The sequence below is a fragment of the Nicotiana tomentosiformis genome, chromosome 5 (assembly GCF_000390325.3).
Source record: "Nicotiana tomentosiformis chromosome 5, ASM39032v3, whole genome shotgun sequence".
NCBI classification, from domain to species: domain Eukaryota; kingdom Viridiplantae; phylum Streptophyta; class Magnoliopsida; order Solanales; family Solanaceae; genus Nicotiana; species Nicotiana tomentosiformis.
This window is the reverse complement of record NC_090816.1, coordinates 4840790-4906062: the sequence shown is the minus strand read 5'-3', so window position 1 is coordinate 4906062 and position 65273 is coordinate 4840790. Positions and strand designations below refer to the sequence as shown.

Genomic DNA, 65273 nt, shown 5'->3' with positions numbered 1-65273 from the left:
CAGTCAAGGTGAAGCGATGATTAATGTTCCTTAAGTAATTTTTGATGGCCCGATTATATGTTAGGCAATTCGGGTCCGGCGCCCAGGCCCATCCAGATAGCGTGGGCTATAGCACACAAAAATTTGGGAATCGGGCGGAATTATATTTTTATGGCCCTAAAATGCCAAAAAATGAAGAATATGAAGAGGCGATAAATAATGTTCCTTAGGTTGTTTTTGATGGCCTAGACAAATTTTGGCGTGGATTATAGCACACAAATATTTGGAAATCAGGCGAAATTTAATTTTTATGGCCCTAAAACGCCAAAAACGAGGAATGGTCATGGCGAGGCGATGACTAATGTTCCTTAGGTCATTTTTGATGGCCCGAACAAATTTTTAGCGATTCGTGTCCGAGCGCCCGGACCCATGCAGATGTCGTGGTTTATAGCACACAAAAATCAGAGCATCAGACGAAATTCCAGTTTATGGCCCTAAAATGCCAAACGAGGAACGCTCATGACGAGGCGATGACTAATGTTCCATAGGTCATTTTTGATGGACCGGACAATTTTAGGTGAGTCAGGTTCGGGCGCCCGGGCCTATGCAAATGGCGTGGACTATATCACACAAAAATCTGGGAATATAACAAAATTCCAGTATTATGGCCCTAATAACGAGGAACGAGGAGCGGTAATGGCGAGGCGATGACTAATGTTGCTTAGGTCATTTTTGATGGCCAGGACAAATTTTAGGTTATTCAGGTGTGGCAACCTGGAATCGCGTAGATGGGGAGGGCTATAGCACCCAAAAATTTGGGAATTGGGCGGAATTCTAGTATTATGGCCCTAAAATACCAAAAAAACGAGGAAAGGTCATGGTGATGCGATGATCAATGTTACTTAATTCATTTTTGATGGCCCGATTAAATTTTAGGCGATTCTAGTCCGGGCTACTGGGCCCATCTAGATGGTGTGGGCTATAGCACACGAAAATTTGGTAATCGAGTGGAATTCTATTTTTATGGACCTAAAATGCCAAAAAATGAGGAACGGTCATGGGGAGGTGATAACTAATATTTCATATGTCATATTTGATGGCCCGAACAAATTCGGGTCAAGTCGACCAAATGCATGCAGATGGTCTGGGCTATAGCACACAAAAATATGGGAATCAGGTAGAATTCCAATTGTATGAGCCTAAAACGCAAAAAATGTGGAACGGTCATGGCGAAGCGATGGTTATTGTTCCTTAAGTCATTTTTTATTGGCCGGCATTGATAGTCCGACAAAAGGCGATTCAGGTCTGGTCACCGTGATGCATGTAGATGGCATGGGCTATAGCACACGAAAATCTGGGAATCGGGCACAATTCTAGTTTTATGACCCTAAAATGCCAAAACAAAGAGGAACGATCTTGGCGAAGCGATAACAATTGTTCCTTAGGGCATTTTTGATGGGCCGACAAAAATAATAGGCAATTAGAGTCTGATCGTCCGGATGCATACAGATGGCATGGGCTATAGCACACAAAAATATGAGAATCGGGCGGAATTCCAGTTTTATGGCCCTAGAACGCCAAAAATGAGGAACGGTCATGGCAAAGCGATGACTATTGTTCCTTAGGTTGGTTTTTATGGGCCAGAAAAATGTTAGGCAATTCACATCTGGTAGCAAAGATATATGCAGATGGTGTGGGCTATAGAATATGAAAATCTTGGAATCGGGCGGAATTCTAGTTTTATGGCCCTAAAATACCAAAAAATGAGGAACAGTCATGGTGAAACAATGACTATTGTTCCTTAGGTCATTTTTGATGGGCCGGAAATATTTGAGGCTATTCTGGTCTGGTCGCCTGCATGCATGCAGATGGCGTGGGCTATAGCACACGAAAATCTCAAAATCGTCCTAAATTCCTATTTTATGGTCGTAAAATACCAAAAAACGAGCAACGGTCATGGCGAAGCAATGACTATTGTTCATTAAGTCGTTTTTATTGGCCCACATAATTTTAGGAGATTCGGTGTTGGTCGCCCGAATTCATGCAGATTGCATAGACAATATCATACGAAAATATGAGAATCATACAGAATTCCTATTTTATGGCCCTAAAATACCAAAAAACAAGAAATGGTCATGGAGAAGCGATGACTATTATTCATTAGGTCATTTTTATGGGCACGCAAAACTTTAGGAGATTCAGGGTCGGTCGCTCGAATTCATGCAGATGGCGTGGACTAGCACACGAAAATTTAGGAATTGTCCTGAATTTCTGTTTTATGGTCCTAAAACGTCAAAATATGAGGAACTTTATGGTGAAGCGACGGCTATTATTCACTAGGTCATGTTTTATGGGCCCACAAAATTCTAGGAGATTGGTAGTCGGCCGACCAAATTCATGTAGATAGCGTGGACTATAACAGACCAATGAATCATCCTAAATTGATGTTTTATGGCTCTAAAATGCTAAAAACGAGGTACGGTCATAGCCAAGCGATGACTATTGTTCATCAATTCATTTTTTGGGCCTGCAAAATTTTATAAGATTTCGGGTTGGCTGCCCGAATTCATGCAGATAGCGTGGACTTTAGCACACGAAAATCTAGGAATCATTCTGAATTCCTATTTTATGGCCCTAAAATGCCAAAAAATAAGGAACGGTCACAGCGAAGCGATGACTATTGTTCCTTAGGTCGTTTTCTATGTGCCGACAAAAGTTTAGGTTCGAGTCTGATCGCCCTGATGCATGAAGATGGCATGGGCTATAACACACTAAAATTTGAGAATCGGGCGGAATTCCAGTTTTATTGCCGTAAAACATCAAAAAATAAGGAACGGTCATGGTGAAGTGCCGACTATTGTTCCTTATCCTTTTTGATAGGCCGGCAAAATTTTAGGTGATTCATGTCCGGTCGCACTGATACATGCAGATGGTTTAGGCTACAGCAAATGAAAATCTAGAAATCGAGTAGAATTCTAGTTTTTTGCCCTAAAATGCCAAAAAAGTGGAATGGCTATGGCGAAGCGATAACTATTGTTCCTTAGGTCGTTTTTGATGTGCCGGCAAAATTTTAGGCGATTCAGGTCCGGTCTCTATGATGTACGCATGTGGCTTGTGCTACAGAACACAAAAATCTGAAATCGGGTGGATTTCTAGTTTTATGGCCCTAAAATGCCAAAACTCTAGGAACGGTCCTGGCACAGCGATGACTATCGTTCCTTAGATCAATTTTTATGGGCCAACATTGATGGGCCGGTAAAATTTTAGGCGATTCAGGTCCGGTCTCTAGGATGCATGCAGATGGCGTGGGCTATAGCACACGAAAATCTGGGAATCGGGTAGAATTCCAGTTATATGGACCTAAAACGCCAAAAAATGAGGAACGGTCATGGCGAAGCGATGACTATTGTTCCTTAGGGCATCTTTGATGGGCAGGCAAAATATTCGACTATTCGGGTCCGATAGCCCTGTCGCATGCATATATGGGCATGAGCCACATGAAAATGTGAGAATCGAGCGGAATTCAAATCTTATGGCCCTAAAACGCTAAAAAATGAGAAATAGTCCTGGCGAAGCGATGTCTATCGTTGCTTAGATCATTCTTTATGGGCAGACATTGATGGGCCGTGAATATTTTAGGCGATTCGAGTTCGGTCGCCTGGGTACATGCAAATGGTGAGGGCTACAGTACACGAAATCTACAAATCGGACATAATTCCAATTTATAGCCCTAAACCGGTAAAAAATGAGGAACAGTCATGGCAAAGCGATAACAATTGTTCCTTAGGGCGTTTTTGATGGGCCGATAAGATTTTAGGCGATTCAGATCCGGTTACTTGGATATATGCAGATGGCGCGGGCTATTGCATACAAAAATCTAGGAATCGGGCAGAATTCAAATTTTATGGCCCTAAAACGCCAAAAAACAAGGAAGAGTCATGGCGAAGCGAAAACTATTGTTCCTTAGATCGTTTTTGATTGACAGGCAAAATTTTAGGCGATTCGGGTCCGGTTACCCGGATGCATGCAGATGGCGTGGGCTATACCACACGAAAATCTAGGAATTAGGCGAAGTTCTACTTTATGGTCCTAAAACGCCAAAAAATGAGGAATGGACATAGAGAAGCGATGTCTATTGTTTCTGAGGTTGTATTTGATGGGTCAAAAATTTTAGACGATTCGGGTACAGTCATCCGGATGCATGCGGATGAGCATGGGATATAGCACACGAAAATTTAAAAATCGGGTGGAATTTTAGTTTTATAGACTTTAAATGCCAAAAAATAAGGAACGGTCATGGCGAAGCAATGAGTATTATTCCTTAGTATGTTTTTTATGGGCCGGCAAAATATTAGGCGATTCGGGTCAAGTCGACCAAATGCATGCAGATGGTCTGGGCTATAGCACACAAAAATATGGGAATCAGGTAGAATTCCAATTGTATGACCCTAAAACGCAAAAAATGTGGAATGGTCATGGCGAAGCGATGGTTATTGTTCCTTAAGTCATTTTTTATTGGCCGGCATTGATAGTCCGACAAAAGGCGATTCAGGTCTGGTCACCCTGATGCATGTAGATGGCATGGGCTATAGCACACGAAAATCTGGGAATCGGGCACAATTCTAGTTTTATGACCCTAAAATGCCAAAACAAAGAGGAACGATCTTGGCGAAGCGATGACAATTGTTCCTTAGGGCATTTTTGATGGGCCGACAAAAATAATAGGCAATTAGAGTCTGATCGTCCGGATGCATACAGATGGCATGGGCTATAGCACACAAAAATATGAGAATCGGGCAGAATTCCAGTTTTATGGCCCTAGAACGCCATAAATGAGGAACGGTCATGGCGAAGCGATGACTATTGTTCCTTAGGTTGGTTTTTATGGGCCAGAAAAATGTTAGGCAATTCGCATCCAGTAGCCAAGATATATGCAGATGGCGTGGGCTATAGAACATGAAAATCTGGGAATCGGGCGAAATTTTAGTTTTATGGCCCTAAAATACCAAAAAATGAGGAACAATCACGGTGAAGCAATGACTATTGTTCCTTAGGTAATTTTTGATGGGCCAAAAATATTTGAGGCTATTCTGGTCTGGTTGCCTGCATGCATGCAGATGGCGTGGGATATAGCACACGAAAATCTCAAAACCGTCCTAAATTCCTGTTTTATGGTCTTAAAATACCCAAAATCGAGCAACGGTCATAGCGAAGCAATGACTATTGTTCATCAGGTCGTTTTTATTGGCCCACATAATTTTAGGAGATTCGGTGTTGGTCGCCCGAATTCATGCAGATTGCATAGACAATAGCTTACGAAAATCTGAGAATCGTACAGAATTCCTATTTTATGGCCCTAAAATGCCAAAAAATAAGAAATGGTCATGGAGAAGCGATGACTATTGTTCATTAGGTCGTTTTTATGGGCACGCAAAACTTTAGGAGATTCAGGGTCGGTCGCTCGAATTCATGCAGATGGCGTGGACTAGCACACGAAAATTTAGGAATTGTCCTGAATTTCTATTTTATGGTCCTAAAACGTCAAAATATGAGGAACTTCATGGTGAAGCGACGGCTATAATTCACTAGGTCGTGTTTTATGGGCCCACAAAATTCTAGGAGATTGGTAGCCGACCGACCAAATTCATGCAGATAGCGTGGACTATAGCAGACGAATGAATCATCCTAAATTGATGTTTTATGGCTCTAAAATGCTAAAAACGAGGTACGGTCATAGCTAAGCGATGACTATTGTTCATCAATTCATTTTTTATGGGCCTGCAAAATTTTATAAGATTTCGGGTTGGCTGCCCGAATTCATGCAGATAGCGTGGACTATAGCACACGAAAATCTAGGAATCATCCTGAATTCCTATTTTATGGCCCTAAAATGCCAAAAAATAAGGAACTGTCACAGCGAAGCAATGACTATTGTTCATTAGGTCATTTTAATAGGCCTGCAAAATTTTAGGAAATTCGGGGTCAGTCGCCCGAATTCATACAGATGGCGTGGACTAGCACACGAAAATGTGGGAATAGTCATGAATTCCTATTTTATGACCCTAAAATGCCAAAAAGGAGGAACAATTATGACGAAACGATGAAAATTGTTCATTAGATTATTTTTATGGGCCCGTAATATTTTAGGAGATTCGGGGTTGGTTGCCCGAATTCATGCTGATGGCGTAGAATACAGCGCACGAAAATCTAGGAATCGTACTGAATTCCTTTTATGGCCCGAAAATGCCAAAAGATGAGGAACAGTCACAGTGAGGCGATGACTATTATTCATTAGGTCATTTTTTATGGGCAAGCAAAATTTTAGGAGATCCGGGGTTTGTCGCCCGAAATCACGCAGATGGCGTGGACTATAGCATACGAAAATATGATGATCATTCTGAATTCCTGTTTTATGGCCCTAAAATACCAAAATTCGAGGAACGCTCGTGGCAAAGCGATGACTATTTTTCATTAGGTTATTTTTTATAGTCCCGTAAAAGTTTAGGAGATTTGGGGTCGGTCGCCCGAATTCATGTAGATGGCATGGACTATAGCACGCGAAAATATGGGAATCGTCCTGAATTCCTGTTCTACGGCCCTAAAATGCCAAAAATAATGAGGAATGGACATGGCGAAGCGATAACTATTGTTGATTACGTCATTGTTTATCAGCCCGCAAATTTTAGGAGATTTAGGGTCGGTCACCGGAATTCAGACAGATGTTGTGGACTATAGCACATGAAAATTTGGGAATCGTCCTGAAAAAAATGAGGAACGATCATGGCGAGGCGATGACTATTGTTCATAGGTCATTTTTCTAGGTCCTCAAAATTTTAGGAGATTCGGGGCCGGTCGCCCGAATTCATCCAGATCACATAGACTATAACACACGAAAATTTGGGAATCGTCCTGAATTCCTGTTTTAAGGCCCTAAAAGACCAAACACCGAGGAACGTTCATGGCGATGGGATGACTGTCACGACCCAATTGTCCCTCCGTTGGATATCGTGATGTACCTAGTCTTAGGGACAAGGTAAGCCTAACAATAATTAAAACAAAAACATTATTTAAATAGAATCTTTTAAAATCCAAAAACCGGTGGTACAAGTCATAAGCTCTACAGAGTGTTTGCTAGAAAACTTCTAAATACAACTGTCCAAAAATAAGGATAAATAGTGCAAAACAAAAACTGGAAGGTGACTCTGAAGCCTGCGAACGCAGCAACAGGTTTACCTTGAGTCTCCACAGCAACAGTCCACACAGCTAGCTAAAGAACAAGTACCTGGATCTGCACAAAAATGTGCATAAGAGTAGCATGAGCACACTACAGCGGTGCCCAGTAAGTATCAAGACTAACCTCGGTGGAGTAGTGATGAGGAATAGTCAAGACACCCATTGGTCTAATAAACTGAACAGATATAAGCACATGAATAACAGAAGTATGATGTATACATAAAGACTATGCAATATGGCTCACAATACAGTAATGGCATTAAAGCATGAAAATAACAAGTATCAGCGGAATATCATGAAAATGACGTAGACAAAGTAAATGGAACACAACCTAAATCCGGAATCACGAATACAGCAAGGACAAGTAATAACTCAGTAATTACAACCATTTTTATATCAGGTTTTAGTCAACAACTCCACGAGGTACTGAACCTCAGACAATTCACAACTTACGGGTCTCAATACCTGAACCCTAACACTTGGCATCCTATGCCCTCATAACACCTCATGACCACACAGACGACTCACGTGCCAATAGAGCCATTCTCACATAGAAGACAAGTAAACAAGGGTGAGCATCTATGCTCAACAATATCAAGAACACCTCTTATCCGATAAGAGTGCTTAACTAGTGTATGCTTGTGCAAGTATCCTACCATAGTCCATATCAGCAAATAAGCATAAGGAAAAAGAACGGACAACACGTAAAATATTTTCTCACAGCTTTCACAAGATAAAGCTCACACAGGTATGTATACCACTTCACAAATATCAACAAGAATGCCCCCAGGCCACAAATCATCACAAACCAATCCTTAACACATCCCACCTTATCTCGCCACGTGTGCAATAGTAACATAAATGGCCGCCTTGTATCGCCACACGTGCATAATAATGTTCCCACCTTGTCTCGCCACATGCACAACCCACACATATATATATATCCCACCTTGTCACGCCGCATGTACAGATATCAATAGTAACAATAGCACAACAGAAACCTCGTGCAACACCATAACAACAACCGCACGGCAGAAACCTCGTGCATCACAATAATAACAACCGCACGATAAAAACCTTGTGCATCACCACAACAAATACAACAATAACAATGGCAATAATATAAAGTACGACAAGTAAATTAACTCAAGAACTTTTAAATCACAGGAAAAATGTGGGACCAAATCATAAGGAACAACCATAGTAAAGAATGATAGGCGTAAAGAGAACAACTCAACAAAAGGGAAACTAATATGTATCAACGATCCCATAATATATATTTCAACAACAGGTAAACTAACATGAGTCAAACAATTCCAAATAAAACAAGTTGACTAAGACATATGATATCTAAAACTTCTTTTAAGGTTGAGAACTTACTAAGGATTTTCAACAATTAAATTAAGGATAAGTAGCGGAAAGATAATCATAACCTCAATTAAGACTGAACAAATTATAATATGATACAATAATAATTTCAAATAAAGATAAACAGTTATGAAAAGATAGCATGACAATAGAGGAGGTAAAATCTTCAGTTAAGTCAAATTAGAGTCAAATACGTAATAAGAGTGAATCCTGAAAGCAATTAATTTTAATTAAAGTATGTAGAGGTGAAACTAGTAAATAGGAACTTAATCATATCAAGAACAACTCCATACGCAGTGAATATAAGGACCTTAGAATCCTAAAAGGCCAACGTTCCACAATTAAGTCTGTGCACGCACTCGTCACCTCGTGCACACGGGCTACAATCAACATAAAAGACTCAAATCCTAAGGAGAAATTCCCTCACACAAGGTTAGGCAAGATACTCACCTCGAACCAAGATCAAACAGTCCGTAAGAATGCCTTTTCCTCAATTATCCGACTCTGAATGGCCCAAATCTAGCCAAACACAATTGCATAACATGAATACAACAATAATAGACTTATCTAATCAATGAAATCAATATTTAATAAAAATTCTGAATTCACCCTAAAAAGTCGACCTGGGTCCATGTCTCGGAATCGGGTACAAATCACAAAATATGAACACCCATTCACTCACGAGTCCAACCATATAAGAATTACTCAAATCCGACCATAAATTCCCTTTCAAAACTCAAAATCTTTATTGAAGAAGTTCTTCCAATTTATCCCAATTTCAACCCCAAAAATCCGAAACTAAATGGAAAAAACAACTATAGATTAATGCAATACAACCAAAAACGAGTTAGGAATCATTACCCCAAAGCTTCCTCTGAAAATCCCTTGAAAAATCGCCAAATTCCAAGCTCTCAAGTCCAAAAATGAAGAATGAAACCAAACCCTCGAATTTCTCTTTTCTGCCCAGGCGTGACCGCTTCTGCGCGACCACAGGTGCGCACGCCCAACTCGCACCTGCGCTTCCTCTCGCTTCTACGCTCCAAAATCCACTTCTGTGGAGTATCTAATGCACACAATTTCTCCGCACCTGCGGAGACTGTCAAGTCCAGCTCTTCTCGCACATGCGCCTCAATCTTTGCATCTGCGGGCATCGCAGATGCGGAATTTTTCTCGCACCTGCGGCCCCTGGAACTCTTCCATTTTTCTGCTTCTGCGCTTGCCTCTCCGCACGTGCTCTCTCGCACCTGCGGTCTCTTCACCGCAGATGCGAAAATACCAGAAGCCTGAAGACTTAGCAGTAACACAAATCAAACTTTTAATCCGTTAAGCACCCGAAACTCACCCGAGGCCCCAGGGACCTCAACCAAACATACCAACCAATCCTAAAACACCATACGAACTTAGTCGAGCCCTCAAATCACATCAACTAACGATGAAAGTACTCATCGCACTATGAATCGAACTTATAAATTTCAAATCTTTCAACTTTTAAAACCCGTGCCGAAACCTATCAAATCAACCCGGAATGACGTCAAATTTTGCAGGCAAGTCCCAAATAATATAACAGAGCTGTTCCAACTCTCGGAATCGCATTCCGACCCAGATATCAAAAAGTTCACTTCTGGTCCAAATCTCCAAAAATTTAACTTTCGCCATTTCAAGCCTAAATCAGCTACAGACCTCGGATTTACAGTCCGGACACGCTCCTAAGTCTAAAATCACCCAACAGAGCTAATGGAACCGATGAAACTCCATTACCGAGCCATCTTCACATAGTTCCGACTAGGGTCAAAATCCTAAGACTTAAGCTTTCGTTTTAGGGACTAAGTGTCCCAAATCACTCTGAGATATCCGGTAACCGAATTCAACCACACACGCAAGTTAATACATATAATATGAAGCTGCTTAGGGCCTTATGCCGTCGGACGGGACTTAAATTCTCAAAACGACCGGCTGAGTCGTTACAATGACTATTGTTCGTTCTTTATGGGACTGCATAATTTTAGGATATTTAGGGTCGGACGCCCGAATTCGTGCAGATGGCGTGGACTATGAGCCCGTTTGGATGAGCTTCTTTTAAGTGACTTTTAAGCATAAGCCAATAAGTTAGGAATTCTAACTTTTGGCTTGTTTTTGTCATTCTAGCTCAAAAACAAGTGCTTAAAAGCATTTTTTTTTTTTACTTTATCCAAACACTAAAAAATGGCTTAAAAGTTATTTTGGTTTAAAAGCCTAAAAATAAGCCAATCCAAACGGGCTCTAGCACACGAAAATCTGGAAATCGTCTTGAATTTCTGTTTTATGGCCCTAAAACGTCAAAAAACGAAGAACGCTCAAGGCAAAGTGATAACTATTATTCGTAAGGTCATTTTTTACGGGCCCGCAAAATATTAGTTGATTCAGACCGGTCACCTGAATTCATGCAGATGGCGTGGACTATAGCACACGAAAATCTAAAAATCATCCTGAATTTCTATTTTATTGCCCTAAACGCAAAAACTAGGAACGGTCATGGCGAAACGATGACTATTATTCATTAGGCCGATATTGATGGTCCCGAAAAAATTAGGAGATTCGAGTCTGATCGCCCGAGTTCATATAAATGGCGTGGACTATATAGCATACGTAGATCTTAGAATCGTCCTGAATTCCTGTTTTATGGCCCTAAAACTCCACAAAACGAGAAACGGTCATGGTGAAGCGATGACTATTATTTATTAGGTCTTTTTTATGAGCCTGCAAAAGTTTAGGAGATTTAGGGCCGGTCGCCCAAATTCATGCAGATGGCATGGACTATATCACATGAAAATCTAGGAATCGTCCTGTATTCATGTTTAATTGCCGTAAAACGTAAAAAACGTGGAACATTCATGGAGAAGCCATGACTATTGTTCATTAGGACTTTTTTATGGGCCCGCAAAATTTTAAGAGATTCGGGGCCAGTCGCCCGAATTCATGCAGATGGCGTGGACTATAGCGCACGGAAATGGGAGAATCATCTTGAATTCCTGTTTTATGATTCTAAAACGCCAAAAAAATGAGGAAGTTCATGGCAAAGCGATTAATATTGTTCATTAGGTCATTTTTTATGGGCCTGCAAAATTTTAGGAGATTCTAGGCTGGTTGCCAGAATTCATGCAGATGGCATGGACTATGCACACGAAAGTCTGAAAATAGTCCTGAATTCCTCTTTTATGGCCTTAAAACGCCAAAAATGAGGAGTGGCCATGGCGAAGCGATGACTATTGTTTGTTAGGTCGTTTTTTATGGGACCGCAAAATTTTAGGAGATTCGGGGTCGGTCACCCGAATTCAAGTAGATGGCGCGGAATATAGCACACGAAAATTTGGGAATCGTCCTGAATTCTTGTTTTATGGCCCTAAAACGCCAAAAATCGAGGAACGATCATGGTGAAACAATGACTATTGTTCATTAGGTCATTTTTTTATGGACCCGTAATATTTTAGGAGATTCGGCGTTGGTCTCCCGTATTCATGCAAATGGCATGGACTATAACACACGAAAATTTGATTTTTTATTTTTTTGCGGACTCCGATTGGCTTGAATTTTTGTATGTTCATATGAACTGGCGTAGTGATCAATTTCATCGGATCGCCATTACTTTCGGGTTCTTTTTAGGATTTTCGGGGTCATACAATATGAATTTTTGATTATTTTTTATTATTCACTTTTTTGTGTAAAAAAAATTGACAGACTCCGATTGACTTGAATTTTCATAGGTTCATAAGGTCACGAAACAGGAATTAATGATTAGGTCCATTTTTTCGTGTGTTTATATACATGATGATTTTTCTGGATTTGGATTACGGACTTTAATTGGCCTAAAAATTGGTGGATCCATCGGATGTAGTTCTTCTCCCTATCTTGTAAAGATAGAGATGCAGTTTCTATTTGAATATTACCACATACTAATAGATTTTAAAACATCAACCACATAGAAAACTCGCTCAGTTTGGTTTGAGATATTGTACGGGGAAAAAAACAAATTTCACCACAGGACAAACTTGACGTAAAAATTTAAATGGAAACTCAGGTATTGGTATTTTCCTACTTGCACAAGATACCAAAACCAAACTCATCATACAGCTTCGAAATATTTCATAGAAAAAGTTTTGAGACTTGTAAAATAAAAAACGTTTGAAGGAATTTCTAGTATTACTGTTCCTTGTAAACTTCCAGTAAACTGGAAATGAGGTAATCTCACAAGCTTATCACAGATATAGTTTTGCTACAAGCAGATATCAGATAAATATTTTAATACTTGTGAAGTGAAAAGTTATCTCCGTCTAACCTATAGGTCACGGGTTCGAGCCATAGAAGCAGTCACTAATGCTTGCAATAGGGTAGGATGTCTACATCACACCCCTTGGGGTGCGGCCCTTTCTCAGATCCTGCGTGAATGCGGGATACCTTGTACACTAGGCTGCCCTTTTTTTTTAAAGCAAAAAAGCTATTAAGACAATTTAATTCGTCAAGAAACTTGTGTTATAACAAGCGGAACACAGAAAATATATCCAGAGTTCTACTTACAGTATGCATTTTGCAACATAAGCCAGCTACATACAAAATGGAATTTTCTGTTAATCTGTTCTATATTTCAGCTTTGCTTTTGCAGTCCATTCTGAATGTAAAATATGCACACCCGGTCGACAGCCACAAGCTGCTGTATCAATACTTTGAAAAGTTATTTTCACAGTCAAACGAACAATTCTCGTCTCAGGTACACCAGAAGCTAATACTGACCAGATTTTACCAGTTGAATAGATAGTTGTGCAGCAGAACTACTAACAAAAAGAATATTGTTAGAGCCGTTTGAGCTGTCAAACTAGAACCACTTGACAGGGAGTGAGCACCTACTAAACGAACTGATCCAGTAATTTCGTCTTTTAATTCAATGCTTGATGAGCCTGAAATCAACCAAAACACATTTTTTGATGAGTTAATAGTGAATCAAACCTTTCCAAAGATATAAAAGATGTCATGACTCAAACACTGGACGAGCACTTCGGCACATATCAAAAGGTTAACGTGGGGATATGCACCAATGTAACTGATCTGTGATAATCAAGTTGCACTGCACATTGCTTCAAACAAAAGATTGACTTTGGGTGTGTTGCAACAGGTTTTTGTCAACTCAAATAGCCAGTTAGAAAATGTTTTTACAAAGTCACTGCGTGGCTCCAGAATTGAGTATATTTGCGGCAAGTTAGGAGCATACAATATGTGCGCTCCAACTTGAGGAAGATTATAAGAATTAGGAATGTTTCCTTTTCACTATGGGAAAGGTCTCGAATCCCTATGATTGTGTAAGTAGGAACGGAATTCTTTTTTTGCTTTTTAGGATTACTTGTAAACACTATTTAACATGCTTGAGGGAATAATCAAGCTATTCATTCCTAAATTTTCTGCTCTTTTCTTTCTTTATAAGTATATAAAGTTTTGCAATGAAATTATAGATCATTTATCTAGGTCAGTAGAGCCACTCTAGATTCAGCTGAAATTAAAACAAAGGGTAACACGAATTGAACAACAAAAATATCTAATTCTAATGTACCAAAATATAGCGCAAATATCGAACAGATATAACCTACACTTACAATTATAGTCGGTCCAACCAATGGCCTGGTTTTCAAGATCATACAAGACTAGCTTATTTGAGAGTACCAAATCTGCAAGCATCAGAATACCTCCAAGACTTTAGAAGAAAATGAGACAATAATGAAAGAATAATCTTTAAGTTCCTTAAGATAAAGAATCCAACCAAGGAAACATACAACGTAATTGAAACAATCCAGATGCACTTTAATCACTATTATCACAGTAATTGACCAATTCTAACAGACTTAGAAGAGCTGGAGAGAGAATTTGGGATTAAATCACAAAACGAGGTTGCAGAGCACTCTCACTTATTATCGTGAGTGCTAAATGCACATTTCTCAAATAGAAAGCACGCCCATGAACAATGTCATTTCCTCAGCCTAGGGTCTATTGGAAACAGCCTCTCTATCCTCACAAGGTAGGGGTAAGGTCTGCGTGCACACTACCCTCCTCAGACCCCATGGTGTGGTATAATATTGGGTATGTTGTTGTTGTTGCCCCTGAACAATGTCGGTTAATTTTTTAAAGATAGTCGTGTCAAATAGTTATTTAAATATAGTCCCCTCTTTCACAAAATAGCAGTAGTTTGGATATAAATAGTTGCCACTTCTTCCAAGAGGTCGCAATTTATCTCTAAAATGCTGGTGTTGAATTTCCACAACTCAATTATTGTGAACGTCGTGTAAACCATGAAACAAACAAGTGATATTGCAGTCATAATCTTAGCCAGCTACCGTAAATGAAATGATTCAATTTTACAGCAAATACCAATTCATTAAAAAAAAAAATACACACATACACATGAACTAGCATAAATTCCCCATCATTTTGTGGGCTTTCAGATGGTTTGGGCCTCTGAGATAGATCATATTAGTGCGAATAGTTCATAAAAAAGGTCACAAAATGGAGTTAAAGAAGAAATAATTACAGACAGCAAAGGGTGCACAATTCACAGAGATTCAACCATATGTTTGTCCGATTCATTTTAGTTAAAGAAAAAAGGAGGAAAAAGTAGTCAGCAAAGGACAAACATATAATTGATTATGATCTTTACTCTTCAACTACACAATTTAAGAGGAAAATCATACAAAGTTGCCTTATGACAGAAAATCCAAGGGCTATTTGGATGGAAGGATTTCTCAGACGATTCCAAATTCATATCCAAATCCTCGTTACCTGTTTAGCTGTAAAAATGAATTAATAGAGTTCACATGCGGACTTAAATCCTGATGGATTATGTCCTTATACGTATTTTTAAATGACTCCTTAGAGCTCGTAAAGACTGCCACCCTCATCACATTCAACTTGCTTGTCTCCATCCCAGTCTGCACTGAACTCCCGCAATCCAGAATGAATACAGGATGTAACCCCGCTCCCAAAAAAAGAAAAAGAAAACAGTGCCTCTCTTCCCAAACCATGTAGATCAGATATGTCTCTCTTATGTGTCTTTACTGGTGATAGGATGCAGCAGACATGATGCCCTCAGTTGGAAATTTTGTAACAATTGGGTCTTAGGAGGTTTCATTTTGGGTGCATAATCTGGTGATGGCAACTATAACGTATTAGACCTCAACTAAGTATGCAAAACTTCTAGCTCCATCGTAAATGATATAAACAGTAAACTATTTTCTGGAAATTTTGCCATGTCAAATGTATACTGGAGCTGGAAATTTCTCAGTTTTAGTAGCTGTGAATGGTTTGTTATAATGCCCTGTAATGTAGCTCATATTATATAACTTAAACTCCTAATGAATTTCTAAGTTTTATTTCCATATGCCAGGTTTTACCTGCGTTTCACGCGGCTTTTCGTTTTCCCACCTTATGTTTGGATTTAGAAGCAGTACTTTTCTGCAGAATTCAAATTCACTTCACAAACCATTTTCCTGTCCAAATGCGATTTCTGATCTCTATTTTCTCTAAATACATTAATTTTGATATGTATGTATTCTAAATCAAAAACATACTCATTCAAACATAGCATGGTAGTCTTGACATTTGCAGTTACAAAAATAAGAAACAGATAAACATACCTCCGAAAAGCGTGAGGTTCCATTTATCCCTTGATTGAGTACCACTATTCTGCCATCCAATGCAAAATAAATCTTCCTAAAAGAGCATACAGAAATCAGATCTACTGGCAAATGTGATATTCTGCATAGAAATAATTCCCTTTAATACTCATCATTTACTTAGCAAACATGATGATGGAGATAGAATATTTTCTCTGAGAAAGTCAATTGACAGCTTACGCTATGACAAGTTCATATAAATATAGAAATCTGAGATATTATTTACTTTTGTTTACAACCCTAAGAAGGGAAAAGAAGGTCTTGTTAGTCCCGCCAATATTGCTGTATTTGTAAATAATAATTCTGGGAAATATAAGTTATCGTAATGAAACAGTAATTAATTCGAGCCCACTGAATTCACAGTGTTTCCTTAAGGAATTTAATCCCCTCCTAGTACCCAAGGTTATGGATTATTTCCTCCCATGATAGAACGAATCACACACTGGTGTAGCGGTACTTCAAACCCCAGTGTTTCAGCGAACACAAAGTTCGATAGCAAATCACACTTACAGTTGCTTTGTTTGAAGTTAAAACAATGCAGAACAAAGGAGTAGAAACTCAGAAAATCATATGGAAATGCTGAGAGGAAGGAGTGCAATGTATAGCCAAAGTTGAGCGTTTTCAGTTTGGTGCCTCTTTCTTCAACAGCTACTGCACATATTTATAGCAGTCAGCTTTGAAGATGAATGACCCTCCACCCTCCATGATGGAGCATGCACTAGCTTGTTTGTGGAGCAAGCACTTGGCCATGGTGGGAAGAGCATTAGGCGGCTGCTATTACAGCTGGTGGTCAATACACGGATTGGAACATATCCGTTACAAATGCGGATAATCTTACGTTAATATTTACTATTAACAAATAAATTTGGTCCAAAAAATTAATCAATCAATCGATCATTTGACCAAATCCAAATCCAAATCCGAAGCCGAAGCAGAGCCGAGCAGAGCGACGACGACGACGGCGCGAGGCTTGCTTTCTTCTTAACTCTTTAAGAGTTACAAGAAGAGCAATTATATATATACCCACCAAAAATCTTTTCCTCTTCCAATATGGGACATGTCTCATTGTCAAGAGGGAGAAACTTAAAATTTTACTCAAAAATTTTATTTTTTCCTCCATTTCCCATTCACCCTCATTTTAAGACTATTTCATCTTAAATAACAAAAACCTCAACAATCCCCCACATGAATGGGGAATGGCTATATCACGGAAGTATGCATGGAAAAAACTGTGTGATCTGCAAGCAAGGATTAATCGCATCTGGATAAGTAGGTTTCCCTTTGAACTTTCCGTAGTGAACTTATGTCGGATATACTCGGTCAATCGGTAGATTTGATATCTTTGAACCGTCGATCTTTGGTGTATACCTAGACAAACATAAGTCACACAATCAACCCTTAACCGTTCTTTGGTTCTCATTGTTGTGTTCGTTTCAGCCATGAACACCGCCTGGTTTCATAAGTGCGTAGAGAACTGGCCTTACAAAGTTCTCCTTGAAGCGGCTAACACTTCACACTTACATAGGTGATTCCTAAACGTGTCATCCTGTAGATACACTATTTGATATACCCCGTATCAAATTTAGAAATCATTAAAAAGCCTTAATACTTTATCCTTGGTACTGAACATTGTCTCATCACGAGAACGGACTAAAATTTTATTTGACAATGTTGAACCGTCATTAATGACTTTGTTTGATCTCCTTGAACCTAGATCTTGGGATCTCCAGTCTTCTAGGTAGAGTTACCGCCACAATGACTTGTTCTCGGCCATAGCCCCATTCCCCTTGATGATTTCTCAACTACCTCTCTAGTTAGGCCTTTTGTAAGTGGATCCGACACATTATCACTTGACTTTACATAGTCAATCGTGATAATTCTTTTAGAGAGTAATTGCCTAACGGTTTTATGTCTTCGTCGTATATGACGAGATTTACCGTTATACATAACGCTCCCAGCCCTTCCAATTGCCACTTGACTATCACAATGTATGCATATTGGTGCCAACGGTTTGGACCAAAATGGAATGTCTTCCAAGAAATTCCGGAGCTATTCAACTTCTTCACCGGCTTTATCTAAGGCTATGAATTTAGCCTCCATTGTAGAGCGGGCAATACATGTTTGTTTGGACGACTTCCAAGATACCGCTACTCCACCAATAGTGAATACATATCCACTCGTGGACTTAGAATCAGTTGAACCGGTGATCCAATTTGCATCACAGTATCCCTCAATCACCGTAGGGAATTTACTGTAGTGCAAGTCAAAGTTCTGGGTAAGTTCTAAATATCCCAAAACTCGTTTCATTGCCATCCAATGAGATTGGCCTGGATTGCTCGTATATCGACTCACTTTACTTATAGCACAAGCTATATCTGGTCGTGTACAATTCATGATATACATTAAGCATCCCAACACACGAGCATAATCCAATTGTGATATGCTTTGGCCTTTATTCTTTGCTAATACAAGATTCACGTCAATTGGAGTCTTTGCAACTTTAAAGCTCAAGTGCTTGAATTTTTCAAGTACTGTCTTAATATAATGAGATTGTGACAATGCCAGACCTTGAGGACTCTTATGGATCTTAATTCCCAGAATTAAATCAGCAACTCCCAAGTCTTTCATATCAAACTTGCTATTGAGCATACGCTTAGTAGCATTTATGTTGGCAATGTCATTACTCATTATCAGCATATCATCCACATATAGGCAAACAATGACTATGTGATTTGGAACATTTTTAATGTACACACATTTATCACATTCATTTATCTTAAAACCATTTGACAACATTGTTTGGTCAAATTTCGCATGCCATTGTTTGGGTGCTTGTTTTAGTCCGTAAAGAGACTTAACAAGTCTACATACCTTCTTTTCTTTACCTGGAACCACAAACCCTTCAGGTTGTTCCATGTAAATTTCTTCCTCCAACTCTCCATTTAAGAAGGCCGTCTTAACATCCATTTGATGAATTTCAAGACCATACACTGCAGCTAATGCTACTAACATCCGTATGGACGTAATTCTTGTAACTGGAGAGTATGTATCAAAGTAGTCTAGACCTTCTCGTTGTCTATACCCTTTGACTACGAGTCTTGCCTTGAATTTATCAATAGTGCCATCATCTTTGATTTTTCTCTTAAAAATTCATTTAGAACCCAAAGGTTTATTTCCAGGAGGAAGATCAACCAATTCCCATGTATGGTTGTTCAATATGGATTCTATTTCACTATTGACTGCCTCTTTCCAAAACAATGATTCGGAAGAAGTCATAGCTTCTTTAAATGTTTGAGGCTCATTCTCCAATAAGAAAGTCACAAAATCTGATCTAAATGAAGTAGACGTTCTTTGACGTTTACTACGTCTTGGATCCTCCTGATTACATATACTTTCTTTTGTTTCTTCCCGAAATCGTTTAGATCCTTCACCAAACGACTCATATTCCTTTTTATACGGATATATATTTTCAAAGAGCTCAGCATTATCTGATTCTATAACCGTATTATTATGAATGTCGGGATTTTCTGATTTATGAACCAGAAATCGATATGCTTTACTATTTGTCGCATATCCTATGAAAACACAATCAACGGTTTTCGGTCCTATATTTACCCTTTTGGGTTTAGGAACTTGCACTTTTGCCAAACACCCCCACACTTTAAAATAATTCAAGTTGGGCTTCCTTCCTTTCCATTTTTCATATGGAATGGATTGTGTTTTGCTATGGGGCACTCGATTTAATATTCGATTAGCCGTAAGAATGGCTTCCCCCCACAAGTTCTGTGGCAAACCAGAACTTATCAACAACGCGTTCATCATCTCCTTTAATGTGCGATTCTTTCTTTCCGTAATCCCATTAGATTGGGGCGTGTAAGGGGCTGTTGTTTGATGAATAATTCCATATTCTAAACATATTTCTTCAAAAGGAGATTTATATTCACCACCCCTATCACTCCTTATCATTTTTACTTTCTTGTTAAGTTGCGTTTCAATTTCATTTTTGTATTGCCTGAATGCGTCTATTGCTTCATCTTTACTATTCACTAAGTAAACATAGCAATATCGAGTACCATCGTCAATAAAAGTTATGAAATACTTCTTTCCACCGCAAGATGGTATTGACTTCATGTCACAAATATCTGTGTGAATTAAGTCTAAAGGATTTGAATTCCTTTCAACTGACTTATAAGGATGTTTAACATACTTAGATTCCACACATGTTTGACATTTTGTTTTTTCGCATTCAAACTTAGGCAGTACTTCCAAGTTAATCATTTTCCGCAAGGTTTTATAATTGACATGACCCAAACGTACATGCCATAAATCATTTGACTCAAGTAAGTAAGAAGAAGCTGAAATATTATTATTGTTTTTCACAACCATTACATTCAGATTGAAAAGACCCTCGATGAAGTAACCTTTTCCTACAAATATTTCATTCTTACTTATGACAACCTTGTCGGACACAAAAACGCACTTAAAACCGTGCTTAACAAGAAGTCCAGTAGAGACTAAATTCTTTCTCATTTCGGGAACATGAAGGACATTGTTCAAAGTCATGACCTTGCCAGAAGTCATTTTCAGAAATATCTTCCCATATCCTTCAACTTTTGTTGTTGAAGCATTTCCCATATAAACTGTCTCTCCGGGTCTAACAGGAGCATAAGTAGCAAAAGCTTCTCTAACTGCACAAACATGGCGAGTGGCTCCAGAATCAAACCACTACTATTTAGGATTTCCCACCAAGTTACATTCAGAAAGCATGGCACACAAGTTATCAACATCATCATGCTTTACTACCATGTTTGCTTGACCCCTTTTCTTGTCTTTCTTCGGAGCACGACACTCCGTAGATTTGTGTCCGGTTTTCCCACAGTTGTAGCAGTTTCCACTGAACCGCTTCTTGCTTGGGTTGTATTTCGGACCAGAAGCCTTCTTCCTCTTTTTGTTAGCTTCAACAATATTTGCTCCCATTATTGTTGAATTTCCACGGCCTCTCCTTTCAGCAGCTTTATTGTCCTCTTCGATTCTCAACCGAACAATGAGATCTTCAAGGGACATTTCCTTTCGTTTGTGTTTCAAATAATTTTTGAAGTCCTTCCACAACGGAGGCAACTTCTCAATCATTGCTGCTACTTGGAATGCTTCATTGATGACAAGACCTTCAGCAAGTAGATCATGAATAATCACTTGCAATTCCTGGACTTGGGTAATAACAGACTTGCTATCTACCATTTTGTAGTCCAAAAATTTTGCGGCAACGAATTTCTTCATCCCGGCATCTTCAGTTTTATATTTCTTTTCAAGCGCATTCCACAATTCTTTTGACGTCTCCACGCTACTGTATACATTATACAGATTATCATCCAGTCCGCTAAGAATATAATTCTTGCATAAAAAATTAGAATGCTTCCACGCTTCAATCACGACAAAGCATTCATTCTCTGGAGTTTTATCTGGCAGATCAGGAACATCTTCCTTGATGAACTTCTGTAGACATAACGTAGTTAAGTAGAAGAACATCTTCTGCTGCCAGCGCTTGAAATCAATCCCGGAAAATTTTCCGGGTTTTTCTACCGGTGCCAACGCCGGTGTTCGGCTTGTCGATGCGTTGTCAGTCACCGTCGGAACAGCTTGGTTTTCGTTTTCAGTCGTCATTTTTTCTATAAAAGAATGACACAAACAAACGTTTAATAAACGTTTTCAAACTGGAGTAAAAATCACGTAGATTTTAATCTCCAACAAAACGCCACGAAGGCTTTACTCTCCAAAACGGGAGTACACAAAACCACAAAGGTTTTAGTTTGCAGAATAATAAGAATAACACAAATACAGAAATAAATATTAAATTCCTTAAGATTGTTAGTCCCGCCAATATTGCTGTATTTGTAAATAATAATTCTGGGAAATATAAGTTATCGTAATGAAACAGTAATTAATTCGAGCCCACTGAATTCACAGTGTTTCCTTAAGGAATTTAATCCCCTCCTAGTACCCAAGGTTATGGATTATTTCCTCCCAGGATAGAACGAATCACACACTGGTGTAGCGGTACTTCAAACCCCAGTGTTTCAGCGAACACAAAGTTCAGTAGCAAATCACACTTACAGTTGCTTTGTTTGAAGTTAAAACAATGCAGAACAAAGGAGTAGAAACTCAGAAAATCGTATGGAAATGCTGAGAGGAAGGAGTGCAATGTATAGCCAAAGTTGAGCGTTTTCAGTTTGGTGTCTCTTTCTTCAACAGCTGCTGCACATATTTATAGCAGTCAGCTTTGAAGATGAACGACCCTCCACCCTCCATGGTGGAGCATGCACTAGCTTGTTTGTGGAGCAAGCACTTGGCCATGGTGGGAAGAGCATTAGGCGGCTGCTATTACAGCTGGTGGTCAATACACGGATTGGAACATATCCGTTACAAATGCGGATAATCTTACGTTAATATTTACTATTAACAAATAAATTTGGTCCAAAACCGAATCCGAAGCCGAAGCCGAATCCGAAGCCGAAGCCGAAGCCGAAGCCGAGGCCGAGCAGAGCAAGCGACGACGACGGCGCGAGGCTTGCTTTCTTCTTAACTCTTTAAGAGCTACAAGAAGAGCAATTATATATATACCCACCAAAAATCTTTTCCTCTTCCAATATGGGACAATGTCTCATTGTCAAGAGGGGAAAACTTAAAATTTTACTCAAAAATTTCATTTTTCCCTCTATTTCCCATTCACCCTCATTTTAAGACTATTTCATCTTAAATAACAAAAATCTCAACAGGTCTGATAACAAACAAATCCACTCAGATATCTCACATATCATGTAGCTGAAATAGTTCTAACGACAAAAGGGGAGTTGCCACCTAATTCACAGCAGAAGTAATCAGAACTCATCTACTCTTCGAAAATTACACAATTATGAAACAATTCACATTCCACCCTCCAAGTTCAAGCAATTTATAAGAGTGGTCAATGGTCCGACACTACTAACCTTATGTGATAATTTGACAAATTCATATTACATAAGACCAAAAAGCTCAAAACCACAAGGCTAAGCAAAACAATACTGAGAGTTAAAACTAACTCGTGAAAAAACATACTTACATATGGGAATAGATACTCGCGGGGTCTAACTCTTAAAGAAAGAGAATTTTCAAAATGAAAAGTGACTTGAGGGAATCCATCATTAACACTGCAATAGTTAGAGGCAAAAGTTATTGCATTTGGACATCTTTTTACCTGGAGAACTAAAAATAGTTGTAAAATACAAGAATCATAAGAGAAACATCTCAAGAAAAATAGTTTCCATAAAAAGGGAATAAAAGAGGCAAGGAATTGTGACGCTTACAAAGTTCATTCCTCCACGTGGACCTCCACCGGAAACAAATCCCCCGTATAAGATAATCTTTCTCATTCTGTTTTTTCTTTTGATAAGTTTACTAGCAAATTTTTTAAGGCAACTAGTTAAATACCCGCACCATAAGTTAAGCGTCTTCATATTCAAGTGGACCAATATATCAGAAAGTAAATTTCCATAGCTGTTTTACTTCACATAGTTGCCAAACTAATCAGTTCACTAATTCTGACTAGTAGTGGTAGTCTGTAATAAAACCAACATTCAAAAAGTTTGGTTTTGTAGGAATACTTTCCAAGCAAAAGACTATGTTGGGCTAGGTTCAAATCCAAGGCATGGATGCAAAATTAGTGAAATATGTGTTGCTAAAACCATGATCTTTACAACTGGAACAAGACAGAATAAACAGAGAGCACAACTGCTTTACATGCTCTAAGATCTTTATCCCGCATAATGATCATCATCATACCAAACACCACCATTGAAATAACTTTATTGCAAAGCCAAATTGACAGTTATTCTAGTAACTTGATTGCTAGTCTTTTATAGGTTCCAAGTCAGTATAATAAAGGACTTCTGATTCTTTTGACATATATTACATTGCTAATCTTGAATTATCATGCACATTATGCTAGGCGTCACATGAATCAGTGCAAATTGCTCAACCTCATTTTATTTCCACTAGTTTGATACAAGAGTGGGTTGCTCTAGTGGTGAGCACCCTCCATTTTCAACTAAAAGGTTGTGAGTTCGAGTCACCCCAAGAGCAAGGTGGGGAGTTCTTGGAGGGAGGGAGCCGAGGGTCTATCGGAAACAGCCTCTCTACCCCAGGGTAGGGGTAAGGTTTGCGTACACACTACCCTCCCCAGACCCCACTAGTGGGATTATACTGGGTTGTTGTTGTTGTTGTTGTTGTTGTTGTTGTTGTTTGATACAAGAATTTGAATCAATGCATTTATCAATTTTCAGTTCATCTTGAGATAGAATTAGCCATCGTATTCCACCTCTTGCGAACAACATCTTGGGAATTAGAGTATAACTGATAGCATGATGGCACTTTAGAATCCAATTGCCACTGCTTCAGAATAAACACGCTTGAAGCACAAAGCAGCAGCTAAGTTATCCTTCTTAAGGATGTTGATTGAGAAATTGAAAGAGTAACATGATGAAATAAAGAAGAAACCACAAGTTAGAAAGACAACGTAACGTCATGCACTTACAGAATGCGTAAAGAGATGAGTGCTCAGTATGCTCCATACCTTCCAGAGTATTCAAAGCATGTATACTCATCACGAATTGTACGCAATTTCAGATCAGGTTGCCAGGAGAATATCTGGCAGAAGTGAAGAAATACAAACATGTCAATTATTTTAGGTACAAACATTTATATCTATTTCTGATTCAATTAAGTGGCCTCCAAAAAGACTAAACGAACTATAGTAGCAAACTACCTTTTTCACTAGTGGGCCATAAATCACCTCAGGAAGATAAGCCAATGTTGTTCCACTATCAATTATTACTCCATTGTCCTCTCCATTCATACGTACATCAACAGACAGGTTTAGAAACTGATAACCAACTTCAACTGCCTTCATATTGACATTGTAATGTGGCCTAAGAATAAAGACAATTTAAAGTATTTAAATCATTACAATTTTCTCAACCACAAGCTAATCAAAAGCTTCATATTCTAGTGGAAAATTTACATACTGATTAGGTACCAAAGGAGTCATGTTTACTTTTGGTTGCACAACATCCCCAATGGCAAAAATACCACCACCATTCACACCATCTAAGCAGTGTGCAAACTTTTTCGTCACTCTTCCAGATGAAGCCAGCTGGGAAAGCATGGATGAATTTGATTTCCCAAATCCAAGAACCCCATCAAGAGCTTCATCAGAGGAATTCAGATCCCCAGATTGTGAAGCACCACACCTCCGAGAATACAAGGGAAAACATCAATAAACTTATCCAAGAAAGAAAAGAGAAAGAATAACAACAAACGGAATAAAAGATAATGGTGTCACCAGAGCTTGGCTCAACTAACGCATAATTATTGGAACCAAATGAGAAACAAACAAATGTAGTTGGCTCAGTGGCAGTCGCAAATCATTGACCATGAACAAGAGCCCAAATGGAAGCTTTTATTTGTTTGGGGCCTTTAGATTTAAAATAAATAATTTTGGCGAAAGGCTACAAGATTCAAAGATTGAAGAAAAGTAACAAATTTTATTGCAAGGAGAAAAAACACAAAATATCTAACAGTCTGGGTCTTGAAACCTGGCAATGGAGGAAAGGCAGCTTATAGAAGCTGTGACCATTCTAGATATCTTTTATCCTTATGTTAGTTCAAAGAAGAAATGGACTAGTTGATTTACTTACCCAATGAAGTTAATCCCTTGCCAGACACATATATAGAATAATGAAAACAATCCTTGTCACCTTGTTTATCAGTACAACTAGAAGATAGGCAAATACAATTTTACCTAATCCATTAATTCTTCCCTTCCAATTATAGAGGGATTGGGTAATGAAGTCGGATGATATTATAAAGAAAATGTGGAAGGGTCAGGATCCAACTTTACATTGCCTTCGTACCTTTCTAGCAGACCAAACAAAGGAAATTGACTTTTACTCCCTTTTACTTCTGCTCCCCTTACATAACTACCTACCATCTCAGACCCCAACTAATTAAAAGTTTTAGATTTCTGAAATAATGAAAATGCTCTTGGAAACTTCAGCTTCATCAGATAGACAAAAGGAGGAAGCAAAACCAATTCCAGATGAAACGGTTTCATTGGATTTTGATAAATTAATATACAGCAAGGTCATAAATTTGCAAGTGCTGTAATGATGGAAGAAGTGCACTCTCAAGGATTTTTTCGAGCATGAGAATCATGTAAGATCACCTAGTTAAATTAAATGTTTAACAAGTCAAATGCTGGATTGAGGATTATAAGAGCTACAGAAATATTCTTTCGCTCGCATGTTAGATAACATACATCTTACCCAAAAATAACACTCCCATTTGATGATTTAGTTTGGAGATCACCTGACACCTGATCATATTGGACAACATCCTCCACAAAGTAGCCCCTACTATAGCTTCCATCTCCATAAACTTGACCATAAGTACAAGAAGTATTACCATAGCAGCCTGATACTGAACCTCTGTCGATGTCTTTGCAAAATGAGTGACCACAAACAATGAGTTTACCAGTGAGAGAATCCCTTGGATTGTAGAGTGTTAGCTCCAGCTGCCCAAAAACAATTCAGATAAAAAAGGACAGAATAGAGCATCAACGAAGAATTGTTTTACTTTCAAGAGCAATTCATATACTGAGAATAAATGTATAGACACAAAATAAAAACATAAACATACATATACACATATGTCAGTGTGTATTTAAAAGAAACATACACCATGATAGCCTCTTCTGGGGCATTCTTGACACGTAATGCAGTTAACCCACATAATGTCACTTCCTGTATCCACTTGGACATAATAATTAGTTGGAGGTGTTCCAATCCCAATCTTAGCATAATAAAGCCTATAATAACAAAAGATCCAGGAAATGATTTCAATAGCAGCACAAACTGACTCCATACGGTAACAAACTGTCATTTTAACATATATAAAATTGATTGTTTGTAAGCCACATAAAGTTGCGTGAAGAGAGATTTTCATCAATTTATCCAAATAATGAAACAAACTAACTGACAATGTAATGAGCTTAAATTTATCATTCAAACATGGAATTTAGAATATTCTCCAATTAGCCGAGATCTAAGCATCTTCTGGAAATTATTAAGTCAGCACATGATAGGCTTTGCCAAAAGCTGACATTGAGAACATAGCCAATTGATAATTCACGCAAACTCTTTTACTACAACAAAACTTTGATAAACAGTATTCTATCATGGATGATGCACAAATAGAATAAGCAGACCTACCGACATACATATATATATATATATATATATATAAACACACAGGGACGCATATAAGAAAACGGATGATATGTATACACAGGCGGATTCAGGATTTGAAATTTATCGATTCAAGTTCAAAATTCTACCACAGATCATTTGATTTACTCGGTTCGAAATCTATTATTTGAACTAATTTAGTGGATTTTTTAACTTGTATACTACATCTGCCCCTGTCTGTAAATAGCTGCTTATAGTGACAAGGTGAGATACAGATATTAAATCACTCAACAGCTCTACTATATGTTTTACAGCTCTTTTCCAACAATACAGAAAGCATCGTTTCAAACACTGCAAAATAAGAGAAGTACAACTACAGCACAATGTACCACACCATGTACACAAAATACATATATTTATACTCGTGCTTCAACTGCTTTATATATGTGAGATTAAGTTATATACACCGTCAGCGAAACCCCTTAAAATTTGGGATTTTTAACTTCGAAAAAATGGCAGGTTAATTGCTAACTGCTTTATATACCTAAGATTAAGTTATATACACCATCACTGAAGCTTCCTTAAAGTTTGGGATTTATAATTTTGAAAATAAGGCAGGTTAACTGCTACAACAGGTAAAGCAGTGTTATCAAATGCGAAAAGCGCAAAAAAGCTCTAAGGTCTGTTGGGGCTTTAAGCGCAAATAAAGCATGGGCTTTAATAAAGAAAGGCGCATATGGAGAAAAACTACAAATATGTATCTGTAGTCCAAGGCTAATATCTATAATCATGAATACCAAATATATGGACAAAGAAATTGAAGAAAATTTACGATAAAGTGAAATATCAAACTGTTTAGTGTCGCATCTTCCGGATTACGCTCGTTTTTAGGAAAAGTATGTCTTAGAGCCTTGATGACAACACTGAAGTACCCATTAAGCGAGGTGAAGCGCTCAACATGTTTTGTTTAAGCGCGCCTTTGATAACACCGAGGTAAAGGTGATATGATAGTAAGAATTCGCAGTATGTATAACTTAAACTCTATATACATATGCATATATAGTCAGAATTACACGCATATACCCAATTTAATAATAAACCGGAGTAAAAAGGAAAAGCAGACCCGACGGAATCAGGACGGCCAATGCCGCCGATAGGAAGGTCAATGCCGGCGAGGATTCTGAGGTGGCGCATTTCATCATGAGCTTTTAGGGCACGTAAATTCCTTTCCGACCCGGAAAATTTATAATTCACTTTGATCACTCCTTCAATTCCCCCATTTACACTCCAAACAAGTATAAGCACGAACAACGTGACGTATCTCCAATCGAATTTTTCCATTCTGGTTACTTCTCAAATACTGGAATTTTACTACTTTTTAAATTAAGGGTGAAAACGATGATTAGAAAATTAAACAGAAATGGAAGAGAGAAAGGAAAGAGACGCGGTGCATGTAATGTTGTGTTCTTATAGTAGCTGCCCACTGATTTAATTAATTCTCTGTTTGGAGTGGAGGGAAAGGGAAATGAAGGATAATTAAAGGGATGGTGTTTCTCTTTTTCTTTTTTCTTTTTTTTTGGTTCTATTTTGTTCGGAAATTAGGGAAGGGAGAATTAAAAAAGAGATAATGCTTTTTCTTTTTTTCTTTTTTTCTTTCTTTCCCTTTAGTTGTCTTGTATTATAGTTATACGTCCAATTTGTATAGCACAATTCATATTTTGAGTGTCAAATCTTTTAATTTTAATTAAATTTAAAAATAAAACCTTTATGTATTTTTTTGGAATAAATTTATATATCTGAAAATTACATAAAGATTACTATGTATCGGAATAATTAATAATTTAAAATATCGAAAAGACATATAAAAAAATATTACCAAAAAAAGTTTATTTGATTCTCGAAATTAAAATACCGCTATATAAATTAGGATGGAAGAATCACTAAGGAAAAACTAGAGAAAACTTTGACCTATATAATTGAATTATAGAGTATAAAATTCACTTGTAGAATTTGAAACGTCACAACAATGACTATTTTCATAGACAAGGCCGGAAAGTGGCAAGTGAGCACAATTTTAACCATAAATTACAAAGCTTTCTTGGGTTGAAGATGGCGTAAATCAATTAACGATTGACAATTGTAATGTATGAGGATTAATACAGAGGAGAGGACTCTGCTCTTGAACGATAAGACCTAAGCTTACTTTTTGAAAGTGTGTTATAGCCTTTTTGGTCAAGTTTCTCAAAGTTAAAAGTATTTTTTTTTTCAAAAAATATTTTTTTCAACAAAAAAAAGTGCCTTTTTTTTTTTTAAGTCGAAGTATTTGGTCAAGCTTTTAGAAAGAAAAAAAAACTTTTGAGAAGAAGCAGAGGCAGTTTTGAAAAAGTAGAAAAAAAATAGTTTCTCTCCAAAAGCACTTTTGAGAAAAATACACTTAGAAACAATTTTTAAAAGCTTGATCAAACAGTAATTGTTATTCAGAAGTATTTTTTAAATTAATTAGTTAAACATAAATTACTTCTCACCTAAATTACTTTAAAAAAAAATACTTTCTATTTTTTGCATATTGACCAAACATGCTAGTAGTAAGAATTGTCACATATTGAAACTTCGGGAATTCTCTTAAGCAACAGTTGAGGTTCTTCAACTGTGTGTGTCATCAACATGCTTGCCTAGCATATAAGATAGGTCATTTTAGTAAATTTAACTAAGCTGGTTATTTTGATTGGCCCATATTTATAGTTACTGTAGCTGCTTCAATGTTTTATGTTTGTCAAGATAGTTTTGCCCATGGATGATGCATTTTACACGTCATTCATAACAGTATGACGCATTTTCACTTTTCTTTTATAATCCTGCAAGTGGCGCTGAGTTGTAAGCTTTCAAAGCATTTCTTCATGGTTATATAGCCACGTGGCTTTTGTAGTCTTAAAAAGCTACTGGCTTCGGTTAACTTATATTCACTTTTTTAAAAAAATTTAACTTGTATTCACTTTTTTAAAAAAAATTAATTTGTATTTACTTTTTAAACAACTTCAGGCTTCTTTCTCCTTCTCCTTCTCCTTCTCCTCCTTCGTTAATAGTTGTACCCTCTCTTATTCATCTCGTTTCTTTCTTTCCTCTTTTATTTTCTCTTTCTTTATTTATTTCTATTAATTTTGGCTCTTTTGAAACTTAAGATCGCCGATTTTTTAAATATCTTATATGGAGCGTAGTTATATATTTATACAGCGTGAATGTTCTATCATATTTATTTAACCTATGGGTTCAGTCAAATTACTATTTTTCCCTCAAAAATAAAACTTCATGCCTCTTCATGTCGAAAATATTTTTCATTCTTTAATCTTTGAAATGAACAACATCAATTACTGCTAATCATGATCTATTAAATTCATTGTTGTTTAGAACTTCAGCTTCAGCAAATATAAACAAAAATTTCAACTCCTAGAATGCTGAACTTCAGCAAATACAAAACAAATTTAAGCCCTGAAGTTCATCACAAACAGAACAAAGTTTCAGCTAAAACATGCTGAAGTTCAGCAAATGCAGAACAAAGCTTCAGCTAAAACATGCTGAAGTTCAACAAATACAGAATAAAGTTTCAGCTACTAGAATGCTGAAGTGCAACAATTACAAACAAAAACTTCAGCCAAAACATGATGTTACGTTGTTTTATTGAACTGAAGTTTGCCATTTGCACTATGAACTGAAGTTTGCCATTTGCACTATGAACTGAAGTTTGCGTGATTGCCTTTGCAAGTCAGGCCAAACTTCATGCAAAAATATCTGAAGTTTTGCTACACTTCAGACAAAACATTCTGAAGTTCAAACTTCAGACATAAATTTTTGCTACTTCAGGCCCGTATGTCTGATGTTACGCAAAAAGTGGGTACGCTTGCAATTTCTTTTGTAAAGCGGGTATAAGTTAAAAGGTGACCCAAAAAGCGGGTATAGATGCAAATCCCCCTTCTCCGTATGACTACCATTATCTAGCTTACAAAAAAGCAAAATTCACAAAAGCAAAGAAAATTAAAATAAATAAAGAAGAAATTTTAGAAACAAAACTAAAAAATTGAAGATAAAGGAATACAAAGGAAAACACTTGGACGCTCCATTAATACAGGTAATGCAAACTGCAAATGTAAAATTAAATGTTTGCAAGCCTTAATCGCTAACTTCAAAATCTCACATTCTAACTTGAATTTTTTAATGTTGCATCATAATTTTAGACGTAAAGCTTTACGAACTATATAAAGACCAAATTCTAGATAAACTATTATTGGCATATAAGGGACAGCTAATATTAGTCTAACAGGATATTAATGAAATTTATAAGAAATTTTGTAAATTAGCCAATAAGGGAAAGTTCTATTCAAGAATGAGTGAGTGGTTTGGTTAGCAAGAAAAGTGAGTTTGTTGGAAATGTATAATAGAGACAATTTTTTCGTTGGTTCTTATTTTTATTTTATTTTCATTTTCTTCCCTTTTTTTTTTTTCTATTTAAAGGTCAATCAAAAATACAAAGATAAGAATATATATGACTATTTCTAGACTAATAAAATATGAGAAAATAACTAGACTTTAATTAAATGTTACCAAGGAAAATACAAAAGTCACTAATTTGTTTATTAAAACCTAAATTAAAAGAAGATATATTTTTTTTGTAAATTTTATCTTTCTTTTGAAAATGAAAACCAAACTTATATCTAAAATGCGATTTTATTTTTGTAATTTTCACGAGTAAAACTTACTAGAAATATAATAAAAATCTACCTCGCAGTTCAACAACTTGTGATATCAGATTATTTATCAGTGAGTTCAACTTGTGATAGTAGGTTATTTATCTCCTTTTTTTACCATATTACCAATTACCTATCATATGAATTCACCTATAAGATCTGATTATATAAATATCTTTTTATACTATTTGAAATGCATAGAACTTAAACTCAATAAAATATTGAGGTATAGTACTAGTTTCTGATCACGTGTATTGCACGTGTATATTATCTAAATTGATATTAATTTTAAAAAAAATATATATTGTTAAAATATGTACCTAACCATTACAAAAATAAACATAAAAGACGTGCAAGCTCAAAATCATGAACTGATTTCATTTTAACCAAATATCATCTGAACATGCGAAGGTGAACAATTATATTTTACAATAAATTGGTTGATGGTTAGATGAACAATAATATGTGTGATGGTCACATCACCAAGGAGTCTCTGAAGCTTTATTTTATTCCTCATAAGTCATAACCAAGACAATATGCCTTGCCATGATTCAGTTCATTATATATTGCTCATTAAACATATATATCTAATATGCATCCTACATTATATATTGGGTGAAAAGGACAGCAAATAATATATCACAAAAATTAAGTCAAAGATCAAGCAAAAGTTATTCAAAAAATATGTAGATCTATTTTACCTCAAACAAAATTCTAACTCTTGAATCCGATGATCTCAATTAGTATATGCATGTGGAAAGAATGAAGAAATAGGCATGCTATTCTTATTTCAATGGCCTAATATTCAAGACATGCGGCTGCATAAACTGAAGCACCAGCTGTATTGGGCAATCACACTGTTCTTAAATATTGTAGTTCTCTAGTTTTTTGGTAATTACTGCCATTACACTACATAAATGATATATTGATACCATTGTCTCTTCATTTGCTCTCAGGCTTAGGTCCTTTGAACTTTATCTGTAACTACTCAAGTGTACATATTTCTAGAATTGTATAATAATGGCACGTTGAAAGAGATTCAATTGCTTTTAATATATATTGAATTAGAAATTGCAACTCTTAGAGTTATTCATATTTTTATGTAACGCAGAGAATATCAGTTAATGCCTTGGTTTATGAAAGAAAGGAATTTTTTTTTAAGGGTATTATAGTCACTCAGTTTTTAATGGTCAATTTAGTAATTCAAGTTTGATATTTGAGGTTTCCACTTTTAGCATAGTATGTATGTATATGTATGTATATATAATGATTGATGAATATTTGAGTGTGATTATTACTCTAGATGGAATTTGGAGGGGGGGGGGGGGGTGTAGGGCGAATGCCAAAACCATGGTCTTAGGAGCCAATGCCAAAACTTTGGACTTAGATAAGTAGTGAAATACTATGACTACAGCCTACAGGGAACGCTCACCTTGGACCGCATATTCCACCAAATGGTCGGAGCCAAACCACTCTTGACTCACTACACGCTTTATATACTCGTTTCCTATTACTCTTCAATGGTGGTCAAGACATTTTTAAAACTACAAGAATTTAAATATTTAATAAAGAGTATTTTGGTATTTGTCAAATCCTTTTTTCTTTTTCATTTCGTACCTAAAGAGACTTATCTAGTTAACATAAAAGTATGCGTGGGGAAACTCTACTTGTATGCTATCCAATTTCATTTCGAGTTTAAGTTATATATCGGTTAGGGTAAAAATCATTTTTACGCTATCAGATCACTCAAAAAATATTTATAGATAAGCCTCAATAAATATGAAATTTTTAATCACGCGAGTAACACAAATTACTTGTTGCCGCAGATGAGCAAATACTTTTATCTGCACTTCTTCTTGAGAGCAGAGATAATTGTCCCCTAAGATGATGCACACTACACTAGCTAACAAACCACTAAGCGCGACATTAAAGCATATTGAGAGTAGAGATAATTGTCCGGTGTATAAATTAAATTCATTCTAAAATCTCGAAAAGTTGCAAAATAAGTCCTCTACAACATTGGCTTAGCTAGGTTCCCTCGTTCAAACTTTAAACCATTAAATAAACTTTTTTTTATGAATTTGTGCACTAAACTTTTTAGATCAAACTACACAACATTTAGCTAAACAATTTAAAAACTTTTAATAGAATTATAATTTTATATATCAAAATTAAAATAATATTAGATATTTTACTAATAAAAGTAAGCATAAAACTAAAGGAAAGAGAGAGTTGAGAGGATTTGTAGTTTGTAGAGAGTTTTTGTTGAAGAATATAATTTTTTGTAGAGCTTGACTTTTAAATTATAAAATTTATTTAAGAAATAACTTTTAGTTAAAAAATTTAATTTTAACATTAGTTGTTTATTTCTACAAAAATTTTAAGACTTATTTTGTTAGAAAAAATTTTAGATAGAAAAAGAATCAAAGAAACCATATATGGTGGTCTCCGTTTAGTTTTGGCAAATAAAATAGATAAAATTGTGAACCCGTAAAATAATACGTCACTTTGAACACTCTGCATCATTCAACTATATTAATGATGTTTAAAATAGAATATATAATTATATCAAATACTCTTAATATTTAACTTATATATGCAATATAATCTTTCGACATAGGGCTGCTACCCCACTGCTCTACAACGTTTTTTTAGTTAACGCAGTTTGTCCCTACCTATCCAGACTAATACATATCCCATGAAACTCAATGCACCGTCCGAGCCCCAATTCTCCTCTTATCATATATAGTCCTCTGACTTCTCATAGAAAACATTCTGCCCACTGTCCCACCACCCACTATAAACTTTTGGCATTAGTTTAGTTTGGCGCATGTAACATGGGACTGTTCCATCTATATCTATAAATTCTGTCATTTGAGTACTGCAGCAAAAAAGGTTACTACATTAATATTATTACTACACAATATATAGCCTCATCCACATTCCAAGAATCTGTAATACCAAACCCAATGACAAACATGAGGCTCTTAGCCTATCGATGCTTCGACTTTGACATGTTTGTTAGGATTGAAATAATCAGGTCTCATGCGGAATCTAGCAAAGTAAATATTGAACGACGATAAATCAGACAATAAAAAAGAAATATATCAAAAGAAACATAAATATTTAATGTGGTTCGATTAATTGACCTACGTCCACGGCGGAGATGAGCAATCTAATATATAAAAGAGAGTACAAAATATCGAGAGAACAACCTCACGAAAAGGCAAACAAAAGTGACATACTAACACTTGTCCTGTAAAGTTCCCCCCTAAACACGACTCTCAAACCTCTTATGGCTGCATTGAGGATGTTGCTGAATGAGAAGGAAGAATACTCAATTTATAGAAGCCCAAACCTTTTCCTACAAGAAAAGAGACTAGCCAAACATGAAAGATTTATAATTTTATTCTATAAGAAGGAAAACTCAATTATAGTAAATATGTTGCTCTTTCTTTCGAAAGATAGAAAAATCAAATATGATAAGAAAATAAGAAAAACACCTAACAATGTCGCCACCCAAGTATGCCACATGTCTTTATTCGAAGAGTTTCATGCTGACGAACTGTGGACTAGCTACAAGAGCAGATGCAAGGTAATCAAGAACCTCTACGCCACGCGTGCCGTTCAAATGGAGAAAAAGGTTCTCAAATTTGGTATTCCCACAATCCAGCTGGACCAGTTACGTGGCAGTTCACGATGACGAGGAGGAGATCACCAGGCTCGGGCACGGTGACGTGGTGATTGCTTATCGAATGAAGTACCGCCACCTCATCCGAATGACTCGAAAATTTACGTGCCACGTTAACTTATTTACCGGATGACATGGCACCTGAAAATTACGATCAACTCATGGTACAAAGTGGATTGTTGAGCTTGTACACCATAGAAAACGAATGTGATCATTAATTAGAGAAGAAATTGACAACATTCTTAATGCCTAATTATAAAGACGTGCCATTAAGTATAACTGTCACGGGCCACAGTCTTGGAGCTGCCCTTGCAACATTAACAGCGTACGATATAACTACAAAATTTGGTCACGCACTTAACAGTCATATCATTTGGAGGGCTTAGAGTAGGTAACAAAAGTTTTAGATGCCAATTGGAGAAAAGTGGTGCAAATGTTCTCTCATTGTCAACTCCGACAATCCAATTACAAAAGTTCCGAGGTTCGTGATCGACAAGATGATGATGTGGGGTAAAAAGGTGACTGCCCACGTGGCAACGACGGGGCTGCCAAGCTGGCTTCAAAAATGCATGGAGGATGCACAATGGGTATATGCTGAGGTAGGCAAAGAACTTAGATTAAGTAGTAAAGACGACTACAAAATTAGCAAAGCTGGAGACGTTGCCACGTGTCATGATCTCAAGACGTATTTGACTTGGTGAATAATTTTGTAAGTGAAAAGGATGTACCGAAGAGAGAGCAACAAGAAAGAACAGCGGCTTTAGTTTGACAAATCTTTCTTTACTCTGTACAGAGAATAGGGATAGGAAAGAGGATCACACGTGAGTCTTCTTGAAAATCCACACCAAAAATGTGTGAGGTGAAAAAAATGTACAAAGATTGCACGTACTTTTTTTTATCTTTTGAGAAAGGGTTCGTAATCGATGAAGATGATGTGACATAAAAAGGGACCACACACGTGGCGACAACGGGTTGCCAAGCTGGCTTCAAAAATGCATGTAGGATACACAGTGAGTATATGCAGCGGCGGACCCAAAATTTTGTGCAAGCGAATTTAATCTTAGAAGTACATAACTTTAGTCGTAAAATAATAGTTGTCAAGTGAGTTCAAATAAAATATTTATACAAAATTTACACAACTTTAATCCTAATTTATACATATATACAGTATTATTTTTTGATAAAGCGAGTTCAGTTGAACCCGCTAGCCACCACGTGGGTCCGCCACTGAATATATGAAAAGGCAAGGGTGGGGATAAAATCCGAAAAATTGAATTCCGAAGCGAACCGAATTAATTTGGTATTTCGGTATCGGTCTTTTTGGTATTTCGGTATACTTCAGTACAGAAATTACGGTATTTCGGTATTTTGGTACGGTATACGGTATTGAGTTTTTGATATTTCGGTATTTCGGTATATTGAAATACCGAAATATTTAAGTCCAGGCCCAACTCTATTTCTATTTTCCAGCCCAATAAACCTAATCCCAACACCTCAAGCCCCCTAATTCCCTAATCCCTTAGCGCTCCTAGCGGCCTTTTTAGGCCTAGAGAAAGCAGACTTACAGGCAGTAGCTTCTACTGCTTACCCCCATTCCCTTTTCTATTTTCTAACCCTAGACTTCTCTAAAAAAATTACAACAGTGCTTAGCTGCTGTTGATTCACGACTACAATAGCAGAGGGCGACAACGACTTCACGTCCTCGGTAGCAAGTGTATGCCCTCTCTGTTGCATCTTATTATTGTTTAATTTTGATTTCTGCTGATGCTTGTTAGATGGAAGATGTTGTTGTTGTGTTGCATTCTGCTGCTCGTCTAAAGAAGTGCTTGATTGGACAATTGTGTTTATTGTGTTTATTGTTTAATGTACTTTCTGCTCCTGATTTATGTGTTTATTGATTGATTAGTGCACTTTAATTCTGCTGATGCTTGTTGTTGTCAGCCTCGTTAGTTGGCTAGTTGCTTGGTATACTTGAATTCTGCTAAAGTTGCTTTGTAAACTTTAGCAGGCTGCTAGCTTATTCAAATGATGCTTCTTCATGTATTGTCTAGTAGCTAGCTTAGCATATCGTGTCCAGTCCACTCCATTTATATAATCTATTTCGTTAATGTATCAAACTGAAACCGTACCGAATCAAAATAAGAAATACTGAACCGTACCGAACTACTTTGGTACGGTATTTGATATACACAATTGATAAACCGAATAACGAAATACCGAACCGAAGTTCTTAAATACCAAACCGAAGTATCGAATGCCCACCTCTATGTAGAGGAGTATCCAAGTCGAGGGATATGAGTTCACGTAAACCCATACTCCTCTCCCTATATGATATATAATAATGTTATATTTTACAAAATTACTTAAATATATGTGCTTGAACCTATGCTCAAAGATTATTATGGTGCAATTATTATCTGATGCACTTCTACAAGTGAAATTGGCAGTTCAAATTCTATTCTGAACGGTCTTATTTTTGACACGGAGTGTATGTGTGTGTGTGTGTGTGTGTGAGAGAGAGAGAGAGAGAGAGAGAGAGAGAGAGAGAGAGAGAGAGAGAGAGAGAGAGAATTACTAAACTTTCAAAAAGAATATAATTTTGAACCTATAATTTTAAAAGTGTAGTGGGTTATGGTAAGAGAATAAAGTTAAATCAGTCAAATATAAATTCTAGATCCACCTCTTCATAATAGTGTACCCATCATCTTGAAATCTTGGATCCGCCTCTCAGTATATGCTGAGGTGGGCAAGGAACTTAGATTAAGTAGTAAAGACGACTCTAAAATTAGCAAACGAGATGTTGACATATGTCATGATTTCAAGACATATATGCACTTAATAAATAATTTGTGTTAGTGTATAGGGTAAAATATGTTCATATTAAATGCTCGCATAATAACGTGACACGTGGAGCCGAAGGCAGATGGGAAGTGAGAAAAATGGAAATCAAGTCCGAGGGCAGTGATCTTGTTTGTTCTCGAAGGGAATGCTGCTCATAAAGACCAAATAAATGCTTGTTACCCGATAACATTTGATGAAAAATATTATGTAACATTAAGTACGTAGCCCGTTACAGAGAATATGACGTTTATAGCCCACCGTTACACATTGTTCAATAGCCCCCATAATTGTCATTTAAAAAGAGTTTCATCCTAGGACCTTGTTCCCTAGGAGAGACTATAAATAGTGAGTTCAACAACTATTGTAAGGGACACATATTTTCTGATAAGCTTATGCTATATACTGTTCAAAGCTCGATAATATTTTATCTTCTTGCTTATTAAGATCGTTATTATTGCCTCCAAAAGCTCTACTCCCGGAACCACGATTTTTGCTGTCTTATCTCGATTTCAACGCTAAATATTACATTCTTATATAATTTATTTACTATTTTGGGATCAAATCGATTCACTTGTCTATAAACCACGTATAAATTCGAGTGTATCGTTTTATGGGTAAACAGTTTGGCGCCCACCGTGGGGCTTAGACAATTGTATAATTGAGTTGATCCTTGCGTCTATTACTAACCTGTTTGATTCTTTGTTCTTAGCAAAAATCATAAAAATGGCAGATAATGATGTCAATATCGCACACAACGTTGAGGCTCAAGGAAATCAACCTCAACACGAAGACTCGATCAGTAATACCCACAACAAGGGGGATGAGGCCATGCCGGTCCATGACGGGCAATATCCACGACATAATCGAGAGGCAACTCTTGGTGATGCTAAAAATGAGCATGTCGCTGAAACAGTAAGGATCCTGAGGGAGCAACAAAAGGTTACTATGGGCCACCTCTCACGACAGGATCATTTCATGATGAAGTTGAGGCAAGCATTATCAGGCGCTTCTAACAACGCGAATGGACGGGGTCCAGTTCCTCCCGGTGCTTCCCTAAACAAAACAACGCAGAGGGTCGACAACAACACCCCGAGGGGCAAAGTCGGCTTCGACAGGGTCGGGGAAACGGTAGCGGATCCGGTAACAACAGTGAGAATGATCCCTTTAAAATTGAACTCATACGGTTTATAAGGGAAATAAATGCCCGTATGGATCAAATTTCGGGTGCACCACCAGTATTGAAAGGACCGAACTCAAAGAAATACACCCAATTATCGTTCAAACCAAGAGCGACACTAGAATTGATCCGGAAGCGGTTCAAGATGCAAGACGTGCCGAAGTATGATGGGACTTCGGATCCTCAGGAGAACATCACCATTTATACAACAGCGGTGAAGGGGAACGACTTAGCTCCACACGAGATTGAGTTAGTCTTACTGAAGAAATTTGGGGAGACCCTCCCGAAAGAGGCTCTAACATGGTATTCATTTTTACCCGTGCATTCAATAGATTCCTTCGAGATGCTCGCAGATTCTTTTATCAAGGCCCATGCGGGAGCTAGGAAGGTACATGCCCGAAAGGCTGACATATTTAGGATTGCACAAGGAGAGTCCGAATTGCTACAGGAGTTCATGACCAGATTCCACAAAGAAATGATTCTCTTACCGGTCGTACCAGATGAATGGGCAGCTAAAGCATTTACTAAAGGGCTAAATCCGAGGAGCTCCAATGTTTCCTAAAATTTTAAAGAAAGTCTGCTCGAGTTTCAGGAAATAACATGGACAGATGTTCATAACAGGTACGAGTCGAAGATAAGAATTGAGGATGAAGGGTCGGGACCGGGACCGGGAGAAGAATAAGGAGAAATTGAAGGATGGTTTTGACACAGATCAACAATCTTTTAGAGGTCGGTTTTTGCCCTATGAAAGGGCCGAAGGACGCGGCAGAGGTTATCGATCGGCAGATAGATTGACTACCGATAGGAGAGCTGATCGAGGCCAGAATAACAGATCATTATAGGACAAGGAGATATCGGGTTCCCGAGATTCCTCCTACCCCGAGCTTTCTGAATACAACTTCAATGTCTGCGTAGTGGAACTGGTGTCGGCTATAAGGAACATTAAGGAAGCATGGTTCTCGAAGCTAATGAGATCCGATCCTAGTCAGAGGGATCCAAATTTATGGCACGAATATCATTGGACCAATGGCCACCGAACTTGGGATTGCCAGCATTTTGAGCAAGGAGGTGGTGACATTGCTGAAAAACGGCCATTTGAGAAAATGCTTAAGCGATCGGGCTAAGAATAACTACCGCCGCAATTGTGATAACGCGGAACCCTCGAAAGTAGGAGAAGATCCACTTCGTATGGCGATCAACATGATTTTTGGGAGAGGGGGGGGGGGATGACATCAACAGTGTGACATTTTTAATGGCAAAAAAGACGAAGGTATGAGTAACCCACATCAAGAGACTCCGGGAAGTCACTGAGGACAACATTACTTTCATTGAGGAAAACGCAGATGGACTACTGCTACCTCACAACGATGCCCTGGTAATTTCCCTTAATGTTTTGAATTTTAAAATTAAACGTGTATTGGTGGACCTAGGAAGTTCAACCAATATTATCCAAAGGAGAGTGCTAGAACAAGCCAAGTTAACTGGAAGCATTATTCTAGCCACAAATCTCCTCGCCGAGTTTGTGTTGGCAAGCGTAACAACCCGAGGGGAAATGCTACTATTTAAATATGTCGAGGGGGTAGTGAAGATGACCCTTTTCGAAGTAGTAGATGGCGATATAGGTCACAATATCATTCTTGGAAGACCATGTCTTCATGAGATAAAGGTTGTACCGTCAACATATCTCCAACTTTTAAAATTTCCGACTCTGGAGGGAATTAAGCTTATAAAATGAGATCAACCGATAGCAATGGAGATGAACACAATCTCAGTTTCCAGTAGCAAAGGGAAGGAGCATGCAACATACAGATTACAGGAACTGACGCCTCAAATGCACACCTCAAAACAAGGTATGAAACGGTCGATTGCAATAATACTAACCCAACGAAGAGTCGGGATCGAATCCATAAGGAGCTAGATGGGAGTTAGGAATATATATTCTAATGCGTAAAATTGAATTATCTTAATTTGCGCTTCCACAAGAAAGGGTTTTGTTTCTATTTCTAGTTTAAAAACTAAAGATTGCAAAATAGAGAAATAAGACTAAGATAATTGTTTTTGATATTTTTCAAACAGTTAAAAGCCTAGGGATGTGACCATTACCTAGGTGTTTTCCTAATGGGATAAAAACCTTAATGCTTGTTTTATTGATCGGGGTATATTATAGCTATCTACTCTCAATTACTCACTCAATACCTCTCGGTCAGAGAATGGTTTTGCCCAATTTGGCTTTCTCAAGACCAAATAGGTATCACACAATACAGTTGATAAAAGTTCAAGTTGGTCAATTACTATCTCTAGGTTGAACCCTTTAATTGAGTTAATCAATCTCTCGATTGACCCAATTCCTTGTTAGCCAAGTTTTCCTAGACTAAGTCTCTCTATCTCAAGTAGAGACTAAGTCCAATAGGCATGAACTAATATTTGCAACCATTAATTCTACAAATTAAAGCATGAATTGGGCTAAATAATAAACACCCAATCATAAACAAATACTAATTTAATTACCCATAAGGTGAGCACACTAGAGTTGGGTCACAACCCTGATAAATATCTAGCTACTCATGCTTGAAATTGAAGAAAGAGAAGAAGAAATACTAATTAACCTCATAATGTAAAGTTAAAATGATAAAATCTATAATAAAATACACCAAACTATAGAAAACCTCCAAAAGAGGCAAAGAAAAATGGCTACAGAACTTGCTTATGTCAAAACCTTCCTTAATTTTATGAAACTTGTCTATTTATACAAGGCTGGAAATTTCAGACAAAAATATTCTTCGGGAGGTTCTGCGGTTGCACAATTCCATGTGCGGTCCACATAATTCTTCATTTGGCAGAAGCTGGGGTTTTGCGGCCGCACAATTCTGATATGCAGCCGTGAGGCAATATTTGTCCGCAGATTTAATATTGCGGCTGCAAAGCCCTCTTTTGCGGTCCGCAATAGTATGATTGCGGCCTCAAGAAAGTCTTCTGCGGCCACACAAATCTTGTGCGGACCGCAATTCCATGAAACTCTGGACTTGGTCTTTTTTTCATCTCTCTGATCTTGGTCTCACAATACATGTGTCCGTAATTTGCTAAAACATCTGTTGGGTTTTCCTTCTTTGGTTGTAGCCGCAGATGGAATTCTGCGGACCACAATTTCTTCTGCGGACTGCACTTTGTATGCTTCTGTATCCTTTTGCTGCCTTGTGCTTGGACTACTCCTCTTTGAGCCGGATTTCATCTCGAGAGTCCAACTTCCAACATTCTTGCAATTTTGCACATTTCATTAGTTTTGGGAATGCAATGCAATGCTTTTAGACTAAAACAAAAGCTAAAAGGCGTTAATAAGTAGTCAAAATTCCCACTTATCAACTCCCCCAAACTTTAAGTCTTTGCATATCTTCAAGCAAACAAAATAGTTCCCACCTCCATAAGTTAAGGGTCATTTCAGCCAAGCAAAGATGAGCCATTCACATATTTGTTGGGACCAACAATTACCCATACTACTTATGTATTATCAAAAAAGTGACAAGTTAAACATTTATGCACATATAGTTCTAATGTGACACTTGAGTATCACGAGTTGACTTTACTCATCAAGGATGCTTGCTCTCTCATGTAGGTCATTGTGGATTCTAAACTCCTCCTCTTCTACTCTCCGTTTGCATAGCTCACTTAAGAATTTTAGCACTCAATCCAAAGGCTTATGAAAGGTTCACTCATCTCTCTCAAGAGAATGCCGCAAGTACTACTTCAAGTACCATAGGCTTGCCTCTCATGTAGATCGCTACTTATGTAAGCTTACTCGTCTTGAAATCAAGTAGGACTTCTTTCGGGATGTAATGAAGGCTTTTGGGTTAGGGTTGGATACAATATGGTTGAGTGGTTACACCTTTCCTTAAGCACTCCATCTTTTTATTTTTGGCTCACTCCTTGCCAATTCTCTGAGGCATTTTATTTTTCTTGGGGGACTAGAGAGACTTAAATCACTCTTTCTTGATCATTACACTCATATTTCTCAATGTTTGGGCTCATTGCCTTTCTTTGAATCCCTTCAACTCTTCTACTTATTCATTTTTGTTGCACTTTTTTCTTTTGTTCTTTTCTTTTCTTTGCCTTTTCTTCTCATCATTTCTTTTTCTCTTTTTGTGCCTTGATACCCTTTTTCAATTTCCTCGTCTCTCCCCCAAACTTGCATTTTTAGCCATTTGTTTCACATGAGTGTTAAGGAAAGATCGGGTGCCAAGAGAGGGTCACAATAGAACGAGTAAAGGCTTGTAACATGGTTTTCAAATGAGAAAGACTAAAGGCTCGAAGAGGTTGACTAGGGATGGCATCATTGGTAGGCAATAGAGAACTCAAACGGGCCAAGGAAAGCCTACAATCATTTTTCAAGCCAAGCAAAACTTAGGAGTTCTAGACCTTTCACAGGGGTACTTGGACTAACAACAAAGCATCTCACCCCTCACAAAACTAGATTGTTAAAGAGGAAAGAGTCGATGGACCACAACGACCACATTCAATATTGAAAATCACTATGGTTCGATTAAACCACTCGATGGTTGCCTAAGTTAACACAAGAGTCACAAAGTCACTAACTAGATCTATTTCATTCAAAAACCTTATTTCTAACCATACACACGTAGTTAAGTGTGTTGGTACCAAGTGAAGCATGTTTGACTCATCGAGCATGACTTAATTAGGTCTTTTTATTCATTACTACTACTATTATTACCTAAACACAAATACGGACTCAGTACCCTAAGAAGGTTGCCACGCCATCCATCATTGGGAAGAGTCACTCGATTCACACAAAAACTACCTTTGAAAAGAACCGTGGCATTAAGAAAACCAAAGGCTTATTATCTACTAAAATATAAAAAGAATCTACTAAATCAAGAAGAAGCTATTAGTTCAAAAAGAAGCTACTCACTTAAACACTAACTAATAAAAAAATAAACATAAAGAAGCTACACATCAAAAACTATTGAAAGCCTAACGAATATACACAATGGGGGAGAAAGAGAAGATATATACATAATAAGGAAAGAGAAGAAAAATAATGTCAAGTTATTACAAACCAATTGTCTCAGAATTATCAAATAAGATCAAATAAACTCCACCCCCTTAATAAAAATAAGCATTGTCCCCAATGCTTAACAAAATAAGAGTAAAGGAAGGGAAAGAGTGAAGAAGACTCCCTATGGCTCCTTGGAAATCTCCGTGTCCCTACCAATATCACCACCCTCAATCTCCTCCAACTGGATCTCATCATCCTCAACTCTGGGAGTGACTGGGTTGGTGAACATCTGACGCACTTCCTCGGCAGTGTCGGCAGTAGATTCTGGCTCCTCAAACTGGATAGCTGGTGCCACCGGTGCTGTTGGTGCTGTAGGATCCGGGCCTGGGTGGTATGGGTCAATCAACATGTCGAATGGAATATCTCTGGCTGTAACAAGCTTGGTAACCTATCTCTGGAGCTTGTCCATTGACTTCTTGGTTCTCCAGGAGCTTCTTAAGAGTTTCTTCCACTAATGGGGGCATCTGAGGTGCTGGAATAGAAGATTGCGATGGAATAGTACTGGATAAGTCAGACAGCTTTGCAGTGACTATTTGCATCCAGTTGTTGAGGCTCACCAATGTTTTGGAGACTCGTAGCGTAGAAAATAGAGCAATAGGCATGTGCACCAGCTTCAAAGCCGAGGTAGAACTTGTGGCAGGAACTATTGTGGGAACTGAGGATGGTGGTGGAGGCATAGCTACAGCACTAGATGAAGGCCCAACCGAAGTGGATGGAATATCAATTGCCTCTGCAAATACTACCGATGGCTCATCATACTGGCCTGTGGTGGTCGATGTCTGAATCATTTTCCTAGGGTGGTGTGCATCCATCAGTGAGTACCATGAGAATGGTTTCTTTGGTTGCACCTTTGTGTCAAAGTCCCTCGAGTCTACCCTCGCATCCGTGAGATACTCTGTAATGGTGTTGTGATAAGGGTAAGATGTGTCAGCTTACCAGGAAACCATATAGATATTGGCCGACATCACGACACCCACATTGATAGGGTACCCGACCATGATGGAAGCAACTAGAACCGCCCGAGGGATAGGAAGATATGTCTCATTCTGGCACAGGTCTAGCCTGCTGCATACAAAGGTTTGCCACCCCTTTGTCTCAAAGCTCAGTGTACTCCTATGAATAGAAACCCCTGCTGTGATCCAAGGTGGTGGCGGCCCAGGAGCTGCTAAAATCTCTGCTAGCGAAGGACGAGCTGCATCCCTAAGTGCACATTTCTCTAAGTACTCTGTGGGCTAGACATCATCAAAACCCAAGTAAGTGTTCAATGTGTGCTGATCAAATCGCACCTTGAGGTTCCTCACTTTAGTTACCTTTGTCCCTTTCTTAATATGCACCATATTGGCTTAGAATTTCCGAACAAGGTACTCCGTCACATCCACTATGCTCTGGGTAAACCACATCCACTCTTTGCGTTCCTGAAACTTCCTCAAAACTACAGGGTTATAATTTTCTAAATCTTTCAACTTAAATTGTCGCTTAAGAGTGAGCAACCTCACTAGACACCAATCATAAAAGCTGGAGAAAGGAGCCAAACTAACAAACCGATATTCCCACACCTCTTTCTTCTTCGACCGCTAAAGGCCGGCAACTGTAGCATCTCCCCCTCTACCATTATCGGAGATGTATGAAACTGATGTCTCTGGTGCCTGGGGGACAAGTGTAGTAAAAGGCTTAGAAGCCTGAATGACACTCTCCTAACCTTCGGAAGTGCCATGTTATATGGATGACTCATCACAGAGCCGATACTTCTCTGGCGGCCTTGACAAGATAGACGATTGCTTATGTACAGAGGATGAGTTTCCCTCTGATGCTTCCCTAGATGGGGCATAAGAACTGGTCTCGAAAAGGTCTATGCCTCTCCCTTTGCATGTTGTTGTTTTCTTCCTGATTTCCTGATTTTGGGTACTAGGCAAAGGTCTTTTCCCCCATCCCCGAGAAGGGTCACCCCTTCCTTTTGAAGTGTCACCTCTACCTCTAGATTGAACCATTTTCTGTACCAAGCGAAGGCGAATGTTAGATGCAATTCAAGTTCAGACATACAATGAATGTAAGGACACACCAAAGGATACAGTGAGGGACATTGTTGAAACATCTTTGAAGGGTAGAGATTTGCGGTCTGTAGATTTTACATTGCGGACGCAGAATGGGACTTGTGGACAGCACAATTCTCATTTGCGGCCGCAGAATTGGATTGCGGTCCGCTCATTTCTCATTGCGGCCGCAACTCAGATACCACCAACATGCCAATTCTGATAACAAAGAATTGGCTCTTTTGCGGCCGCAACATGTTTTCTACGGTCCACACAAAGTGTCTTACGACCACACATGAGAGTCACCAAATTGACAACTCTCCGATCAAATGAAATAGGTTGTTCTGCGGTCGCAATGGGATTTTTGCCGTCCGCACATTTTTTATTGTGGCCACAGAACCATGCCTTGCTAAGGTACCCTAGACTTAGCTTGTGCTGCCGTAGATTTTAATCGATTACGAATAGACAGTCATTTTTACCTAGGGCTTGAAATGTTTGCACAATTTTCACATGGAAACAAGATCTATGCATAAAAATCTATTGACCCATTCCCCCTAGAGCATTTTCCAGTCTACCCACTACAGATTTACCCCATATGGTTGTTCAAATAGATTCAACAGATAAATGGTCTAAATTCGACTAAAAATCTAATAATTAAAAGAAATTAACAAGATTATGAAGTATACCAGATGTGAATGAGTGAAAGAAATGAGTGATCATAGTTGCTAGGTGTGTGGGCAGATGGTTCAAGAAAAAATTTCAAATTTGTGCAAGTTGTGAGCTTAGAGAGGGGAAAAGGTAATAATAGCCCTAAGCCCTCTATTTATACTTGTCAGTTTTATTCAACGAAAGGGGAAGTGAGTGCGCCCGCAAATTTCCAATTACGGTCTGCACTCTGTTACCTGGGGGCTCAGTTGCCCTGTCATTTTGCGGTCCGCAGAATTTGGTGTGCATTCGCAAATTTAATTGCGGACCGCAAATTTTGTGTTGCGGCCACAGATTGGCCATTTTTCTGACGTACCAACTTCAGAGAACTATCACTTTCCACTTCCAATTTGTGCGGTCTGCAATGTAATTTTACGATCGTAGATCACCTTCTACTACAACAACCATAATTCTGAGGTCCGCACAATACAATTGTGGTCCGTAATTCTTTTCACACTTAACCAAATTTATGGGCACAAATGATGTAAAGCACACTCATCTCTGCAACACACTTCAAATCCAGTTAGCACAAAATAACACCCAACTATAAAAGAAGAAAAGAAAAGAAAAGAAAAAGAAATATGGGTTTCCTCCCAAGAAGCGCCTGATTTAACGTCGTGGCACGACGCATGTTACCATCATTTGAAATGAATCACCACCACAATGTGGCCATCACCAACTTTTCCCAAATAGTGCTTCACCCGGTGACCATTGACTCGGAATACCTCATTGTTTTTATTCTTCAAGTCCAATGAACCAAAAGGTGTCACACCCATAATTTCAAAGGGACCACTCCATTTAGACTTTAGCTTTTCGGGAAACATCCTCAATCGTGAGTTGAACAACAACACAAGATCGCCCACCTTGAACTTTTTGTTCCAAATGTATTTTTCATGAAGATATTTCATCTTTTCTTTGTACAAGGACGAACTTTTATAAGCATGGTACCAGAAGTCATCCAATTCATTCAAATGTGCAACCCTCAAGTTGGCGGCTACATCTCAATCAAGATTCAACTTCTTTAGAGCCCACATGGCTTTGTGCTCAAGTTCCATCGGAAGATGATAAGTTTTTCCGAACACCAATCGGTGTGGAGATATTCCGATAGGAGTTTTGAAAGCCGTCCGATAAGCCCACAGTGCATCATCAAGCTTCTTGGACCAATCCATCCGATTAGCATTCACTATTTTGGACAATATACTCTTTATCTCCCGGTTGGAGACCTCCACTTGACTGCTGGTTTGTGGATGATAGGGAGTCGTAACTTTATGAGTAACAACATACTTGCTAAGTAAAGTGTCAAAAGCTTTTATGCAAAAATGCGACCCCTCATCTCTTATGATCACCCGCAGAGTACAAAACCTTATGAAAATATTCTTCTTCAAGAATGCCACAACGCTCCTCGCTTGGTTGTTGGGTAGAGCAATGGCCTTAACCAATTTAGACACATAAGCAATCACGACAAAGATGTAGGTGTTTGATGAATGGTGATTTTACCACTTATTCTAGTCTCTTTTCTTTAGTTTTTGTGTATTTTAATTATAAAATAGGGTGATTTATGGTGTGCATTGCTAGATTTTTAGGTAAATGAAATCTCAAAGAAAATTGAAATTAAATGACGTGGAATCATACAAAATGCGAGAAAGAAGTTCAAAACCTTCCAGTGAAATCAATTCTATAAAGACTAGTCAATATCTATTGTCTCGCATCCGCGAGAAATGGTGCGCAGATGCCGAATAAGGCATGCAAGGCCGAACTCGCACCTGCGAGTGGACAACCACTTCCGCGGTTACGCTTCTGTGTGTAAATGTCTGCATATGCGTTTACGCTTGAAGGCCGCTTATGCGGATGCGCTTCTGCGTGCTTTGGACCGCTTCTGGGGAACATCAATTTTCCACCATCTTCGCTTCTGCGAGCAGGCATCCACATCTGTGGAACCGCACCTATGAGGATTCTTCCACAGGTGCGGTCAACGGGCTTCAGACCTGGACACTTATGCCATTTCACATTTTCTTCATTCCAAACCCATAAATACACGACCTACCTTATTGGAAATAGATCTTTTAGCTTATTTTCAGTCTCTTGACTAGAGAACACAAGTATTGGAGCTAGGGTTCTTGCGCACACACTTGGGACTTGAAGATTTGAAGCTTTTGGTTGAGAATCTCTTACCAATTTATGTTCACTTCTTCATTTACTTGCTTTGTAATGTATATATAAGTGTGTAGTAGTTTTTCCAACACTTGAATCTTGTTTATGGGATTATTCGTATTTGAAGTGTGGATTAAATATCTTGTTGTGCTTGTGTATTGAACGGTTTTTATTTATTATGAAGTGAGTTATTGTTTATTTAATTATTCTTGTTCTTTAAGGTTTTCTAAGGGATTAGTTAACTCTAGGAATCGCCCATTTACTTTGAATTAATTTTTAAAAAAATAATTTGGGGTTGGGAAAGATTAATTAACAAGAACTTGAGGCGTTAACCCTAATATTATAAATTCTACCTAGGGATACGATTGAACTACTTGTAGCCATGTTCGGGTGTGCTTAATCTCTTAATTGTTTTAGGGATAATTCAATTAGGAAGCCTTGTTAGTCTTCAGAAAAATCTAATATAGAATTATTACTCGTGGCTAATTAACATAAACTCGCTCATATTTGTAAAATCGTGAAATAAATTGGATCGTTACTTGAGTGTAATTACCAATGCATCCATGCTTGTAACCATTGATCATTTTTACTCGCTTTCTAGGTTAGTTTATATTTTTGCAATTAGTTATTAATATTTTCTCAAATCATTTCTACGTGTTTGGCTTAGCATAATAAGTGATAATTCTCGTACACGCCTAATCACCTACATATTGTTCTCTGTGGGATTCGATCCCGACTGATAGTTGGGTAAATTATATTGCATGTGACCGTGTCCATTTAGTTTTTAGTAGTGGATTTGGACGTCATCAAAACTAGATAAAATTTCCAAGAGAATTTTGGATGCGAAGTGCCTTAAAATTAGGTTTAATCAAGTCGTGTAATCATATAGTGCACTAATCTAGCAGTCTTGAGTATAAATTTTATGCCAAAATCATGTTTGGAATAAAAATATTTTTAGGCAGTTTCTGGGGTTATTTGAAACCCCTCATGAACACTGTAGAAGCAGACATATCGCCGCAGAAGCGGGCTCGCACCTACGATGCCCATTCCGCAGGTGCGAGTTTTGGCTAACAGTCACTTCTCACAGATGCGACAGAATCTCCGAAAAAGCGGAGCTGTACCTGTGAGGATTTTTCCACAGGTGCGGTAACAGTGCAGTTTGTGGAAAAATAGTAGCTTTGCAACTGGAGCTTCCGGAGCTAGTTTAGCTTGATTCTTTGGCCAAATTGCATTGTTTTGAATTGCTTAACTTGATTATAATATCCGACTAACTTGTTTTGATTTTTTATAGGTACTTTAAGCTTAAAATGAACCCGAACATGAATGAAAATGCGGTGGTTGATCATGAAATTGGGGACGAAGATGAGGAGGAACAATTCGACACTGAACGATTCATGTCTGCTAATTGTCAACGCCGATATTATGACAACCTTCTTACAAAGAAGGTTGTTCTTGAAAAGGGAATCTCCGAGGCTAAATTGACCGAGTTGCTTCCAGATTTTTATGGCCGTCTACAGACTACCGGCTGGTCTTGTTTCATGCCTACCTCATGTAAGGCCAATGAGGAGTGGGCTCGTGAGTTCCATGCAAACCTTAAGTGTCAAACTTCAACGACTCTCAACTCACCATCAGAGGCAAAATAGTGAGGTTTGGAAATGAATAAATCAATGATTTTCTAGGGCTTCCTGACCATCCACTTGAGCCGGTACAAGAAAAAGATCATTGCTCAAAAGAAGATTGGCTAGTTTCTAAACTTTATCGAGCCAGCATGAGAGCAAAGTGGGCAAATATGTTAATGTCAGTTTGAATGAGGCAAAAATATGGCTCTACATCATCTGCAATAGAGTATCACCATGTGGAAAGGTTTCGGATGTTTCATATGGTAGAGCCTTGATGATTGCGTGCATACTAGACGACATTCATGTGAATGCCTGCCATTATATCCTTCAGGAGCTGAAAGTGTATTTTCTAGACGACAAACCAGGCTTGATGTTCCCTTAATTGATTACAGAGTTATATTATCGGGCAGTGGTTGAGGTGCGTAGCACCGATCTGTGGTTACCGGCCAATAAACCCTTTCATCCGTTAAGAGTAACAGGCGAGGGTAGTGCAGTAAAGAGCAAAAAGAGGAAAGTCACCATTGCTGCTAGGCCAGAGTCTTCCTCACAAGTAGACCTGCCTGAGGGACCATTTGGGATGTTGAACTCACAGCTTGTCTCCATCCGTGACTTAGTGACACATTGTCATGCCCCAAAACCGAGGAGCGCGACCGGCGCTTAACCGAGTGAACCCGACCGAGCAAACCTGTTAGATTCCTTCTACCCAAACTCATTCATGAATAAAGAGAATATATGTTTTCCTTAATCAACCAATAAAGTTATCATGTTACAATACCAATTTCTTACTATCAATTACTTTATTTTAAAGTATCAATTCCAAACACGTTTTTCATAATCTGAAGTGGAAATAGTAATTCAAGAACAACACACGAGTTTTACTTCCCCAGCACCATTATACAATCTACACTATGTCTACGGAGCCTCTATAGATAAAGATGAGTACAATGATAATGCCGGCAACAAGGCTCCGGCTATACCTCAAACAGAATACACAAAGAACATAAGATACATGACCCCTGGATGAAGTGAGGCTCACCCAGTCAGCTGGGAAGAAGGTGTACTGCTATCACTAATCAATATCTCCTACTGTGGAACCACCTTCATCCATTTAAAGATGCAGCGCCCTTGGAAAAAGGGACGTTAGTACCGTCGAATAGTACTAGTATGAAAACTAAACACCAATTTATGAATTCAGAAATACAAGATGAATATGATGAACTAGTGCAGCAATAGAATAATATAGATAACTGTTTAAACCATAGCAAGCTTATTAAAAGCTATCAATAACATTTATAGGATTTAAGATGAGGTCCTCTATAACCATCTTCACACAAAGCGGCCCCGCCGCCTCACCCGATGTATGCAGGTGGAGGTGTACGTACAATACCACAACTCTAATCAAGCAGCCCTGCTGCCTCACCCCAATGTATATGGGTGGATGTATAACCATGGTACCAAGAACCTATACAATGAGGCTATGCCGCCTCACCCCAATGTATGCGGGTGGAAATGCATCAACGATACCAATACCAACACAAAGAGGCTATGCCGCCTCACCCCAATGTATACGGGTGGTGGTGCCACAAAAATACCAAAACTATACATAAAGCGGTCGTACCGCCTCACCACAATGTAAGCGGGTGGAGGTGCAGTCCCACAATATCATAATCCCTACACAAAGCGGTCATGCCGCCTCACCCCAATATATATGCGGGTGGAGGTGTATCACAATCACAATCTCTATACCATAATCCCCACATAAAGCGGTCATGCCGCCTCACCCCAATGTATGCGGGTGGAGGTGTATCACAATCACATTCTCTACACAATTTGACATAATAACTTTCACATAAATCACGACTAGAAATTATAACTTGTGGATACATAATCCATAGTTTGGGACACATCCTCAATTTATAATGCAATATGATAAGAGCATTTGAAACACAAATTCAACATATATCTTCATCACAAAACTTACCGGAATACTCGATTTATAATCAACATCTCGGAACTTACAAGAATAATGGGAATTCCAATTCTTAAAGAAGAGTTTAGCCAACATACCTCAATTGAGCTTCTTTAAACTCTAAAACGTTTCGGAATTCTTAGCAACTTCAATCTAATTTAGAAATATAACAAATTGAACCACAATTAGGAAGATGATTACGGTTCTAGCTCATTTGAGCATTTTATCAAACACTAGGTGTGCATTAAGATTTCAAGGCCCTTTTATGGAGGATTCCATCATCCCACAACCCAATCTTTACCATTCTTAGCTCAACAATCTTCCTACACCCTTTGATAACACATGGATATAAGATAAACAACTCTCATGCCCAAAATTATCTTGCTAATTACCCATTTTCAGATAATTTCGAAACTAGGGTTTAGAGTGTAGAATCTTACCTCTAGGATGAAGACCTAGTGAGCTTCCCTTCTTAATCTTTCAAACCTTGAGCAAGAATTGGAGAACAATAATTGAAGAATCACCTTCTCACTCTAGGGAACTCTCTCTCACTCTAAAATTTCATATTATAGTTTAAAAATGACCCAAAAAGTGTATTTAACGAAGTAGGGTCGGGTTTTAAAAACCCAAAAATGGAGCTCCGGAACAAGGTATGCGATCGCATATGCAATCGCATAACCGATATGCGGACCGCATATCGTCGCATAATTGGTTACAAAATATCCAAAAGAAATGTCTGTGTATGCGGTCACTATGCGGTCCGCATAACTGTTATGCGGTCGCATAATGCACTGCATAGCAGTTATGCGGTCGCATAGTCGACCGCATAGTTGCTTCCAACTGACCCAATTAACTGCCTCACTCTGCGGCCATTATACGGTCCGCAGAGTGGTTCTACGGTCGCATAATGGACCGCAAAAATGCACTTTTCCGCCAAAAGTTTTCCTATACTTTTCGGTGGATTGTTCAACCCAAAAAGTCCGAGCAATCCTCAAACACGTAAGCCTAGTCCGGCACCATGAAACATTATTGTCTTTGCAAATTTTACCGCGCTTTACACTTAAGTACTTCAAAATTTTTTGGGGTGTTACACACATCTCCCTAGTGGGCCCTCATACACCCAGCCGTCGCCAGAGTATTTTACCAGGGAAGAAATGAAGACCTACCTGGAGAAACAAAAGAAGCGAGCAGAGTCGCAGGAGAAGTTGGCAGCTTCTGTAAGCAGGCTCGAGACAACCTATGGCAACATGGCCAAGGCACATGTAGATCTTCAGGAAGATTTCCACAAGGAGAAAGAGAAAAATAAGAATAAGAGAAAGTTCATGATAAAGATGTGGAGAGGCATCAAGACTGTCTTCAAATGGGGGCAGCCGAACAGGAAGATACTGGTCGAGGACGACGATGATAGTGAAGAGTATTCCTTTCTGTCAAGTGCTGCTGAGTCTGATACTGATGCTACCGATGATGATGAGGGCGAGAGCTCCACACGGTAGTGATTAACGATTTCCCGCAGTCTGCTAGTATGATGCAGACATCAAGGAGACCCTCAAACTACTCTTATTTTTGCTTGATATTGTGCAGTGAGGACACTTCAGTGTTTTTAGTTGGGGATGGCTTTAGGGATATGCCTTATTTGTAAAATGATGCTTAACTTGTACCCTTGCTGGGCTTATGCTTTTGTCTGGATATTGTGTTCCCTTGCCAGGCCTGTTCTACTATTGTTTATCATGTGTCTTTGCCGGACGTAATTTGTGATTGGTGATATAATTGTGGATGAGTCGATTTTGTTATTTTATTTTATTTTTCTTTCTTTATTTATTTATTTAATTTCTTTAGTAGTTTTTATTTTATGTTATTTTTATTCCCTTATTATTAGTTACTCTTGTTATTTTATTTTCTTTAGTAGTTTTTAGTTATTTTATTTTTATTCCTTTAGTGCTTATTTTAATTTCGTTAATAGTTTTTAGTTTATATTATTTTTATCTCTTTAGTAGCAATATACTTTTCAATAAATTGCCTTGGGTTTTCTTTATGCTACGGTTCTTTCCCGAGGAATATTTTGTGTTGTACCGGGTGACGTTTCCCTATGATGGATTGTGTGACGACTTTCTTAAGGGAATTAGTCTTGTTTTGGTATGTGAAGACTTTTGGATTGTTTGGTACTAATAAAATTAGCCTCTCGTATGTGAAATGTGAATTAAGGATACCCCTCTGAAGTTTGGTGATAAATTGAAAAAGTAAGTTGCATGGGGAAGAATAATTTTTGTGAAAATGTTTTGGCTCATTTTGTGACTCTTTGCCCACTAGTTGGCATGATATTGCTCTAATTGTTCTTATTAAGAAGGGAAATTAATTCGTCTTGATTAGTTCATGTGCCATGTGAGTTAGTTTTTATTAAAAATAATTCTTCTGTTTACTTTTATCATCTAGAACTTGCCCGGTTGGTCTTTCAATGCTAATGTTAATTATGTTTTGTTAGAGGGAAGACCTTAGGCAATCTTTGTGATCTTTGAAAAACTCTCTTTAGCCTTTCAAGCCTACCATTGCATAAATATTATCACTAGTTAACCCTATTTGAGCATTTAACCTTTTTTTTGGCTAACACATTACAAACCTTTACCCTTTTCTGAAATAATTTCCTCTTTTGAACTCGTCCCTCCTTCAATGTGAGAATGAGGCTAAAAGCCTAAGTTGGGGGTGTTGGTATAAATTGGTTCTATGTTGGTAACTAGATATCAATAAGGACTATGTGGTTTAAAAAGAAGAAAAGTGCAAAAAAAGATAAATGTGAGTAGTATTCAAGGAGGGTATAGTCACTTGTATACCAAATGTTTATCCTACCCTTCCCTAAACCTACATTCAAGCTCAAAACGTCCTTATGTGATCTCTAACCGAATGTTCTTAAATAGGCGGCGAATTAAAAATAAGGGCAAGCTTATTGAAATTCTTTGTTGAGAGTGAGTGTCTTTGTGCATTTGTCCCTTGTGTTATTATTGTAAATATGGTAATTTTGGGACTTTCTTTCTTGTGAGGGCACATGGATTATGATGGATTGGTGACATTGATATATTCCGAATTGAGTAAATTGAGCATATATAGTAGACTAAAGCTTTTGAGTCACTTCTTGAGGCTTGGTTGTTGTCACTTGATTATTTTGTAACTCCATTGCATTCTTGAAGTTGTTTTAGATGAGGGAGCTATTTGGTTGAAATTCACATGCTTGAGCCTAATTATTAGCACAAACCAAAACCATAAATGTTGTGCTTAATTGAAGAATATGATTTGAAGATGATAGCGATGCTAATTGAGCTTTAAATGTTAGAGCCTCATTGAGTATTTGGTTTTGATTTGCTTGAGGACAAGCAAAAGCTTTAAGTTGGGGGTGTTGATAAGTGATCATTTTACAACTTATTCTAGTCTCTTTTCTTTAGTTTTTGTGTCCTTTAATTATAAAATGAGGTGATTTAAGGTGTGCATTGCTAGATTTTGAGGTAAATAAAGTCTCAAAGATAATTGAAATTAAATGAAGTGGAATTGTGCAAAAAGAATGAAATAAGTGCAAAACCTTCCAGTGAAATCGCTTCTGCGAAGACCAGTACGCATCTATGAGAAATGGTCCGCAGATGCGGAATAAGGCATGCAAGGCAGAACTCGCACCTGCGAGTGGAGAACCGCTTATGCGGTTATGCTTCTACGTATAAATGTTCCCATCTGCATATGCGCTTAAAGGCCACTTATAGGGACACGCTTCTGCGGAACATCAATTTTCCATCATTATCGCTTCTACGAGCAGACATCTGCATCTACGGACCGCACATTCGAGGATTATTCCACAGGTGCGGTTAACGGGCTTCAGACCTGGACACTTATGTCATTTTACATTTTCTTCATTTTAAACCCACAAATACACAACCTAGCTTATTGGAAACAGATCTTTTGGCTTATTTTCAGTCTCTTGACTAGAGAACACAAGTATTGGAGCTAGGGTTCTTGTACACACACTTGGGACTTGAAGATTTGAAGCTTTTGGTTGAGAATTTCTTACCCATTTATGTTCACTTTTTCATTTCCTTGCTTTGTATTATATATCTAAGTTTGTAGTATTTTTTTCAACACTTAAATCTTGTTTATGAGAATATTCGTATTTGAAGTGTGGATCAAATATCTTGTTGTCCTTGTGTATTGAATGATTTTTGTTTATTATGAAGTGAGTTTTTATTTCTTTAATTATTCTTGTTCTTTAATGTTTCCAAAGGGATTAGCTAACCCTAGGACTTGCCCATTTACTTCGAATTAATTTTGGAAAAGATAATTTGGGATTGAGAAAGATTAATTAACAAGAACTTGAGGTGTTAACCCTCATTTTATAGGATTGAACTACTTGTAGCCATGTTCGGGTGTGCTTAATCTCTTAATTGTATTAGAGATAATTCAATTAGAAAGTCTTGTTAGTCTTTAGAAGAAGATAATACAGAATTATTACTCGAGGCTCATTAACATTAACTCACTCATATTTGTAAAATCGTGAAATACATTGGATAGTTACTGTCATGACCCAATTTCACTTATAGGTCGTGATTGCGCCCAACATCACTGCTAGGCAATCCAACTAGTGAATTAAACATATATTCCTCTTTTAATAAATTTCCGACTAATTAAACTTTCCTTACTTGCAAGATTTAAGAAAAATAGAAAGTCTAAATAAATAAAACCCAAAATAGTAATTTCAACCCACAATTCTACTAAACTGTGTGCCAAGACCTGGTGTCACAAGTGTACGAGCATCTAGTGGATTATACAAAATTCTAAGTATTGTCTGAACATAATAGACAAAATACGAATACAAAGAGAGAGACTGGGTGCTACGGAGCGGCTCAGGAAAGGCAACTCACCACTAGGCCTCAGGATAACGGGGATGCGCGCCGGTAGGACCGCCTGATGCACCTGTCTTAGATATTGCACAAATAGTACAGCAAGCGTAGCATGAGTACGTAAACAACGTGTACCCAGTAAATATAAAGTCTATTCTCGAAGAAATAGTGACAAGAGATCGACTTCGACACTCACTATGGGTCAATAATATTAAGATAAATATTTTTAAATAAACATGGTTTATGTGAATAACAATAATTTCCTTAACAAACATAAATAAATAATTCTTCCATAATTTAATAATTTCCAATAAATCATTTATCTTCACAAGCTGCAATAAAATATCAAAGCATCGTGTAATTGTTATTATTAAGCACGATTTAAGCCGAGGTCATACGGCCCGATCCAGAGTGATATGTACACTGCCGAGAGACGTGCAACATGATCCATAGATGCATCTATCTACTGCCGAGGCGTTCGGCCCGCTCCACAAGAAGAGAAAGATATTTTATAAGCATTTGACTTAAACATTATTAATGATTTATATCCAAGGTAATAAAAATTTCATTAACTATCTTTCAAAATTTCTCTATCAAGTTATAATATAATTTAGGTATTTTAATTTAACAAGTATAGTGCAAAATTCCAAATAGTTCATGAATTGGGTCCTAAAACTACCCGAACAATAGCATAACAGTAACCACGCACAGACTCTCGTCAGCTCGTACGTACGTACCCCCCCCACAATTAGAAACAAATATTTATTTACAACACCTATGGGAAAAATTCCTCTTACAAGGTTAGACAAGAGACTTACCTTGTCTCAAAGTTCACTTCCCGATCACAAATTCCGCGTTAAAGCCTCAATTAGTGCCAAAAAATCCAAAACTAGCCAAATGTTATATGATTTAATCAATAATTATTTAAAATTTCATAATTTATCTATTAGAGTAATTACCCAACCCAAATTGGTAAAATTCCTAAAATTCACCCCAGGCCCACGTGCCCGGATTCCGAAAATATTCGGAGGAAATCGTCACCTATAACCTCAAGAACACAAATATAAAATTTTCATCCCATTCCATAACTATTTTCGTGGTTAAAATTTAATTTTTATCAAAACCTAGATTTTTCATCTAAACCCTTAATTTTTACAATTTACATATCATAATCTACCCATAATCTATGTATTTAACTCACAATAGGTAGAATTTACTTACCTCAAAGTTGCTAGATGAATGCCCCTCTCAAGAAGTTCCAAAATCACCCAAAGATGGAGAAAATGGGCTAAAAATTGGCTGAGCCCAGACTCAAATGAAGGTTTTGCCTTCTGCGATTTCCGCATCTGCGGAAAGAGCCTCACATATGCGGTCTTTCTCCAAAGCGGCTCCTTCTCTTCCGCGACCAGCGGCTCACTTCTGCGAGATCGCTTCTTTGGTGCATGAGTCGCACTTGCGACCTCCGTCCGCTACTGTGCTGCCTTCCTCGCACCTGCGCCTTCGCAGGTGTAGTCCATTTCCCTGCTGCTATGGTCACTGGCAGCCCCCTCTTGGCCGCTTCTGCGGTTCATGGCTCTCTTCTATGAGCTCGTACCTGCGGCTGCCCATGCGCAGGTGGGGTAACACTAGAAGCTGGGAGCTTCAGATGCTGCTCCCAAGTTCCAACTTGGTCTGAGCGTCATCCGATTAACTCCCGAAGTCCCTGGGGCCCCTTTCGAACATACCAACAAGTTTGAAATCATAAAACAGACTCGATCAAACTCTCGGTACGCATAAAACAACATCATAACAAAGAATCATACCCCAAACCAAATTGATTCGACTTAGAATTTTCAAATTCTTCAAACTTACTCTGAACGCGCCAATACATACTTAAACTACTCATAATGACACCAAATTTCGCGTGCGAGTCTTAAATCACCATACAGAACTACTCACAAGCTTGGAATTCCAAACAGACCTCTATTACTCCAAAACCTACTCCAAACCAAATTTAAAGAACCTTAAAACCTTCAAATAGCTAACTTTCACTATTAGGCGCTGAAGCACTCCCGGATTGTCCAAAACCCGATTCGAAGATACGCCCAAGTCCAAAATCATCATACGAACCTATTGGAACTGTCAAATCCTGATTCCGGGGTCGTTTTCTCAAAATGTTACTGAAGTCAAACTTAGCCTTTTTAAAGCCAACTAAGGAACCAAGTATTCCGATTTCAACCCGAACCCTTCCAAATATCGAACTAACCATCCCCGCAAGTCATAAAACAGTAAAAGCACATACGTGGAGTCTTATTTAGGGGAGCGGGGTTCTAGAAGGCAAAACATCCGGTTGGGTTGTTACATTCTCCATCTCTTAAAATGTTCATCCTCGAACGGGTTTAGAATCATACCCGGAGTGATGAATACGTGTGGATATCTGCTCCGCATGTCCTCCTCGGCCTCCCAAGTCTCTTCCTCGACGGGTTGGACCCTCTACTGAACTTTTACCGTAGAAATCTTCTTGGACCTCAACTAGAGAACCTGCATGTCAACAATGGCATTTGGTTCCTCTTCATAACCCAATATCTCATCTAGCTGAACCGTGCTAAAGTCTAACACATGTGACACGTCGGCATGATGCCTCCGGAGCATAGATACATGGAAAATCGGATTAACTCCCGATATACTGGGAGGCAAAGCAAGCTCGTAAGAAACCTCCCCAACTCTTCTCAACACCTCAAATGGGCCTATAAACCTTAGACCCAACTTGCCCTTTTTCCCGAATCTCATGATCCCTTTCATCGATGAAACCTACAAGAGAACTTTCCCCCCACCATAAACGATAAATCACGCGCTTTCTGATTCGCTTAACTCTTCTGTCTGGACCGTGCTGTATGAAGTCGCTCCTGAATCAACTTTACCTTGTCCAAGGCATCCTTTACCAAATCAGTACCATACAACTTAGCCTCGCCGGTCTCAAACCATCCGATGGGTGAACGGCATCGCTAACCATCTAAAGCCTCAAATGGAGCTATCTCGATGTTGGATTGGTAACCGTTGTTATAAGCAAACTCGGCCAAAGGCAAGAAATGATCCCACTGACCTCCGAAGTCAATCACACATGCCCTGAGTATATCCTCCAAGATCTGAACTATCTGCTCCGACTGCTCATCGGTCTGCGGGTGGAAAGCTGTGCTTAGATCTACACGGGTCCCCAACTCACTCTGTACTTCTCTCCAAAAATGTGAACTAAACTGAGGGCCTCTATCTGATATGATAGAAATCAGCACACCATACAACCGAACTATCTTCTGAATATAAATCTGGGCCAACCTCTCTGAGGTCTACATAATCATAACCGGAATGAAGTGCACCGACTTGGTCAACCTGTCGACAATGAATCAAACTGTATCAAACTTACGCAAGGTCCGCGACAACCTAACTACAAAGTCCATAGTACTGCGGTCCCATTTCCACTACGGTATAGTCATCTGTTGAAGTAGGCCACCTCTCCTCTGGTCCTCATACTTAACCTACTAGCAATTTAGGCACATAGCTACATACTCAACTATGTCCTTCTTCATCCGCCGCCACCAATGATGCTGCCTCGGGTCACGATACATCTTTGTAGCACCTAGATTAATAGAATACCGAGAACTGTGTGCCTCCTCTAGGATCTTTTCCCTCAGCCCATCCACATTAGGAACACATAGACGCTCCTGGAGTCGCGGAACACCATCCTTGCCAATAGTAACTTCCTTGGAACCACCCTGTAGTATCATCTCTCGAAGAACCAACAAGCATGGATCATTAAACTAGTAAGCCTTGATCCGCTCAAATAGTGAAGACTAGGAAACAACATATGCAAGAACTCAGCTGGGCTTTGAAATATCCAGCCTTACAAGTCTGTTAGCCAAGGACTAAATTTTCAAAGCCAATGGCCTCTCCTCTGATGAAATTAAGGCCAAATTACCATACTCTCCGTCTTTCTACTCAAGGCGTCTGCAACTACATTTTCTTTGCTCGAATAATAAAGGATAGTAATATCATAATCTTTCAGTAACTCAAGCCATCTGCGCTGCCTTAAATTTAGATTCATCTGTTTGTGCAAATACTGGAAGTTGCGATGATCCGTGTAAACCTCACAGGACACCCCACAAAGATAGTGCCTCCAGATTTTTAGAGCGTGAACAATCGCGGCTAACTCCAAATCATGCACCGAATAATTCTTCTCATGAGGCTTCAGCTGATGTGAAGCATATGCAATAACTCGCCCCTCCTGCATCAATATACAATCCAAGCCAACACGTGAAGCGTCGCAATACACTGTATACACCCCCGAACCAGAAGGCAATACTAACACTTGTGCTAAAGTCAATGCTCTCTTGAGCTTCTAAAAGCTCACCTTTCAATCATCGGACCATCGGAACGGAGCACCCTTATGGGTCAATCAAGTCAAAGGTGCTACAATAGATGAAAATCCCTCCACAAACTGACGATAATAACCTGCTAACCCCAGGAAAATCCTGATCTCGGTCGCCGAAGTGGGACGATGCCAATTCTAAACTGCCTCGATCGTTTTGCGATCAACTTTAATACCTCCTCCCGATACAATATGCCGCAAAAATGCTACTAAGTCTAGCCAAAACTCACACTTGGAGAACTTAACATATAACCTTTGTTCCCGCAAGGTCTGAAGCACCATGCTCATATGCTGCTCGTGCTCCTCCTTATGACATGAGTAGATAAAAATGTCATCAATGAAGACAATGACAAACAAATAAATATATGGCTTGAAAACCCTATTTATCAAATCCATAAATGCCGCCAGGGCGTTAGTCAAACCGAATGACATCATCAGAAACTCATAGTCTTCAGAACATCCGAATATCAAATCTTTAACTGATGGTACCCTGATCGCAAGTCGATCTTAGGGAATACCCTAGCACCCTGCAACGGGTCAAGTAGATCATCAATACGCGACAATGGGTACTTGTTCTGAATGGTAACTTTGTTCAATTGGCGATAATCAATACATATCCGCATAGTTCTATCTTTCTTATTCACAAATAATACCGGTGCACCCCAAGGCCACACACTCGATCTGATGAACCCTTTGGCTAGTAAGTCCTCAAGCTACTCTTTTAACTCCTTCAACTCTTTTAGAGCCATGAGATACAGTGGGATATATATAGGTTGGGTATCAGGAGCCAAGTCAATACATAAATCAATATCATGATCTGATGGCATGCCTGGAAGGTTAGAAGGAAACACATCAGAGAACTCTCGGCCTACGAGCACTAAATCAATCGCCGGAGTCTCTGCAGTAGTGTCCCGAACATATGCCAAATAAGCCAAACAACCCTTCTCAACTATGTGTCGAGCCTTCAGAAAGGAAATAACCCGATTAGATGCACCGACAGACGAACCCTTCCATTCTAATCTAGGCAACTCTGGCATCGCCAAGGTAATTGTCTTGGCATGGCATGATATGAAGATAACCAATCCATGCCAAGGATGATCTCAAAGTCGGTCATATCAAGTAGCTGAAGATCTGCTCTAGTTTCGTAACCACATAATGTAACAATGCAGAACCTGTAGATCTGATCCACAAATACAGAATCATCCATAGGAGTGGACACATAAACAGAAGTACCCGGGGGCTCACAAGAAACACCCAGCAAATGAGAAAATAGAGTTTAAACATAAGAATATGTAGACCCTGGATCAAATAATACAGAGGCATTTATGCCGTAGACAGAAATAATACCTGTGATCACGGCATCTAAGGCCTCTGCATCTGGTCTGACCAGAAAAGCAAAGAACTTAGCTGGAGCACCACCTGGCTGGCCTCCACCTCTAGGACGACCCCTACCCACCTGCCCTACGCCTCTAGGCAGCCGGACGACTGGTGGGGCAACTGGTGCGGTAATCATGGGTTGCTGACCTTGCTGTACTAGCCTACCCTGAAGCCTGGGGCAGAACCTCCATATATGACTGAAATCCCCGCACTTGAAACAACCCCTCGGTATGGTGGACTGCTGACCTAAAGTCTGACCCTGATGACCCGAATACCCACTAGAGGAACCCTAAATAGCTGGTGGGCGGTAAGAACTCTTTGGAATAACACTGCAATAAGGTCGCATTGGAGCACCCCGAGGAGGCAGTGGTGCTGGGTATGGGGGCATGATGGACTGACCTCTCACGAACTGACCTCTACCCCTAGACGGGGTACCTCTGAACTCTCCAGAATATCGAAACCGCTTGTCTCTCGTAGTCTGACCTCGGCTACGCTGACGTACACCCTCAATCCTCTGGGCTATCTCTACAACTAGCTCATAAGAAGTCCCCATATCAACCTCTCAGGCCATAGTGACCTAAATACCCGTGTGCAAACCCGCAATAAACCTCCGTACTCTCTCTGCATCAGTAGGTAATATAATAAGTGCATGGTGAGACAACTCAGAGAACCTCGCCTCATAATCGGTCACTAACATCTGACCCTGTTGGAGATGCTCGAACTGAAATCGCAACTCTTCCCTCTGGGAGGGTGGAATATACCTATCCAGAAAGATACGGGTGAACCTGTCCCAAGTCATGGAAGGAGAATATGCTTGTCTGCCAAGAAGATAGGACTGCCACCATCTGCGGTCTATGCCCTCCAACTGAAAGGTAGCAAAGTCTTCCCCATGGGACTCCATTATCCTCATATTGTACAGTCTGTCCCTGCACCGATCAACGAAGTCTTGGGGATCCTCATATCGCTCACCCCCAAAGACAGGAGGATGAAGCATGGTCCATCTATCCAATAGCTTATGCAGCTCGCCGACCGCAGCTGGTCTGGGCTCAGGGGTAGCTACTACCACTGGCTGGGCTCTGCCTACTGTAG

General features: G+C 38.6%; 1 protein-coding gene across 5 annotated transcripts; it reads right to left on the bottom strand.

Annotated features, from left to right (window-relative positions):
- Positions 1-12598: 12598 nt before the first annotated feature.
- On the bottom strand, positions 12599-29175 carry LOC104116876 (aspartic proteinase 36-like). 5 transcript variants are annotated; one of them, XM_009627829.4, is made up of 11 exons: positions 28668-29173; positions 27036-27165; positions 26624-26871; positions 25325-25549; positions 25066-25228; positions 24874-24947; positions 23365-23452; positions 16230-16305; positions 14199-14270; positions 13345-13508; positions 12599-13264 (listed from the first exon to the last, which is right to left on the bottom strand). In XM_009627829.4, exons 1-10 carry the CDS (start codon positions 28883-28885, stop codon positions 13351-13353), a joined length of 1452 nt encoding a protein of 483 aa, XP_009626124.1. In that variant the 5' UTR covers positions 28886-29173; the 3' UTR covers positions 12599-13264; positions 13345-13350. The 5 variants fall into 5 exon arrangements, with proteins under 5 accessions (XP_009626124.1, XP_009626123.1, XP_009626122.1 ...); XM_009627828.4 differs by having other exon boundaries at positions 12599-13261; XM_009627827.4 differs by having other exon boundaries at positions 12599-13508; positions 28668-29172.
- Positions 29176-65273: the final 36098 nt, after the last annotated feature.

Excerpts from the sequence above, each read along its gene's own strand:
- LOC104116876 (XM_009627829.4), bottom strand. The coding sequence starts at position 28,885 with ATGGAAAAATTCGATTGGAGATACGTCACGTTGTTCGTGCTTATACTT. Across the intron at positions 25,550-26,623 it reads AATGGGAGTGTTATTTTTGG|GTGTGGTGCTTCACAATCTG; the intron begins GTAAGATGTATG and ends GTATTCTCGGAG. Across the intron at positions 13,509-14,198 it reads TGGTTGGACCGACTATAATT|GCTCATCAAGCATTGAATTA; the intron begins GTAAGTGTAGGT and ends GGTTGATTTCAG.